The sequence below is a fragment of the Phodopus roborovskii genome, unplaced genomic scaffold, assembly GCF_943737965.1.
Source record: "Phodopus roborovskii unplaced genomic scaffold, PHOROB, whole genome shotgun sequence".
Taxonomy (NCBI): Eukaryota; Metazoa; Chordata; class Mammalia; order Rodentia; family Cricetidae; genus Phodopus; species Phodopus roborovskii.
Window position 1 is genome coordinate 16312234 of NW_026126525.1, and position 72089 is coordinate 16384322.

Below are 72089 nucleotides of genomic sequence, written 5' to 3' on the forward strand. Positions count from 1 at the left end.
TTATTAATTTTCCCACACACCATCAAAATTTATTCAGCCATAAAATACAAAGAGATATTGATGTTCAGCTTCATTACACTTGTCATCACCCAAGCTCAGCTCAAAACAACTGAAAACCACAGTGAGACAGGGCTTCCTCCTCTTACCTGGTTATAACCTAGACAGACAAACACAATAGAGAACAAGAAGAGACCTCAGGACACTGCTGTACCCTGCTGTGTATAGCAGCCTGAGCAGCTCATTGGAAACAGTCTGTCACTTCCTCAGACTATAAAGATCCTGATCATTAGGACATGTAGATACACATCAGATACACATGAGCCACGGGGAAGTGGGATGAGGACTCAGGAGCCAGAAGAGTGGGTCCTTATCTCCCCAGGTCCAGCACAAAGCCAGTTAAACTCCTGCTACCTCCAGCGCGAAGTCTCTGCCCACTCTTCCTACCCATCCAGCTCCTGGGATCCCTGCTGCACCCCACTTCTGTGCTCTCCCAAAGGACTGCCCAAGAATTCCACCAATGTGCCTGTCTATCTTCGCTGCCCATTCAAGAGAAACTCTGCCCTCTTGCTATGTAGGATTCCCATTCCGGACACAGGTCAGGGTAAACTCTCTTCTACGCAAGAGCATGATGGTGTTTCCACCCGATTTCCTCTTTTCCTCTCCCAGCTTGCACACTCCTCTTAACTTGTGGGACTCACACAAAACACATGGTTTGCTTGGTGCTGTATGTAGGACACCACAGGAACTTAAGCAGGGAGGCACCCTGATCTTTTTTCTAATCATATTTTGCCTCAACCAAGGAATAATGAAAATATGGAATTATGTTCTTGGTGATGTCTACAAGGGTTGAAATCAAAATATAGAACAGGACAAACATATGGTACATAAATATTAACAAAAAAAACAATACTAGTCAAAAATTGGGAACAAAGCTAATGTCAGTCAAATTAAAAATGAGTAAGTGTGGACTTTCTGTTACAAAATAGTTTTAACATTACATAGAACAAACTTGGCTACCTCATATACATGGTAGCACTTTAAAACCTTATATACATCAAAGCACCAACCATTTTCTACCAGCTACACAAAAAAACTCACAGTAAGGAAACAAGGGTGTTTCATGACTAAGGGGTCACACAGCCTATGTGTATCCCAACAAGCCAGGTTACACACACACACACACACACACACACACACACACACACACACACCAATCAAATGAGACAAATTAATTGTGATATTCAGAAAAACAAAAAAACAGATTTATTCATTGTGATCACTTTAGGGAGAGAGCCAGTCACCCTTACCCAACTCCATCTTGGTTTCTGACAAGTCATGTGCACAGTTAAGCAGTCCACCATGGTGTGGTCCCTTGTCCATCATTTTTTTTTTTTTTTTTTTTTTTTTTTTAGCTCCTAGGCTCTTCAGAAAGCTTTGTCTACCCTAGCTTGCAAATGGCCCTCTTGAGGACAGACTCGTGCTAGGTGCTGTCAAGGCATCAAAAATTTCTCCTCCCAGCAGAATGTTACCGGGGAAAATTCTAATTTCTCGGAGTCCATGTTGCAGAAGTTTCTTGTCTGGCCAGGTCCAGCCACTTCAGCCCCAAATGAATACACAGACATTATATTAGTTATAACACTGTTGGTCTATGGCTAGGGCTTCTTACTGGCTAGTTCTCTCTTAATTTTTAACCCATAACTACTAATCTATGTGGTATTATCTTACCAGAGGACACATGGTGAATTCTATCTTCCCAGTCTCTACATGGTATCCTCTTGTGGGGTTTCTCTCTGCATACCTTTCCCAGAATTCTCCTGGTCTCCTAGTTCCACCTATCTTCCTGCCTCTTTTGGCCAAACAGTGTTTTATTCATCAACAAATAAGAGAAACATATATACAGAATGACATCCCCTATCAGGTCCATTCTTTCAATAGTCTTGTAGTCAAGGAGGGGAGCAGAAGTGTCACATTAGAATATACTCACTCCTGCAGGCTGACTAGTGACAGGAAAACAGAGTCCTGGTTGGGCAGTGCTGGACCCAGTGGAAAGGCTAAGAGAACAGGGCTTCTATCTAGGATAAAATCGGCTCTAAATTTAATTGTGGTGTATAGAATTCTGAGGTTGTACTGTGAACCTCTGAGCCACATATCTAAAATCATTAGTAGTATGGTAAATGATCAATATTGGCAAATTCATATGAAGACACACCAAAATGTGATATTTTTAAAAATGTAACTCATAGACTCCAGTCTGACAGCTGAGGAAGCAGAATAGGACAAAGCCTGGCCCCCTGAATGTGTCAGTTGGGAGGCCTGGGCAGACTATGGGGCCTGTGGCAGTATAACCAGTATTTATCCTTAGTGCATGAATGGGGTTTGGGAGCCCATTCCACATAGGGCCATATTCTCTCAGCATAGATACATACTGGAGGGCCTAGGTCCTGCCCCAAATGATGCGACAGTCTCTGATGATCTCCCATGGAAGGCCTTACCATCCCTGGGCAGTGAATGGAAGGTGGGATGGAGGGTTGATTGGGAAGGGAGAAGGAACTAGGATTGGCATATAAAATAAAATTATTTTTAATTTAAATAAAAATTTACTTTAAAAAAGATCCATTTAATTATGTGGTATAAAAAATGTAACTCAACAGTTATAACTTTACTGCAAGTTCTTTTCAAGGAAGCTACATTAGGAGAGGAAAAGAGAGGAGGGGAGAGAGGAGAAGAGAGGGATTACTTCCCATTGTTCTCCAAGTACATTATACATTCAAGGTCACTGAAAACCAGGAGTCATTTCATAGGTTCACATCTGCCTCTTTATTTTTCATTTGGCAACCAGAGGCTGTGACTGTCTGGAATCCTATGGTATTTGCTTTCATGGATACAAGTTACACTTTAACTAATTGATTGCTACTCTGTCTATATCTGCAGGAGCTGAGCAATCACCATTTGAAGCACAGCTCTAACCTTCAACCAAGATGTCTGTGAAAATGACAGCAGCCCTGCTTCTGCTACAGCTGAGTGGATTCTTTGGATCTGGGAGTTGTGGGAAGGTGCTGGTGTGGCCAATGGAATACAGCCATTGGCTCAACTTAAAGACAATCCTAGATGAGCTTGTAAAGAAGGGTCATGAAGTGACTGCTCTGATACCCTCAGCTTCCCTTTCTTATGAGGTTGAGGACACATCTGCTATTGAATTTGAAACATACCCTACATCATATTCCACGGCTGATGTAGAGAAACTTTTCATGGAGTCAATCAGGAAACAAATTAATGAAATGCCAAAGAAATCATTTTGGAGATACTTTTTAACATTGCAGAAAGTGGTTTGGTTATATTCAGATTATTTTGAAAGTCTCTGCAAAGATGTCGTTTTCAACAAGGAACTCATGACAAAACTACAAAATTCAAGCTTTGATGTCATCCTGGCAGATCCCTTCATACCCTGTGGTGACCTGCTGGCTGAGATTCTCCAGACACCACTTGTGTTCAGTCTTCGCTTCTTTCCTGGCTCTACATATGAAAAGTACAGTGGAGGACTGCCACTACCTCCTTCCTACGTGCCACCTGCTATGTCAGAAATGGGTGACCGGATGACATTCATGGAGAGGGTGCAAAGTGTAATCTATGTGCTTTTTTTTGACTTTTGGTTCCAAACATTTAATGAGAAGAAGTGGAATCAGTTTTACAGTGAAGTATTAGGTAAGTTTCTGTTCAGTCGGGATTGTTGCCTTCTCAATTTTCTGTGTCACTGAGGGTGAACTTGAAAGAACAGGATTGGCAGCAGAATGATTTGTCTCTCCTATGTAAAATGATGAAAAGCCTTTGAAAATTATCTGCCAAATTGAAAGCATTGTGGAAACCCTTCTGTCCCAAGGTTAATTGCAAAGCCTTAACTAAGACATGAGCAGGACACTTCAGAAAGGTTCACACCACAAAACAAGGCCTTGAGAATTTCTCTAAGTAAAAAAACATATCCACAGAACCAATTCAGCTCGCATTTTAAAACAGTAGCTGTACCTCAGTTGTAGCATCATCATTATCATTAGTATATTGCTGCCATTGCTATCATTATCTTGAGAAACATGCATACTTGTATCATGGGCGGGGAGCTTGTACTCTGTGTTGCATATGTGGAGGTCAGATTAAACTTTAAAGAGTTTTTACCTCTGCCTTTATTTGGATTCTCAGTATGAATTTATATGTTCAGGCTTGTATGGGGACAGAACTTAAGTCATTATGCTTGCAAGGTAAACACTATTACTTTCTAATCCATTTCACTAACCCCTATAACAGATATCTTCATGATTTACATATATGTATGTATGTATAGAAGACTAATACATATTTTTAGATATGTATCTATATAGCATTGAGAATTTTTTCATTTCTATAAATTAGTTTTCCCATTTATACCTTGAAATATTTTCTCATTTCACCTACTAAATTTCTGCACAGCTGTGAATACACTATGTACAAAGCACAGAAAATACGTGGATTCAGAATTTGGGAGAATCTATATTTATTTATTAGGAGGGTCGAAATTGTGCTGAAAATGTATAGCATTGAAATGTAAAAATAATGATTACTAGTTATAGTGTTTTAAAATAAACCTAATGACCTAACATCTCTCTTTCCACATTTTATGACTTGTTATCCTTATTATCTGTAAGCAAACTCACAGAGACCTAATTATTACACTGTCAACCATGAATTAAGGGCAGTATGAGGACAAGGAACTCGGGCACAATGGAAATTTTTCTTAGAGGTCAGCCAGGGTGATATAGTGAGAGCCTGTATCAAAATGAAATCCTGAAACAAAATCCCCACAAATGTTTACACTGGGAGTGGCAGCACATACCTGTAATCCCAGCAGCTGAGGTGTGGAGGAAGTGTTCCATTTTGGCTACATAGTGAAATAGGGACTACCTTGAGCTCCATAAGAATATCTCAAAGCAAAACAAAGCAGTACAAAATCCTCAGTTCCCTTAGAGGAACACATATCAAGGTTCCAGCAGCTACACAGGGCAAACAAGATGGAGAGTCCAGAGAAAAGTGTTTCCCTGAGTATGACAAATAGAATTCATAGATAATGATGTTGTTGATTGTACTTCAATAGCATATTTAAATATGTAGTAGTCAACATACAGATGTGGTATGTTCTCCCAAGTTACCTGTACAGTGCCTTTATATATCTCTAAGTATAAATATGAGAAACATACAATATAAGAAACATGTATATTGCAATATTACAAACATTATACACAAAGATTAGATAGATAGGTAGATAGATAGATCAATATAGACACATAGATATAAGCAAATATGCTTTATATCACAGCCAAAAAGAAGACAAAAGAAAGAAAAGAAATCAAATAACCATCTTAAAATGTGAACAAAACTAAATGGAGAATTCTCAATAATGAGGAAACACAAATGCCTGAGAAACAATTAGGAAGCATCCAATAGCCTTCCTTAGCCATCAGGGAAGGGGAAACTAAAACTACTTTGAGATTTCATCTAAAAACAGAATGGCCCTCATCAACAAACAAACAATAACAAAAAGACAGCTCATGCTGGCAAGGATGTGGGAGAAAGGAAACACTCATTCATTGCAAGTGGGAATACAAACTTTATGTGAACTATGGGAGTTAGTGTGGAAGTTCCTCAGGAAGATACAAATTGATACCTCAAGATTCAAATATAACAGTCTTGGGCATATATCCAAAGGATTCTACATCTTACTAAGGAAACACTGGCTCATCCATGACATTGCAAACAGCCGATATCTATCAACTGATGAATGGATAATGAAAATGTGGTATATTTACATAATAGAATATTATCTAGGCTTTAAAAAGAAAAACTAAATTATGAAAATCATAGATAAATAAATGGAGGTAACCCAGGCCCAAAAAAAGATAAATATATTGTTAGCTTTAAGCCTCAATAGATATGCTACAATGTGTAAAAACCAAAGAGGTTTGGTATAGAATAAGGGACTCTATGTATTTAAAAGAAAGCCTCTATAGTAGGTTTCCATTTGATTGTGCAAATACCCCTCTGTATTCTATCTGTATTCCATCACTCCCATCTTCCCAACCTCTTCTTTATTCAGCCCTGTTTCACTCTTCCCACTGACTGTCTACAACTATATATTGTATTTCCCCTTATTTGGAAATATAAAAAGTTATGAAAAAAATCTAAGTAGAATTACCAAATAAATAGGGAGACTAGAAACCAAACAACTCTGGCTATTGCCAAGGTTACTGACTGCTCCCCATGAACCGATAGTAAGGCCCTATTGCTTAAGATCACACTTATTTAACTCATTGAAAATGGAGAAGTTGAGCTAGTGCCTACTCTTACTAATATTCATGGTACTAAAGTTACTCTGCAACCTATCAGAGGAGAAATATGACCACCAACTCACTTATAAACTCTTAAATCTACAGAGGTGACTTGCCTGCACAATACACTGCAACAACAGTGGCACAAATGTTGTGGTAGCAACCAACCACCACCCTGATTGACACAGTTCATGAGATGGAACCCACGCCTGACAGCTCTGGTGACAATGAACCTGAAATTATATAGACAATGGGCCAAGGGAAAAACCAAATACTACAATCCTGTTAAAGGGACATAGGGGTAAAATGACTCCTAATGACATTTTGCTATACCCAGAGATCAGTGTCTTTCTTACCCATTCAGGAATCTTCCACTTGTTGTGGATGGGAACTAACACAGAGATTCACAACAGGATATGTGCAGAGACTGAGAGACTTTGGAACACTCAGTAGTAAGTGTGGTAAGATTGTAAGACTCCAATGAAATTGTGCCTCCCAGACACAATAGGAAATTTGTAAATATGAACTGACAAGAGACTGTGGCAGCATTCACAGGGCAGGCACACATTCAAGCCATACAAGATCTCAGTGTGGAAAGCGGAAAATGGGAATGAGCTCCCATCCTTAAATGCGAAGATATCTCCAACTGACAAATGCTCTCAAAGCAAAAGTTAGTGTTTTCCATTAGAGTCTCACTGGATATATAAACCACATTAAAAGGTAGGTTCCATGCTCAGTAGTAGATGGCCAACACAAAATAGGCTCATTGATGGTTTTGTAGAGTATTTGTTTTGGTTTTGTCTCATATTGCTTTGTTGCTTGGGCATTCTTTATATTACCAGCCTTTTGCTTGTATGTTGTTGTTTCTTTTTTTCTTTTTTGTATTTTTATCTGTTTTGTAAGAGTGTGTATGTGTGATGCACTGTAGATGGAAGTTTCTGCCCCACCCAGTCCTGCAATCCTTTTGTCCCAAATAAACACACAGATTCTTATATTAATTATAAACTGTTTCATCAATTGCTCAGGCTTATTACTATCTAGCTCTTACAACTTAAATTCACCCATGATTCTTATCTATATTTAGCCTTGTGGCTCGGTACCTTTTCTCAGTAAGGTGTTCTCATCTTGCTCTGTGTCTGCCTGGTGACTGCTTCTCTGCCTTTCCTCCTCCAAGAATTATCCTAGACTAGTAGCCCCACCTATACTGCCTGCTTGGCTACTGGACAATCAGCATTTTAATAAACCAATACGAGTGACAAATCTTTACAGTGATCAAGAACGTTTTCCACATCATTTCCCTCCTTTTTAAAACAAGAACCCTGAATCTAATCTATGTTTAGCTTTTTTTTCCTGACCATTATCAATAAAAACTTGTAAACAACATGCTAAACAAAGACAAACACCTATATTCCATTTCTCGGGAATGTGAGCACAGTTTTCTAGGCTGGTAATCTTAGGGAGCTAAATTAGGATTATGGTCAAGTCCTGACTGAAGTATTCTATAAGGCTGGATTATCTCAACCAGCATCCTTAAAGCTATTTTAGATGCAGAACTCAGAATAAACTGCAACAGAGGTGCTCTGAAATGTTGGATAATCTGGACTATCCATTCCCTTTGGAGATTTTTCAGGAGGTCTTCCTTTTAATGCAGAAGAATCCACAGCCTCTCATTTCTGGTAGAAACAAAAGCAAAACCTCTTCTCCAAGGTAGCATGTCTTTTGACTTAAATTTCAAAGTGAATGCATTTTCAAAATGTATATGTTGGATTAATCCAGCAAAATTTAGAATCAAATGTCATTTATCAGCTGATGCTCCTTCCTCAGCAATCAAACAATTCAAAGACAACACAATAACAGACCTTATTCAGACTCTCTTGAGTACTTTCCATCTTTATGTGGCTTTTGTTACCCTATTTCTTATATTTTTATTTTTATTTTGTAATTTTAGGGTTTTTTGTTTTGTTTTGTTTTTTAAGACAGGGTTTCTCTGTGTGTATTTGGCTGTCCTGCAACTCAGTCCATAGACCAGGCTGGCCTTGAATTCACACAGATCCACCTGCCTCTGCCTCCTAAGTACTGGGATTAAAGACGTGTGCCACCAGGCCCAGATACTCATCTCTTTTTTCAGGACTTTATTTTTCCTTTTTATATTCTCTCCCAAGACTACATATATTTTTAAACACACTGTAGATTGCTTAAGACATTTTTTTTTCTGAACCTGTCTTTATTGTATATTCTTTTTCTGACTACATGAGTCTTAATCTGCTAAATGGCATGGCTAGGATTTAAACTTTTAGCTTTGGCAACTGGCTTCACCGCATCCCTTGGCTTCCTGGGAGTCTAGCTCCATTGTAGAGGTACTGGCAGGAGCCACATTTATTGCCACAACTCTGCAGAGTTTCTCTGCCCATGCCACCACCAAGAAGCATGACACCAGCTGCTCATAAACACCACTGAAGTGTTTGGTAGCAGGGACTCTTAAAAAAAAAAAAACCCTGTGTTTTTTGCCACTAACACTGAGTCCAGAAGCCTCTCTAGCAAACAGAGCCCGCCTGAGAAAATGCTGCTTCCAAGAAGCTGTGCTTGTCTCTGTTCTTTTGTATTTAGAATACCTTGCTAATCTTTCTCAGGATTTATGTGGATGTAGTTGCCAAACTTTGGACACCATTTGTAGGCAGGAGTTCCTGTCCCTTCCAGTCCTGAATTTAAATGTAAATGGAGTTCTTAATTGGTCTAAACAATAAAAACCAGGAGTTGGATGTAGAGGAAAATGCTGAGATCAGAGAGAAGGAGCAAGCTAAAGCCACTTTACCTCATTAGCTTCCCAGCAGTAAAGAGAATCAGTTCCTGTTTCTTCTGGCTTATATCCTCTCTCTGCCCAGCCATTACACTTCCTGTCTGTCTGTACAGACGACCCAACCTCTCTGGTTAGCTAGCAGCAAGCTCCATTCTCTGATTTTCAGACAAGCTTTATTTTTACAAGCAAAGTATAACCACAATGCACACACACACACACACACACACACACACACACACACACACACACACACACACACACACACATTTTCTTTGGTTTTTCTGTTGTTTTAATTTTGGTTTGTTTGCTGGCCTGTTTGTTTTCTAAAGAAAGAAAAACGTCATGGAGTTAGATGGTTTGAAAGGTTGAAAGGAGATGGGGACAGGAAATTGTGACCAGAATATATTATGTGAAAACAATTATTTTAATAAATAACAACATTTATAGTGGTCAAATGTAGGTGAACAAGAAATTCAGAAACCAGTAAACAAGTGTGGTCTTATCATATTGGATTTGATGACTACACAAAACTAATTCACATGCTTACTATAACGTGAAGAGTCCTCAAAAACTTGAGAAATATTGAAGCCAAATTTAAAATGTACCCATATTACAATTTATATGATATGTTCAAAGTAAGAAAACCATACATACAGAAGTAAATAAGTTATCAAATACTGAATCAAGTGAAAAGTATAAAAATAGTGTAGTTATATATGGAATAATAAATATCTCTGAACTTTGTTACAGTGGTTACTTTATGACTAATACGATATTTTGCTATGAACATCTGGAGAATAGATCTAAAATTCACAGGTGATATGGTACATGATTGAAATGTCATACGCTTTCACATGGGAAAAAGTCACTGAACTGTAATAGAAAAAATTCTGACTCCCCAATGCTGCCTTTATTTCAGGCCGATTGTGTGTGTGTGTGTGTGTGTGTGTGTGTGTGTGTGTGTGTGTGTGTGCCCATAAGCTCCCCCTTGTTCAGATCAGCAGTTTCTGTGTGTTTCTCCAGCCTGGTCTTGCCCCTTTGCTCATCATTCCTCCCTGTAAGCAACTAGATTCCAAGAGTTCGGCTTAGTGTTTAGCTGTGTATGTTTGCTTCTGCTTCCATTAGCTACTGGATGGAGGCTCTAGGGTGGCATATAAGGAAGCCATCAAACTCATTATCAGGAAAGGGCAATTAAGATAGCCTTTCCACTATTAGATTGTTAGATGGGGTCAGCCTTGTAGGTCTCTGGACATTTTCTTAGTGGCAGATTTCTCGAGAAACCGGTAACAGTCCCTTCTATTATGGCATCTCTTTTCTTGTTCTCCTCTATTCTTTCTCTGCCTCTATCTTCCTGCTCCCTCATGTCCTCCTCTGCCCTCCTTTTCTCCCCTTCTCTTTCACCTGACTCCCTTCCCCATTCCCAATTTTCTCAAGACATCTTGTCCCTTTCCCCTTCTCTAGGGGACCAAGGGTCATCCTTGTTTCCTAGCTCCTCTGGAGGGGTGGATGTAGGATCCTTTGCTCTATGTCTAAAAAACATATGTGAGTACATACCATGTTCCTCTTTTTGTGACTGGGTTACCTCACTCAGGATAGTTTCTTCTAGTTCCAACCATTTGCCTGTGAATTTCAAGATTCCATTGATTTTTTTGTTTTGTTTTGTTTTTTTCCTGCTGAGTAGTACTCCATTGTGTAAATGTGCCACATCTTCTTTATCCATTCTTCAGTAGATGGACATCTAGGTTGCTTCTGGGTTATGCTATTACAAATAATGCTGTTATAAACATAGTAGAACAGATGTCTTTTTTGCATACATGTGCATCTTTTGGGTATATGCCTAAGAGTAGAATTGCTGGATCTTGTGATAGACTGATTCCCATTTTCCTGAGGGACCCCCTTACTGATTTCCAAGGTGACTGTATGAGTTTGCACTCCCACCAGCAGTAGAGGAGTATTCCCCTTTTTTCACATCCTCTCCAACATAACTCCAACATAAACTGTCATTGGTGTTTTTTATTTTAGCCATTCTGACAGGAATAAGACAATATCTAAGCGTTGTTTTGATTTGCATTTTCCTGATGGCTAAGTGTGTTGAGCACTTTCTTAATTGTCTTTCAGCCATTTTAGATTGCTCTCTTGAGGATTCTCCATTTAGTTCTGTACCCAGCTTTTTAATTGGATTATTTGTTTTGGTGATAAACTTCTTGAGTTCTTTGTATATTTTGGAAACCAGCCCTATGTCAGATGAAGGGTTGATGAAGATCTTTTCCCAATTTGTGGCCTGCTGCTTTCCCTTGTTGACTGTGTCCTTTGCCTTACAGAAGCTTCTCAGTTTGAGGAGGTCCCATTTATTAATTGAAAATCTCAGTGTCTGTGCTATTGGTGCTATGTTCAGGAAGCAGTCTCCTATACCAATTTGTTCAAGGCTACCTCTCACTCTCTCTTCTAAGAGGTTCAGTATGGCTGGATTTATGTTAAGGTCTTTGATCCAATTGAACTTAAGTTTTGTGCTTGGCAATAAATTATGGATCAGTCTTCTACATCCAGCATCCAGTTATGCCAGCACCATTTTCACCTAGCTCTTATAACGTAAATTAAGCAATTTATATTAATCTATGTTCTTCCACTTATCTTAGATCTTGCATCTCCTCTTTCATCTCTAAATCTGGCTGGCAGCTCAGATTTTTCTCTTCCTAGATTTTTTTCTCTGCTGCAAAATCCCAACACCCCCTCTCTCTCTCACTCTCTCTCTCTCTCACCCTATCTCTCTCTCACCCTATCTCTCTCTCTCTCTCTCTCTCTCTCTCTCTCTCTCTCTCTCTCACACACACACACACACACACACACACACACACACAAACAAACACACACACAATCCCAGCCCCACAATTCTGGTTTCATTATGACAAGTGCTTTCAGAAGACTGCCTGGCATATTCATGTTCACCTGATGTTTTGTCAATTGCTGTACCTTCACTGTCCTGATTCCTCTTCAGGAAGACCCACGACACTCCTGGAGATGATGGGGAAGGCAGATGTATGGCTCATTCGAACTTACTGGGATTTGGAATTTCCTCACCCTGTCTTACCAAATTTTGATTTTGTTGGAGGACTGCACTGCAGACCTGCCAAGTCTCTGCCTAAGGTAGATAAATTCCTGTTTCCTTGCTTCTCTTACCCTTGCATATTTGGCAGTAGTGATAAATTTCATTCCCTCGGAATGTTTGTGTCAATCTCGAGAGTGTCACAATAAATTAGATAAAGAAACTGACCAGTAGAAACAACTGTACCTATTCTATCACAAGAGTCTGAATTTCCTTTATGGAGCTCTGAGGTACATGTGAGCACAAGTCAGTTAGAGCACTATTCAGCACGTAGAAATTCTCAGTGATTCATGCAGAACATACAGACAAGTGACAGGCACCCCACAGGAAATTGCTGAGTATACAGAGAAACAAAGTGTGGACAGGCTCGCCCCAGAACACCAGCAATTCTACTTCGAAGACACACTGTGAGCAAGCAACCAAACTATGGAAACATTACAGTGAGGAATGGCCAGGAGGCCTGGCAGTGAAAGTGAAGAAGAGAGATGGAGCACAGATAGGAAGCAGGCCTGCTCAGTGAAGAAAACTCAGTGTCTCTGTGATCACTAAAAGCTGCCCTTAGTTAATGATTGCAAGTGAATTGTGTAAGCTCATAGGATGATAGCCTTCTGAAGGTTCAGAGGAATGCTTTGTGATTTTAACTATCATAACGTTTCATGATGCAAGAAAAGTTTTTCTGCTCTAGAAAAAAAAAGTCTCTGGAGATTCCCCTCTTAGTTCTGCAAGGACAGCCACATACAATCTGATCTTAACCAAAAGATACTGTGCCTTTTTTCAAAGCTAAGCAAGGTACATATAGTAATTGAAAAATCTAAAAGCAAAGAGATTGCTAAGTTCTGTGCAAGATATTCCCTTATACAAGAGAATCTTTCTTTACATTAAGGGAATGGCAATGTCAGCAGGAGAGATAGGAGGGAGTTAGAGCAAGGACTTAAAGGATGTGCTGAGCCTGAAGATAAATCTTTAAAACCTACAGTATCAGTATAGAGACGTATTATGTGACCTTTAATGACAGTGCACAAAGTAAACTCAGCACTGAACAAGACAGAAATGAAATAAGAAGAAAATCCTATGCAAACTATCGAGACTGATCAAAATTATAGAAACAGAAAACAGGTGCATGGTAACCAAAGGGAAGGGAGAAAGAGAACTTTGAATTTACTATCAATAAATCTTGATTTTTCAACATGAAAATGTTCTAAAACTTTTTGTATGAATGTGAATATGTGTAACACACAGTGGTAACCTTCCCGGTGGTTACAACTGTACATCTTATGTGTGGATGAGAATAGTTTTTTGTTTGTTTGTTTTGTTTTGAGAATAGTTTTAAAGGCCCACTCCTTTAACATTTCTAATGTTGCTAGGCTTCTTCCTGGGGATGGTGGTGTCACTTTTGATGCAGGAGATTCGGTGTTGCTGCTCTTTGTGATAGGTTGATATTTCATTAACAGGAAATAGAAGACTTCGTCCAGTCTTCAGGAGACCATGGCGTTGTAGTGTTTTCCCTGGGGTCCATGGTGGGTAACCTAACAGAAGAAAGGGCCAATGTGATTGCAGCAGGCCTCGCCCAGATTCCACAGAAGGTGAGATACAGAAGATGGTCACATGCTGTTCGGGTGTGACTGCAGAGACCACCTGTGTGACACTGAAGCTGTCCTGATGGCTCTAGCTCATCTCTGAAGTCAGCAGTGACACAAATACACAGGGAAGGTGCCAAATCGTGGGTGGTGATTTTGATTAATAACTTTGTTATTAACATTGTGTTTAGAAAGAAAAGCATTTAACGAGTGTTGTGCACTTGTTGTTGGGAAGGTGTTATATGCACAGAATGTACCTTGTTACTTCCTCCATTTTATTACAGGGTATTTGAGGACTTTGCACACATTACAGTATAACCACACAGCATTTAAATTATTATAAGCTGTAAGTGCACTGGCCCTGTAACAATAAGGAAGCACTCCAAATTTGGCAGTTGTGGGACTGGAAAAGTGACTCATCCTTGAAGAGCATGTGTTGCTCACCCAGAGGACCTAAACTTACTTCTGAGACCCCATGTTTATCAACTCACAACTGTCTAAAACTGCATCTCCATGGGATCCATTGTCCTCAAACAGCCTGGCATAATTCCCACACACACGTTCCATACATATGTACAAACATACAGCAACTCTTGTAAGGGAAAACGTTTAATTGGAGCTGGATTACCATTTCAGAGATTAGTCCATTATCATCATAGGGAGTGCCATGCAGGTAGATATGGTTCTGCAGAAGGAACAGAGTTCCACATACTTATCCACAGCTAGCAGAAGGAGACTGTGTGCCACACTGGGTATAGCTTGAGCACATGAGACCTCAAAGCCTGCCCCACAGTGACATACTTCCCCTGGCAGGACCACCCTTCCAAGTAGTGCCATTCCCTATAGGCCCAGCACTGAAACACATGAGTCCATGGAGGCCATACCTATTCAAACCACCACACGTGGACACTAACATATGAAGAACACTTCCTTACACATAAATGAAAATAAATCCTTATTTTAAAAGTGGAATTTGTGATATTCTGGTTTATATTTTATCATTTATTTTAAAACAATCTTTTCTCATTTTTTACATGCCAATCCCAGTTCCCACTCCCTCCCCTCCTCCTGCTCCCCCCACCTCCTTCCCATACCATCCCTCATCCACTACTCAGAGAGGATAAGTCTTCCCATGGGGAATCAGTGAAGTTTGACACATTAATTTGAGGCAGGACCAAGGGCAACCCCCTATATCTAATCCGCAAGAGAATGAGCTCCAAAAAGCCAGTACAAGCACTAGGGATAAATCCTGGTGCCAGTGCCAGAGGCCCCATTTGTTCATCCTTTATCTGATTTTATTATTACTATTTAGATACCATTTGTTTTCTGAGAAAAGAAGAGTATGGATTTGGGTGGAAATGGAGGAACTGAAAAAATATATAAACCTAAAATATTGCATGAAAAAAAATCTCCTCTCCATAAAGCAAAAATAGGAAAAGTAGAAAATGTAAATTTTTAAATATATGGTTTGCATAATAGTATAGTATTCCCTTGTAATCTTGGCCAAATGTGACCACTTACATATTAAAATGGGCATATACATGGCCATGTTTTACTTGCTATTTAAAGCAATAGGTAGGATGGACTTACCAACCCCAATCCCACCTGGGGGACTGAGCCTTTTAATGCTGAAATAGGAGGTAACACAGAGACTTCCTCTTTAAGTGACCATGTCCTTAGACAGCGTTGTGCGAAGCGATGATAAGTGAACTAAATCAAACATCATTGACAAAGATTTATAATGAATTTGGGAGGTAAAAACTGCTATAAATAGATAATATAAAGAATTAAGATATATATTACTAATATTTAGTGAATGTTGAACTGGAATTATAATTATACATTTTTTATCCTTTAATGGGAATTGGCATTTGGCCTGAATGTATGATTCTGTGAAAAGGGTCAGACCCCCTGGAACAGGAATTACAGGCAGACAGTCATGAGCTGCCATGTGGGTGCTAGGAATTGAACCTGGGTCCTCTGAAAGAGTAGTCAGGGCTCTTAACCACTGAGCAATCTCTCCAGGCCTGACACACTTCTTAACTCCTGCTGACATCACTGGACCTGATGTTGCCTAAGTTCTGTGAGTAATTGTGAAGCTGGCATGCTGAATCTTAGATGAGCATGAGAACAAGCGCAGGAGAGTGGAGAGCACTTGCATCTTGCTATAGCATTCTTCATGGTTTCCACCATCCATCCACACTGCCTGGCTCTTAGAGACTGCGTATTTATCTCCATTGTTTCTTAATCTATCCAGAATTCTAGCAGGAGTAACTTGACATTTGACCAAAGGAATAAGAGGCCAGCTTCATCTTAACAGGTTCTTTGGAGATTTGAAGGCAAGAAGCCAGATACCTTGGGCTCCAACACTCGGCTGTACAAATGGATCCCCCAGAATGACCTTCTGGGTAAGCATCAGGAGAACCTGAGACATGAGGAGGATGAATGTCAACACTAATGCATTTATGGCAACTGTGATCTAGTCCTGGATAAAATGAATGAAGAACTGATAAGAATATGCTGTTCAGGACAGTAGAGATGGGAGAATCTGTATCTCTGCTGTAATTATTTTCCAGATACATTTAAGCCACTTGTTCATGTTCTTGTTCACCCTTATATCTACATTTCCCCAAGGGTAGACAATTTCAGATGCCATTGAAAATGAGAATCTCACATTGATGACTCTTCATTTACTATCCTCTGCAAAACACATCATAAGGCAGTCCTATATTTGATGAAGTATTGCTTGTCCTAAGTCTCATTCCATCCATATGAGCAACCATCTCCCTACTACGTGGAGGCAACCTATCACAAGCAGTGGCTTCACTTTCTTTGGGAGAACACACTCTGCTGAATCACTGCCTGGGCTTGCACACACTGTTTGCTCCACTATGGAGGAGCTCTTCCCTTTGTCCATTTCAGAAAATCACTCTACTTCCACACCCCACCTCCCCTATGTGGCCTTCAATAGTCCTCACAGACTTACAGGTATTCTTCCTCTGAGACAATAGAAGGATTCAGTGCACTGCCATGCTTATGATAATATTGTCAGACAATATCTGCCCTTTCTGAGCCTTTTCCCCTGACTCTCATTTTCTTTCTCAGACTTATGATTAACAGTGGCCCTTAATTTCTCCCCTTGCTAGGTCATCCTAAAACCAGAGCGTTTATAACTCATGGTGGCACCAATGGCATCTACGAGGCCATCTACCATGGGGTCCCAGTGGTTGGCATCCCTTTGTTTGGAGACCAATTTGATAACATTGTTCACATGAAGACTAAAGGAGCGGGGCGTTAGACTGGACTTTCTCACAATGTCCAGTGCAGATTTGCTCAGTGCAGTGAAGACAGTCACCACTGACCCTTCGTGAGTACAGTAATTTTATTCAAGTTGTTAGTAATCCAGATAGGTTCAGTCCAAGATAGATGTAGAATTCATTTGCTCTTTAGTCTAAGTTTGAAAACATCAACAATAATATGAAATGTATTTAACCACTGTGGAATGAGCTTTTGCTGTCAAGCAAGACTGCAATCTATCCCTGTGGACTTACTGTATAAGAAGTTAGTTTAGGATAATTTGATGGTGGAAAACATTTTCTCATCCTAAATAATAGGACAGAATGAGCAAACCAGATAGTGAAACTAAAAACTGTAAAATATTTCAAGTTAATGATTTAAATTTTTGAAACTCTTATTTCTTTAAATAATTCTCAACTTAATGCCCAAAGTAGAATATTTAGGCACGTATATGCTTACACACACACACACACACACACACACACACGCATGCACACACACACACACACACACACATATATATGTATAATACTTAATGACCAAACATGAACCCTTATCACTTCCATCTCCATTTGTGATTTCATGCTCAAAATCCCCTCTTCATTACTTAATCTGACCTGTCACTTGTAATTCACAGTCATTCATCACTGTAGAGCACTTTCCTGTTACAAGTGGCAGGCTGTTCATGTCAGCTCACCTCTCTTTATCCCCACTCACTTTCCATTATGAAGCACCAGTTCTCACTTTTTTTTTGGGGGGGGGGACGGTCCTAAATTGTTTATTGGGTATGAAATTTTAGAAACATTGTGTATATTAGTGGTAACGGTGGAGCTGCAGAGGGTTGCGCCTTCGCCAGGCTGCAGGACAGGACGAGAGCCGCTGATAGTGTGGTGGAACTTGTGGCCCTTTCCAAGACCACGGCTCTTGCGGCCCGCAGATGTCAGCCCAAGCATCTGTCTGTGCTTGTGGACTGGTTTGGTGATCCACTGGGTGTCGGGGTTCCTTCTGATAGCTTTATAGAATAGATCATTGAGGATAACCTCAAAAACCTTATATGTGGAATCTTCACCAACCCAGTAAGAATTGAGGACTCTCAAAGCTCCACAATGCCAGCCAGCTCTCTCCTCAGCAACAGACTGAAGGCTTCGGGCAAACTTTAGCTGGTTAACACCATGATGGACAGGCTTGCCTTGCCGTAAGTTGCACCCTTAGGAACTGGGCATTTGCGGCCACCATGGGCGGACACAAATCCTATATACAATATAACCTTGCTTGGCCTTGTACCCCAACCTTCGCACTTTATCAGGCCAGGTGGGGCAGGGAGCCCTGTGCAGTGCAGAGAGCTGGCGGTATTGCCAGCACCGTACCCTCAGCAGAAAGGGCATCACGTTGTACTGCTTCTTCCTCCATAGCTCCTGGATGTACTTGTATGCACCCATCTTGGCTCACCTGCCTACCTGATGGCTGCCTTTCTCCCACAATCCCTTTTTTCGCAGTGTTTTTCTTTAGGGCAGTAATTCTAAACCTGTGGGTCTAAGGAACCAACACATTTACTTCTCAGTAGCAAAATTCAATTATGAAGTAGCAGGAAAAAAAAAACTTTATCATTGGGCATTCCTAAGACCTGCAAAACTATGTGATTTGTGATGGTCATGACCCACAGATTGAGAAGCAGTACTTTAGGGTCTAGTTTATATGGCTTAGTATGATAGCCTCTAATTTAATCCTGGTTATTGTAAAAACGAGATTTACTTATTTATAATGGCTGCTAGTAATATTCAACTGTTTTTCATACATCAATTCCTTTATCTGTCATCACACATTGGGCATCTCAGTCAATTCCACTTCTTAACTACACAAACCATGGAAATTAAGCCATTGTTTCCATATGTTGTTTAAATTTTCAATGAATACATTCCTGATAGGAAGAAAGCTGAAACCCAGTCTCAATATTTGTGAAATCCATGTTCTTTTTGTAGTTGCAGTTCTGAATTACACTCCAGCATCCACTTTTGTTAGGAATACCTCCACACCCTGCCACCAACAATCAGTCTGTCACTCTTACATAAATAATCAGAATCTACAGTGTAAAAGCAGACAATAGACACCCACAAGATTTCCTATGACTTCCATGCATGATGCATGGTACATGGTCACACTCAGACACAATTACAGTAGGTTAAAAAAAAAACAAAAACGTTAACAAATACCACTTCCTCTACATCCTTGTCAATATTGTCCTTTTGTCTCTGTGGGTAGAACTAGGGGTTGATTTCAGGTCCTTGAGCATTCTACACAAGCTATCAATGAGCCACATCCCAGCTCTTAAGTCACCTGGTGCAAAGTATGTCCCTTTCTCACCAGTTGCCATTTTTTCATTACTAATACTGTTTTTATTGCATTTTGAAAGTAGTGTGACACAATTTCTTCCCAAGAGCATCAATGTGATCATCAAAAAGCTGTACACTACAGTGCTAGAAATGGCTTAGTAACATTAGCTCCGCTGCAAAGATTTCCTTCCCCAAATGTTTCCCATTTCAGTTTTGAAAAGAAGTTTTCAGAAGTTCTCAGCTTACAAACCTTCAAACATGTCCCAATCAAAATCACACTGTACTTAATGCATCTGTTGAGTCTCTTGATGATTTCCCAGAACTTTCTTAGGCCTCAATCACTTCAGTAAATTAATTGGTTTTTGATGTCCATGTCTTTAGCTATAAGGAAAATGCCATGCGGCTGTCAAGAATTCACCATGATCAGCCAGTGAAACCCCTGGACAGAGCTGTCTTCTGGGTTGAGTATGTCATGCGCAACAAAGGGGCCAAGCACCTCCGTGTTGCAGCACATGACCTCACCTGGTTCCAGTACCACTCTCTGGACGTGCTTGGATTCCTGCTTGCCTGTGTGGTGACTGTGATCTTCCTCATCACGAAGTGCTGTCTCTTTTGTTGCCAGAAGTTTGCTAAAGCTGGAAAGAAGAAGAAAAAGGAGTAACTGAAGTGGGGAGGACAGACACACGGACCTCCTCCAATGTGCTACAGCAAGGAGGTTCCCCGAGTTTTCCTTTATCTCAACTGAAAGGACATTATCACTCTTATTTCAGCCTTTTGAAGTAGACTTGAGCTGTCAAAGCTTCCTTTTCCTCTCATTTATAAAGCAGACGTGCAAGACAACACCACAAATTATTTGTCTCAAAATCACTCATATGATGTTCTAAATCTTAAATAACCCCTAGAGATTCACAATTTGTTTTCTTGACCTTCTTTAATTTATTCATTCAGAGTTTCTTACCCTGATTCAGTGAAATGTTAAATTCCTACCCCATGATCCCATTCCTACTTCCCACTGAATTTCACCCAATATTATTTTTAACAACCCAGGAAGAAAGCTAATTAAGGTTGAATCTGGGAGTTACACAACTCCAACTTTATTTTATATTCTTATCAGTTATAGATCTGATACAGCTGTGTGCCAATACACTACCATCAGATTTTATTTCTAATGCAGTTAGTAAAAATCCAGGAATCCTAAACAGCAAATGGTACTCAGTTCCATTGTGAAAGGTTGTATCACTCATTAGCACTTTGAGTGACAGTTTACACCCACCCTATATTAGATTCAGCCTGGACAGACACCATGTCGTCTTCATATATCCCACTTCAGAGAACAATGTCATATTCAGTGAATAGTTTTTGAATGAATCTAAGAATCTAGTTCTATAATCCTGGTGTTAAGAGCAGTTTCTGCCAACCTGGTCCCATAGCCTGGTCAGCCCCAAAAATAACAGAGACTCTATTAATTATAAAGCTGTTGGCCAATGGTTAGAGCTTATTGGCTAGTTATGTCTTAGCTACTAATTCATTTCTATCAATCTAAGTGTTGCCACGTGGTCTTACTACACACACACACACACACACAGAGAGAGAGAGAGAGAGAGAGAGAGAGTCAGGGCCTCTTATTCCTCTCACAGCCCACATCTTGACTCCCCTCTACTATCTATCCCAGAATCCTCCTTGTCTCCTAGTCCCTCCTATCTTTCTTTCCTATTGGCCAACAAACCATTATTCATTAACCAATAAGAGAAACATATATACAAAATGATATTTCCCATCATCCTGACATATAAGTTTCTAATTGGTAGCTTAGAATTCTAAATATAAAAACAAGACTATCCTAATCTGATATCATAGCTGATTCAGATATAACTTGCTAATGGTATGCTATCAATGGGAAGAATCCTTCAAGGAATAGTGTGATTTCTGTCTGCAGATGACATAATTTTATTAAGAAAAGCAAAGGTATTCTATCTCATGACCTTGATCACAAGACAAAGGTTACCTTTATGATGTAAAAAAAAAAAACAGTTCCTACCTCTCTTTCCATTCACTGCCCGCCCCACTCCCCATCTAGGGGAAAGAGAAGGGGAGGAGAGGAAAGCATGTGTGACTAGGGAGATTGAGCCAGGTTAGGAATAGAAGACAGTAGAGAGAGAGAGAGAGAGAGAGAGAGAGAGAGAGAGAGAGAGAGAGAGAGAGAGAGAGGACATAAAAGAGGGAGCCAGTATAGGTTTGAAGAGAAAACTGAACCTAAAGAAAGGTCTAGAGACCTACAAGACTGACTCCAACTAACAATTTGAGAACGGTGGAAAGGCTACCATAAATGCCCTTCCTGGATAGTGAAATCAACAACTAACTTATCCACCATCATGGAGCCCTCATCTAATACCTGTTGGAAACAGAAGCAAACACCATAACTAAACACTGAGTTGAACTAGAATCCAGATGCAGAGAGAGAGGACAGGACCTGGTTGCAGAAACACATAGAGACAGCTGACCCAAACAAGGAGGAGCTAATGGGTCCCCAGACTGATAGCTGGGAATCCAGCATGGGACTGACTCAGACACCCTGTATATGGGTCTCAACTAGAAGGACTGAGCAGTCTAAGGGACCTCAGACAGTGGAGCCAGGATGTATTCCTGGTGCACAAAAGGACCTTGTGGGTACATCCCCTATGGAGGGATACTCCCTTAACCTAGAGGCAGGAGAAAAGTCCTAGTCCCTACTTCAAATTACTTGACAGATTTACATGACCCCACCTGGATGGCATTGCCCTACATGTGAAATTGGGGTAGGGGGATGAGAGAGGAGGGTGGTCAGGGTGCATGTGAGGGGGGCGAGAGGGAAAGAGAGGGGGAGGGAGGGAGGGAGAGGGAACTGGGATAGACATGTAAAATAAAAAATAAAAAAATAAAAAACTCCAATAAAAAGTTTTATGCACACACACAAAAAAAGTTCCTATAATTAGTTCTTCAACATTTAATAGCAAAGAATGAATATGATAGTTATCACTTCATAAAGAAGACAACAGAGTTAGCTACAAGAAGCCAAGTCTCCAGATGACAGCAAGACAAAAGAAAAACTGTATCTAGCAAACGATGTTGATCCATCTATTATAGATTTAAAAAAAATCTTTGTGCACTGAAGATTCACAAGGACATCTACACCTTTGCCACCCTAATCCCTGAAATAAATTGTTAACACATTCTGAAATGGACTCCTGTAGTGTGGACATTGAATTCTGGAACAGACAAGAAAAAAACTTCTCTTCAAATGTAAGGTGAATAGTGATAGAGTGCCAGGTGAAAGTAACAGGATCTTATCAATAAGAAGGTAATCCTGTATGAGAAGCACATACATTGAAACTAGAATTAATCTTCCAATGCAGAGCTGAGTCCTTCACCCATAAACACTTCAAAGCATCAGAGTTCACAAGCAGCACAGTACATAATTAGTGAAAATGAAGTGAACCTGTGACAATCTTCCTGTCACACCTGTAAAGTATAGTGACCCCTGAAAGGTTGGGAAATTAATTGTGATCACTCAGGGATTACTCGGGGAAGCATCAGTAGTGGGCAGAAAAAGACGAGTAACTACAAGGAGTACAGAGAAGCCCACAAAGAGAAGAAAAATCTGCTCCATCAAGAGCCCTTTCTCCTTCCACACCAGGCCAATACAACCAAAATTATACTAGAAATAAATGAAATATGGGAGCTGAAGCTGCCCAAAGAGTTCTGTTGATCTGGAAACAGATTATGCCAAAGTGCCTAAGTTACAGGTCTAGATAAAAAGGCAATGCTAACCAAAGGAAAACTTAGCTAGAAAGGGTTAAAAGAACACTGATTGTTCAAAGGGAGGAAAGTATAGGATAACGAAAGCAGAGCCTAGCTCCTGCCATACTTGGATTCAACACAGTCCTAAGCAGAAACCAAAGTTCACCTTAGATGAGATCAAGTGTATTCAGGGTGGTGTGTCCTTTTCAAGGTTCACTTTAAACACCCTACTTCTGAATTGGTTAGCACACTATTCCAGTCTCTTCATATTGAGAGTTTAAAGGCATTTTTGCCTTATTAATTCCCATACTACAGTTTTTATTTTAAGGAAATATCTCTATCGGGAATGCTATTCCCTCTCCAAGCCTACTTGCTTTGAATTGCATTTTAGGTTTTATTTTTAAATCTTATTCATTTATCTATGCTGTACAACTGGTTTTTCAATATGCATGTGTGTGTACCTCATGCATGTTTGGTGCATTCAGAATCTAGAAGATAGCATAGGAGACCCTGTGACTGGGGTTACAGATGCCTTTGAGCCTTGTGAATGCTAGGAATCTAGCTGGGTCCTCTTGAAAAGCAAGAAGTGCCTTTAACAGCCGAGCCAATATTTCAACACCAGGATTTGAAGTGAAACTTGTTACTTTATACGTTTCCTTCTATTCTTTTCTTTTATCTGTTCCCCTTTGTGATTGTTTACCTGGATACTTGAGACAGAATCTCACTATGCAGCTCTGGATGTCCTCAAAGGTCTTGATAGACCCTGAATTCACAGAGATTTAATAACTGAAACTGTCTCCTAGGTGCTGTTATTCCAAGTGTGTGCAGTCTTGCCTATCTAACTTAATCTTTTTCTCTTTTTACTTTTAATAATTTTTTTTTTAGCCAGGCAGTGCTGGCACATGCCTTTAGTCCCCTCACTTTGGAGGCAGACACACATGATCTCTCTAAGTTGAAGACCAGCTTCATCTACAGAGTAGTTCCATGATAGCCAGGTCTACAGAATGAAACCCTGTCTCCAAAAACAAAAACGCAAAAAAAAAATTATGTACAAATATATATATATATATATATATATACATACATACATACATACATATATATATAGACAGTAGTCAGGCATGGTAGAACATGCCTTTTACCTTAGCACCTCAGGGGCAATGACAAGTGGATCTCTGAGTTTCAAGCCAGCTTGGACTGAAAAGAGAGTTCAAGGACAGCAAGGGCTACATGATCCAGCCATTTCTCAGGGTGTGTGTGTGTGTGTGTGTTTAGGATTACTATCCATTTCCATTGTCAGTGTTTGGAAATAAGCATTTCATATTTGTTTCTTGATCTTGGCTTGAGTTTTGTCTTTATTTAAAACACAACTGTTGCATAAATGTATTATGCTCTTTGGCACAGGCGATGTCTAAAGTTTTAGGTACACATAAATCATAATAAATCATATATTGACAAAAATGATTCCAAATGTTTGATGGTGGATTTTATTATTTTTATGCTTTATTTCAACTTGTACTAGAGTACTAAAATATAATTATATAGATAATATAAAAAATAAAATTTCATTGATAATTGACAAGGATAAAAAACTATTCATGGAAAAATTGCAGGGTTTGTTGTTTGTTTGTTTGTTTTTTATTTTCTTTTTCTAATCAAAGGCTGCTAAGAAAACTATTGCCATGAAGTGCTAAAAATGGACCTCTACCCCGTATCATTTACAAATGAACTTTTAAAGTGTTATAAGAATTATAAATATAAAATGCTGATAAAGGTGTGGGAATATATTTATTATTGAATTTGAAATGTTTTTCAGTTTGCAAATGGCCCTCTTGTGGACAGACTCCTCCTGGGTGCCCCCTAATTTCTTGGGGTCCATTCTTTCAATAGTCTGTTAGTTAAGGAGGGGAGCAGAAATGTCACATTAGTCCTGCAGGCTGACTAGTGACAGGAAAGCAGAGTCCTGGTTGGAAAGAGCTGGACCCAATGGAAAGGCTAAGAGAATATGGCTTCTATCTAAGATAAAATCGGCTCTGAACTTAATTGCAATGTTTAGAATTCTAAGGTTGTACTGTGAACCTCTGAGTCATATATCTAAAATCATTAAATGCATGATAAATTATCTCTACTGCCAACACTCATATGAAGAAACACTGAAATGTAATATTTTAAAAATGTGACGCAACAGTGTTGTCTTTATTTCAAGTTCATTAACAAGGAAATTATATTAGAATAAGAAAGAGAGAGAAAGAGATCTTACTTTCAGCTGTTCTCCAAGTACATTACACATTCAGGGTCACTGGAAATCAGGGATCGTTTCACAGGTTCACATCTTCCTTCTGGTTTTTGCACTTGGAACCCAGAGGCTGTGGCTATCCCCTGTATGTTTGCTTTTGTGGGTAGAAGTTACACTTTAACTAATTACTACTCTTTTTATATCTTCAGGAGCAGAGCAATCACCATTTGAAAGGCAACCCTGAATTTGGCCAAGGTATCTGTGAATTTAACCAAGATGTCTGTGAAGATGTCAGCAACCCTGCTTCTGCTACAGCTGAGTGGATTCTTTGGATCTGGGAGTTGTGGGAATGTGCTGGTGTGGCCAATGGAATACAGCCATTGGCTCAACTTAAAGACAATCCTAGATGAGCTTGTAAAGAAGGGTCATGAAGTGACTGCTCTGATACCCTCAGCTTCCCTTTCTTATGAGGTTGAGGACACATCCGCTATTAAATTTGAAACATACCCTACATCATATTCCATGGCTGATTTGGAGGAACTTTACATGGAATCACTGAAAAAATACATTTATGAGCTGCCAAAGCAATCATATTGGAGATACTTTTTAATGTATCAGGAGTTGGTTTGGGTAGATTCAGATTACTTTGAAAGTCTCTGCAAGGACGTCGTTTTCAACAAGGAACTCATGGCAAACCTACAAAATTCAAGCTTTGATGTCATCCTGGCAGATCCCTTCATACCCTGTGGTGACCTGCTGGCTGAGATTCTCCAGACACCACTTGTGTTCAGTCTTCGCTTCTTTCCTGGCTCTACATATGAAAAGTACAGTGGAGGACTGCCACTACCTCCTTCCTACGTGCCACCTGCTTTGTCAGAATTGAGTGATCGGATGACATTCATGGAGAGGGTGCAAAGTGTAATCTATGGGCTTTGTTTTGACTTTTGGTTCCAAACATTTAATGAGAAGAAGTGGAATCAGCTTTACAGTGAAGTGTTAGGTAAGTTCCTGTTCAGTCGGGATTGTTGCCTTCTCAATTTGCTGTGACATGGAAGGTGAATTTGAAAGAACAGGATTAGTGGCACAAGGATTTATCTCTCCTAAGTAAAATTGTGAAAAGTCTGTGAAATTGTCTGCCACATAAGAGCATTGCAGAAGAGCTTATGTCCCAAGGTCAACTGCAAAGCCGTGACTATGACTTGCACAGGACACTTCAGAAAGGCACACCACCACAAAACAAAGCTTTGATAATTTTTCTAAGAAATAATATATCCATAAATCTTTATACCTCATGTTTTAAAACAGTAGTTTTACCTGTGTGGTAGTTATCATCATCATCTTCATAATCACCATCATCATCTTTATATTGCTGTTACTACTAATATTATCATGAGTATATACATGTATACTTGTGTTGTGCGTGAGCAGCTGTGTTCTGTGTCACATATATGGAAGTCAAATTTGTGGAATTTTTACTTCTACATTTTTTTGTATTGTCAAGCCCCATTTAGGTGTTCAGGATTCATGGGGACTGAACCCAAGCCATTAATCTTTCATGGCAAACACTTTTACTATCTAATCTATTTCACTAGCCTCTAAAATAGTAGCTGTTGTTCTTTTGATGCAACCAATGCCTATAAAACACAAACACGAGACTCAGCGTCCATGTGGAGTTTATTGAGAGAGGGGAGAGAAAGAGGGGGTAGCTGGTGGCCAACCGAAAGCAGGAGAGAGAGAGGGAAGAGAGAGAGAGCAAAGAGAGAGCAGAGAGAGACCAGAGGGAAAACAGAGAGAGCAGAGAGAGCGAAGCAGTTGGCGCGCTTGCTTTAAAAGAGGCTTGGGCATACGTAACTGAGTCCTCTGGCCGCCAGGTAAAGCTGACCTAGCGATGACAAGGCCATGAGCGTCCCGCCCATCATCAGGGCAGGGGTCAGCTGGCTGCTAGTTCCTAACAGTAGCTTTAAACAAATTCAATATTTTCATGATTTGCACATACAGACTGAGGATAAATAAGTATTTGTAGCATAGCTATCAAAACAACATTGAGATTTCCCTTTATATACATTATTTTTCTCATTTATAATTTGAAATAATTTCTCATGCCACCTACTAAATTTCTACACAACTATAAATGCACTCTCTGTGTACCAAGCACAGAAAATATATGAATTCAGGATTTTAGAGAATCTATATTTATTTATTAGGAGGGTTGAAAATGTATTTAAAATGTGTAACATTGAAGGGTAGATATTGATTACTAGTTAGTGTTTTAAAATATGCCTAATGACCAAACATCTCTCTTTCCATATTTTATAACTTCTTATTCTTATTATCAGCAAACAATACACAGACCTAATTATTATACTGTCAATCATGAATCAAGAGCAGTTTGAGGACAAGGAGCCAGACATAATTGAAAATTCACTTTAAGCTTAGCCAGGGCTATCTAGTGAGACCCTGTCTCAAAATGAAGTGCTGAAGCAGTGCACAGTCCCCCAAAAGTTCACAGTGGGCACGGCAGCACACACCTGTAATCCCAGCAGTTGAGATGTAGAGGAAGAGGATGTGGAGTTCAGTGTCAACTTTGGCTACATAGTGACATGGGGACCACCCTGGGCTTTATCACTAGGTTGCAGAAACACATAGAGACAGCTGATCTGAACAAGGAGGAGTTAACAGGCCCCCAGACTGAAAGCTTGGAATCCAGCATGGGACTGACTCAGGCCCCCCCTCAGTTAGAAGGACTGAGCAGTCTAAGGGACCTCAGACAGTGGAACCAGGATGTATTCCTGGTGCACAAAAGAACCTTGCAGACACATTCCCCATTTCCCATGGAGGGATACTGCCTTAACCTAGAGACAGGAGAGGAGTCCTAGTCCCTACTTCAAATAACTTGACAGATTTACATGACTCCACCTGGATGGCATTGCCCTATATTGGGGTGGGAGATGTGAGGGGGGCGTGGTCAGGTTGCATGTGAGGAGAGAGAGAGGGTAAGAGGGAGGGAGGGAGGGAGAGAGAACTGGGATCAACATGTAAAATAAAAATAAATAAATAAACAAACAAACAAACAAACAAAGAAAAGAAAATCTCAAAACAGCGGCTTTTCTGTGCCATAGAGCCTCCTCTGCTAGCTTCCTCCTCAAACCATTTTTCGCTCCAAGGAGCAGACCAGTTTTATCATGGAGACTTGCAGTACTAGCATCGTGATTAGTGATGACCTAGATTTACTTTGTATACTTAATCATTATGCTGAGGATTTGGAAAAGGTGTTTATTCCTCATGGACTGATTATGGACAGGACTGAAAGACTTGCTTGAGATGACATAAAAGAGATGGGAGGCTATCACATTGTGGCCCTCTGTGTGCTGAAGGGGGGAGCTATAAATTCTTTGCTGACCTGCTGGATTATATTAAAGCACTGAATAGGAATAGTGATTGATCTATTCCCATGACTGTAGATTTTATCAGGCTGAAGAGCTACTACAATGATCAGTCAACAGGGGACATAAAAGTTCTTGGTAGGAATGATCTCTCAACTTAAACTGGGAAGAATGTCTTGATTGTTGAAGATATAATTGACCCTGGCAAAACAGTGCAAACTTTGCCTTACTTGGTCAAGTGGTACAACCCCAAAATAGTTAAGGTTGCAAGCTTGCTGGTGAAAAGGACCTCATGAAGTGTTGGATATAGGCCAGACTTTGTTGGATATGCCCTTGACTATAATGAATATTTCAGGGATTTGAATCATGTTTGTGTCATTAGTAAAACTGGAAAAGCCAAATACAAAGCCTAAGATGAGAGTTCAAGCTGAATGTGCAAACATTATATTGTTGCCCGTAAGATTAGCAAGCATTCTAGTACTGCAGCCATCTGCATCTTAGCATAGCTTTTTGCATGAACCTTTTAAAAATTTTTTTTAACTTTTTAAAATTTATTTTATATAACAAAGTCCATTTAAATTAAAACAAACATTTATAGACAATATTTGGGAATTTGGGCACTGTTCTTTCCAAACTACTTCCTGCTGGTAAGGGGCGCTGTCATGGGGGATTCAAAGAAGATTCAGAAATCCTGGCTGTAGTCTGTCAGGCTGCTTTGTCCAGCTGTTTTGAATGTAGGATCACCTCATACTCTGTTTCAGGCGGTCTGGCTTGAACAAACCACATTAGTCTGGAAGGAATCCACATCTTTTCATTTTCTGTGGAAACAAAAATAGAAATCCTTTCCCTAGTAACTTGTCCTTCAACTTAAATTTTGGAGTCAAAGCATTTTTTTTAATTTAATTCATTATTTTACATGTCGATCCCAGGTCCATCTCCCTCCCTCCCTCCCTCCCAACCTCCCTCCCTCCTTCCCTCCCTTTTACCCTCTCTGCCCTCTCACATGCACTCTAACCACCCTCCCCTCCCATCCCCCCACCCCAATGTCATATGTAGGGGAATGCCATCCAGTTGGGGTCATGTAGATCTGACAGGTCATGTGAAGTAGGGACTAGGGCTTCTCTCCTGTCTCTAGATTAAGGCAGTCATCCCTCCATGGGGGATGTGTTCGCAAAGTCATTTTGTGTTCCAGGGATACATCCTGGCTCCACTGTCTGAGGTCTCTTTGACTGCTCAGTCATTCTGGCTGAGAACCATATTCAGGGGGCCTGAGTCAGTCCCATGCTGGCTTCCCAGCTATCAGTCTAGTGGCCTGTTAGCTCCTCCTTATTCAGGTAAGCTGTCTCTATGTGTTTCTACTGCCTGGTCTTGTCCTCTCCCTCTGAATCTGAGTTCTACTTCGACTCAGTGTTTATGTATGGGTGTTTGCTCCTGTTTCCAACAGGAATTAGTTGATGGCTCCATGGATAAGTTAGTTGTTGATCTCACTCTCTGGGAAGGTCATTTATAGTAGCCTTTCCACTGAAGCTCAAATTGTTAGTTGTCAGCAATCTTGTAGTTCTCTAGACCTGTGTGTTCAATTTTATCTTCAAACCAATATTGGCTCCCTCTTTTATGTTCTCTCTCTCTCTCTCTCTCTCTCTCTCTCTCTCTCTGTGTGTGTGTGTGTGTGTGTGTGTGTGTGTGTGTGTGTGTGTGTGTGTGTGTGTGTCTTTCCTGTCTTCTATTCCTAACCAGGCTCAATCTTCCTGGTCGCACATGTTTTCCTTTCCTCCCCCTCGTTTTCTCCTATTTCTCTCTCCATTCGCTGCCCCCCACTTGCCCTTGTCCCTTCCCAGTTCTGTGAGGGACTTTATATGAATCTCTTAGAATACACCTTGTATCCTAGTTCCTCTAGTGGTGTGAATTATAGGCTGGTGATCTTTTGATCTAGGTCTAAAATCCATATATGAGTGAGTACATACTGTGTTCCTCTTTTTGTGACTGGGCTACCTCATTCAGGATGGTTTCTTCAAGTGCCATCCACTTGCCTGAGAATTTCAAGATACCATTGTTTTTTTCTGCAGAGTAGTATTCCATTGTGTAGATGTGCCACATCTTCATTAACCATTCTTCAATTGAGGGGCATCTAGGTTGCTTCCAGGTTCTTGCTATTACAAATAGTGCTGCTATGAACATAGTTGAATAGATGTCTTTGTTGCATGGATGTGAAACCTTTGGGTATATGCCTAAGAGGGGGATTGCCGGGTCCTGTGGTAAACTAATTCCCGTTTTCCAGAGGAAGTGCCATACTGATCTCCAAAATGGCTGTGTGAGTTTGCACTCCCACCAGCAGTGGAGGAGTGTTCCCCTTTCTCCATATCCCCTCCAACATGAGTCATCATTGGTGTTTCTAATTTTAGCCATTCTGGCAGGAGTAAGATGGTATCTCAAAGTTGTTTTGATTTGCATTTCCCTGATAGCTAAGGATGTGGAGCATTTTCTTAAGTGTCTTTCAGCCTTTTTGATTTCCTCCATTGAGAATTCTTTCTTCAGTTCTGTACCCCATTTTTAAATAGGGTTATTTGGTGTTTTGTTGACTAGTTTCTTGAGTTCTTTGTATATTTTGGAGATCAGCACTTTGTCAGATATAGGATTGGTGAAAATCTTTTCCCAGTCTGTGTGCTGCAGTTGGGTCTTGTCCACTGTGTCCTTTGCCTTACAGAAGCTTCTAAGTTTGAAGAGGTCCCATTTATTAATTGTTTCTCTCAGTGTCTGTACCCCTGGAGTTATGTTCAGGAAGTGGTCAAGGGTACATCCTACTTTCTCTTCTAAGAGGTTCAATGTGGCTGGATTGATGTTGAGGTCTTTGATCCATTTGGACTTGAGTTTTGTGCATGGCGACAGACATAGGTCTATCTGCAGTCTTTTACACACCCTCATCCAATTGTGCCAGCACCATTTGTTGAAAATGTTGTCCTCGCCCCATTGTATAATTTTAGCTGTTTTGTCGAAAATCAGGTGTTCATAGGTGTGTGGGTTAATATCAGGATTTTCAATTCAATTCCATTGGTCTACCTGTCTATTTTTATGCCAATACCAGGCTGTTTTCAGAACTGTAGCTCTGTAGTAGAGCTTAAAGTCAGGAATGGTGATGTTCTTTTATTGTATAGGGTTGTTTTGGCTATTCTGGGTCTTTTGTTTTTCCATATAAAGTTGATTATTATCCTTTCAAGGTCGGTGAAGAATTGTGGTGGGATTTTAATGGGGATTGCATTGAATCTGTAGATTGCTTTTGGCAAAATTGCCATTTTTACTATGTTTATCCTACCTATCCAAGAGCATGAGAGATCTTTCCATTTTCTGGTATCTTCTTTAATTTCTTTCTTTAGAGCCACAAAGTTCATATTATATAGGTCTTTTACTTGTTTGGTAAGCGTTACACCAAGATACTTTATGTTGCTTGTGGCTATTGTGAAGGGTGATGCTTCTCTGATTTCTTTCTCTGTCTCTTTGTCGTCTGAAAACAGTAGGGCTACTGATTTTTTTTTTAGTTTATCTTGTATCTTGCTAGTTTGCTGAAGGTGTTTATCAGTTGTAGGAGTTCCCTCGTAGAGCTTATTGGATCGCTTATGTAAACTATCATATCATCTGCAAATAGAGACAGTTTGACTTCTTCCGTTCCAATTCGGATCCCCTTGGTCTCCTTTTGTTGTCTTATAGCATTAGCTAGAACTTCTAGTACGATATTGAAGAGATATGGAGAGAGAGGGCAGCCTTGTCTTGTTCCTGATTTTAGAGTAATTGGCTTAAGTTTCTCTCCATTCAGTTTCATGTTGGCAGTTGGTTTGCTGTATATTGCTCTTATTATGTTTAGGTATGTTCCTGTTATCCCTGACCTCTCCAATACCTTTACCATGAAAGGGTGTTGAATTTTGTCGAAGGCTTTTTCCACATCTAGGGAGATAATCATATGGTTTTTCTTTTTCTGTTTGTTTATATGGTGGATCAAGTTGATAGATTTTCGTATGTTAAACCATCCTTGCATTCTAGGTATGAAGCCTACTTGGTAATGGTGGATGATTTCTCTGATGTATTCTTGAATTCGGTTTGCCAGTATTTTATTGAGTATTTTTGCATCAATGTTCATCAGGGATATTGGTCTATAGTTTTCTTTCTTAGTTGTGTCTTTGTGAGGCTTGGGTACCAAGGTGATTGTGGCCTCATAAAAAGAGTTTGGCAATGAACGTTCTGTTTCTATCTTGTGGAACAGTTTGAAGAGTAGTGGTATTAGTTCCTCCTTGGATGTCTGGTAGAATTCTGCATTTAATCCATCTGGCCCTAGAATTTTTTTGGTTGGAAGGCTTTCGATGACTGCTTCTATTTCATTGGGGGTTATAGGTCTATTTAAGTTGTTTGTCTGTTCTTGATTTAATTTTGGTAAGTGATAGTTATCCAGAAATTTGTCCATTTCCTTTGAATTTTCAATTTTTGTGGAATACAGATTTTCTAAGTATGACCTGAAAATTGTCTGGATTTCCTCTGTGTCTGTTGTTATGTTCCCCTTTTCGTTTCTGATTTTGTTAATTTGCATGTTCTCTTTTTGCTTTTTCATTAATTTGGATAAAGATTTGTCTATCTTGTTGATTTTCTCAAAAAACCAACTCTTCCTTGCATTGATTTTTTATATTGTTTTCCTGGTTTCTATTTTGTTGATTTCAGCCCTCAAGTTGATTATTTCCTGGCGTCTACTCCTGCGGGGTGAATTCGCTTCTCTCTGTTCTAAGGCTTTCAGTTGTGGTGTTAATTCTCTTATGTGACTATCCTGTTTTCTTCATATGGGCACTTAGTGCAATGAACTTCCCTCGTAGCACTGCTTTCAAGGTGTCCTATAAGTTTGGGTATGTTGTATCCTCATTCTTGTTGACTATTAGAAAGTCCTTAATTTCTTTCTTTATTTCTTCTTTGACCCAGGAGTGGTGCAATTGCACATTGTTCAGTTTCCATGAGTTTGCAGGTTTTCTGCTATTTGTGTTGTTGTTGAATTCCAATTTTAAAGCATGGTGGTCCGGTAAGATACAGGGGACTATTCCTATTCTCTTGTATCTATTGAGGTTTGTTATGTCACCTAGTATGTGGTCGATTTTAGAGAAGGTTCCATGTGGAGCAGAGAAGAAGGTATATTCTTTAGTCTTTGGATAGAATGCTCTATAGATGTCTGCTCATCCCAGTTGAGACATAACTTCTGTTAATTCTTTTGTTTCTTTGTTGGGTTTCTGATTTGTGGTCCTGTCTAGTGTTGAGAGTGGTGTATTGAAGTCTCCCACTATAAGTGTGTGAGGTTTTATATGAGCTTTGAGTTTTACTAGTGGTTCTTTTACGAATGTGGGTGACTTTGTATTAGGGGCATAGATGTTCAGAACTGATACTTTGTGTTGATGGATTTCTCCTGAGATGAATATGAAATGAAGGTCTTCATCTCTTTTGACTAATTTTGGTTTGAAGTCTAACTTGTTACATATTAGGATAGCTATGCCTGCTTGCTTCTTATTTCCATTTGATTGGAAAATCTTTTCCCAACCCTTTACCCTGAGATAATGTCTATCTTTGAAGCTTAGATGTGTTTCATGTATGCAGCAGAAGGATGGATTCTGTCTTCGTATCCATTCTGTTAGCCTGTGTCTTTTTATAGGTGAGTTAAGACCATTAATGTTGAGGGTGAGTAAGGACCATTGATTGTTGATGCTTGTTTGATTTAGGTTTGTTGTTGGCAGTGGTATTGTGAATATATTAGTACTGCTTTACCCTTGGTTTCTGGTGTAGTTGGATTATCTGTTGCCTACATTTTTGTGGGCGTAGTTACCTTCCTTGGGTTGGAGTTTTCCTTCCAATACTTTCTGTGGTGCTGGATTTGTAGATACGTATTGGGAAAATCTGGTTTTGTCATTAAATATCTTGTTTTCTCCATCTATAGTGATTGAGAGTTTTTCTGGATATAGTAGCCTAGGCTGGCATCCGTGTTCTCTTAATACTTTTAGAACATCTATCCAGGAACTTCTGGCCTTGAGGGTTTCCATGGAGAAGTCAGGTGTAATTTTGATCGGTCTGCCTTCATATGTTACCTGTCCTATTTCCTTCTCTGCTCTTAATATTCTTTCTTTATTCTGTATGCTAGATGTTTTGATTATTATATGTCGAGGGGTCTTTTTTCTTTGTTCCAGCCTATTTGGTGTTCGGTATGCTTCTTGTACTTTCATGGGCATGTCCTTCTTCAGATTTGGAAAGTTTTCCTCGATGATTTTGTTGAATATGTTTTCGGCACCTTTGAGGTGGACTTCCTCACCTTCTTCTATGCCTATTATTCTTAGGTTTGGCCTTTTCATGGTGTCCCACATTTCCTGGATGTTTTTGTTAAGGATTTGTTGGATTTATGATTTTCTTTGGTCGATGAATCTATTTCTTCTAGTTTATCTTCTGCGCCTGAGATTCTCTCTTCCATCTCTTGAATTCTGTTGGTTATGCTTGTGTCTGTAGTTGCCGATTTTTTGCCCAGTTTTTATATTTCCAGCCTTCCTTCGGTTTGTGTTGCCTTTATTTTCTCTATTTCAGTTTTCAAGTCTTGTACTGTTTCCTTCACCTGCTTAATTGTTTTTTCTTGGCTTTCTGTACTTTCCTTAAGGAATTTGTTCATTTCTTCTACTTTTTTGTTTATTTTTTCCTCCATTTCTTTAAGGGATTTTCTCACACCTTCTTCGAGGGCCTCTATCATTTTTATGATGGTAATTTTTAAGTCGTTCCCTTCTGCTTCCTCTGCTTTGTTGTAGTGTTCCATTCTAGTTGGTGTAGATTCCCTAGATTCTGGTGGTGTCATGCTTGTCTTTCTGTTGTTGTTTTCTTGCATTGCCTTCTTCCCATAGCTTCTTCCAGTAGGTGTTGGTGGGGTCTCCCCCTCTCTCTATGGTACTTCCCCGGTGGGCTTATGTGGGTCTGAGATTCAATATCTGTAGCTTTGTGTGGTCCAAGCTCTCTAGGAGGTTTCTCTGCAGACCCAGGGATGAGGTCAAGGATGAGGATCCAGTAGAAGATGCCAGCAGGTACTCACAGTGTTCCCACAGAGATAGGCGGGTCTCTGGGAGGGGCCCAAGACTCCAGCAGAGGACTGGAGGTGGGGTCAGGGACCAAGCAGGTGGAAATTACTGGTGGTTCCGCATGGATCGTCAGGTCTCCTTTGTTCAGAGTTGCTCCAAGAAGTCTCCGAAGTACGGTGGACTGTTGGCTCCACCCTCTGTCCCAGTGCTCAACCAGAGTGGCAGGACCGTGGGTAGGGTAGGGCACAGGGTAGGGGGGGTAGCACCTTTTAAAATTTTTATGTTTTTTTTTTTATTTTTAGAAATATCAGCTGCTGCATTCTTGAACTTTTTATTTGCACTATGAGCCTATAGGTTAACTATAGATTGTTACTTACCTTGTGAGCAAAATAAATCTCTTAAATTACCACTATTAAAAATGCTGAGATTTTATCTGTATGAAGCATTTAAAAAGGAGATATATTAGTTTTTTAACTGGTATTTTAATTTTTATATATTTAGGAAAGAAAGATGAGATTGAATATTGTCGATTACACCACCATGTATTTAGAGCAGTGTGAAGCACTAAGTTTTGTATCAGTGACCATCTAAGAAATTCTGTTCAGTGGAATAAACATGTTTCAGTAGGAGAAAAAAAAAACAGCACAAAATTCTCAGTTCCATTAGAGGAATATCAAGATTCCAGCAGCTAAACAGGGCAAACTAGATGGAGAGTTCCCTGACTATGACAAACAAGATTCTAATGACATTGATTGTATTTAAGGCATACATAGGTATTTAGTAATCATACATTTCCAAGATGTGTTACACTTGTGGTATTTTTCTCCCATGTCATTTTCACAGTGAATTTATATACTCTCGGCATAAGTATGAGAAACATATATTATTACCTTGTATCTAACATTATACACATAGATTAGAAAGGTAGGCAGACAGACAGATACATAAATACACAGATACATGATTTATATCGCAGTAACAAACTTGTAAACAACTCCGGCTTCATTATGACAAGTGCTTTCAGAAGACTGCCTGGCATATTCATGTTCACCTGATTTTTGTGTCACCTGTTGTACCTTCACTGTCCTGATTCCTCTTCAGGAAGACCCACGACACTCCTGGAGATGATGGGGAAGGCAGATGTATGGCTCATTCGAACTTACTGGGATTTGGAATTTCCTCACCCTATCTTACCAAATTTTGATTTTGTTGGAGGACTGCACTGCAGACCTGCCAAACCTCTTCCTAAGGTAAACAGTGCGCACATTGTTTGCTTCTGTTTTCCTTGCATTTCAGCAGGAATATTATATTTTATTCCTTCAAAATGTATGTCAAACTCAGAGAGCCACAAGAATGTAGAAAAGGAAAGCAGCCAGTAGAAACGCCTGTATCTATTCCATCACAAGAGTATGAATTTCATTTCGATTAATTAATTCAGCAAGATTCCATTTAAAAAAAACTTTTTCAAATATTTGAGTGTAAAAAGAACACACAAATACTAACTACATGCAGAGATTGGTCCAATTGCCCAATCCTATTCAAAGTGATTTAAGAGAAAATAGATGGAGTATGAGCAAAGAAAAACACATTTTCACAAATCAAAATGGCTCTATTTACTTTCTGTAGTAATGTTTCTTTTATGAATATGGGCACCTTTGTATTTGGGACATAGATGTTCAGAATTAAGACTTCATCTTGATGTTCTTTTTTCCCAAGATGAATATGAAGTGCCCTTCTTCCTTTCTTTTGATTAACTTCAGTTTGAAATCTAATTTATTAGATATAAAGTTAGCTACACCAGCTTGTTTCCTAGGTCCATTTCATTGAAAAAAAAATCTTTTCCTAATTATTTGCTCTGAGATAACATCTGTCTTTGAAGTTGAGGGGTGTCTATTTACTTTCTAGATCAATCACACAAGTGAAAATGCACTCATACATAACTATGCATAAACCCATACGTCTGCAGTAAAAGACACAGTAACATAAATTGTCAGCAAACAGTAAATGTCTTTCCAATGAATCTAACATCTGTTACAAAAAACACAAATTAAAAGAGTATGGACATTCTTAACAAAATTAGAAATAGATGTATGGTCCATGAATTCCACTCCTGAGAATGTATGTAAAAGAACTGAATGAAGGTCCTCTGTGGGATAATATTACAAGGATGATCATGGCAGCACTATTCCTGAAGGGAAGAGTGCATGGTGATTTGAATTAAGAATGGCCCCACAGGCTCATGTACTTGAATGTTGGGTTGCCAGTTTGTATCCTGTTTAGGAAGAATTAGGAGGAATGTCTTTGTTGGAGATAATGTGTCACAAGAGGTAGACTGTATGATTTCAAAAGCCCAAAACATTCCTGGTTTCATTCTCTCTGTCTGCAACTAATGCTTCAGGTTGAGTATTGCCTGCCTGCCTGCCTGCCTGCCTGCCTGCCTGCCTGCCTGCCTGCCTGCCTGCCTGCCTGCCTGCCTCCTGCCTGCCTCCTGCCATGGTGGTCCCCACCATTATGATCATAGACTCACCCTGTGAAACTTTATAAGCAAGCCCCCAATTAAATGCTTTCTTTTATAACTTGACTTAATCATGGTGACTCCTCACAATATTAAAACAGTAACTAAGAGTGGGGAAAGCAATCTAGATATCACTAGAATTGTTGATAAAAATTATATGCTCTGCAAATACAAAATAAAAATAAAACAATAACACTTAAAAACAGGGTATAGAGATGTAAGGTATGACCTTAATGACAATATGCTAAGTAAACTAGCCAAAGAACAAGAAAGAAATGAAAAAGAATGCCTTATGTAATCTACCTAAGTGGACAAGATAATACAGATGGTTGGGGGCCAAGGTACTGGAAAGAAAACTTTGAATTTACTATCACCAAATCTTGAATTTCAACATGAAAATGTTCCAAAAATTTTGTATGAATGTGAACACATGTAACACAGAACTATAAACTTCCAAGTGGCTACAACTGTACATCTTATGTGTGGAAGGGAATAGTTTTAAAGACCCACTCCTTTAACATTTCTAATGCTGCTCAGTTTCTTCCTGGGGATGGTGATGACAGTTTTGATGCAGGAGATTCGGTGCTGCTCTTTGTGATAGGTTTATATTTCATTAACAGGAAATAGAAGACTTCATCCAGTCTTCAGGAGACCATGGCATTGTGGTGTTTTCCCTGGGGTCCATGGTGGGTAACCTAACAGAAGAAAGGGCCAATGTGATTGCAGCAGGCCTCGCCCAGATTCCACAGAAGGTGAGATACAGAAGATGGTCACATGCTGTTCGGGTGTGACTGCAGAGACCACCTGTGTGACACTGAAGCTGTCCTGATGGCTCTAGCTCATCTCTGAAGTCAGCAGTGACACAAATACACAGGGAAGGTGCCAAATCGTGGGTGGTGATTTTGATTAATAACTTTGTTATTAACATTGTGTTTAGAAAGAAAAGCATTTAACGAGTGTTGTGCACTTGTTGTTAGGAAGGTGTTATATGCACAGGAATGTACCTTGTTACTTCCTCCATTTTATTACGGGGTATTTGAGGACTTTGCACACATTACAGTATAACTACACAGCATTTAAATTATTATAAGCTGTAAGTGCACTGGCCCTGTAACAATAAGGAAGCACTCCAAATTTGGCAGTTGTGGGACTGGAAAAGTGACTCATCCTTGAAGAGCATGTGTTGCTCACCCAGAGGACCTAAACTTACTTCTGAGACCCCATGTTTATCAACTCACAACTGTCTAAAACTGCATCTCCATGGGATCCATTGTCCTCAAACAGCCTGGCATAATTCCCACACACACGTTCCATACATATGTACAAACATACAGCAACTCTTGTAAGGGAAAACGTTTAATTGGAGCTGGATTACCATTTCAGAGATTAGTCCATTATCATCATAGGGAGTGCCATGCAGGTAGATATGGTTCTGCAGAAGGAACAGAGTTCCACATACTTATCCACAGCTAGCAGAAGGAGACTGTGTGCCACACTGGGTATAGCTTGAGCACATGAGACCTCAAAGCCTGCCCCACAGTGACATACTTCCCCTGGCAGGACCACCCTTCCAAGTAGTGCCATTCCCTATAGGCCCAGCACTGAAACACATGAGTCCATGGAGGCCATACCAATTTAAACCACCACACGTAGACATTAACATATGAAGAACACTTCCTTACACATAAATGAAAATAAATCCTTATTTTAAAAGTGGAATTTGTGATATTCTGGTTTATATTTTTATCATTTATTTTAAAACAATCTTTTCTCATTTTTTACATACCAATCCCAGTTCCCACTCCCTCCCCTCCTCCTGCTCCCCCCTGTAACGAGTACTGTTTTTTTGTCTGCCGCCGCCTGGTCTTGTCCTGCAGCCAAGCCAGCCCCAAATAACACACAGAGACTCTGTATTTGATATTATACTGTTGGCCAGGTGCTAGTTTCTAATCGGCTAGCTCTGTCTTAATTATTAACCCATTTCTGCTGATCTATGTATTTCTCTTACCAGGGAGCCGGCAGCATACTGTTTTCTTTAAATATTTTTTTAAATATATGGTTTGCATAATAGTATAGTATTCCTTTGTAATCTTGGCCAAATGTGACCACTTACATATTAAAATGGGCATATACATGGCCATGTTTTACTTGCTATTTAAAGCAATAGGTAGGATGGACTTACCAACCCCAATCCCACCTGGGGGACTGAGCCTTTTAATGCTGAAATAGGAGGTAACACAGAGACTTCCTCTTTAAGTGACCATGTCCTTAGACAGCGTTGTGCGAAGCGATGATAAGTGAACTAAATCAAACATCATTGACAAAGATTTATAATGAATTTGGGAGGTAAAAACTGCTATAAATAGATAATGTAAAGAATTAAGATATATATTACTAATATTTAGTGAATGTTGAACTGGAATTATAATTATACATTTTTTATCCTTTAATGGGAATTGGCATTTGGCCTGAATGTATGATTCTGTGAAAAGGGTCAGACCCCCTGGAACAGGAATTACAGGCAGACAGTCATGAGCTGCCATGTGGGTGCTAGGAATTGAACCTGGGTCCTCTGAAAGAGTAGTCAGGGCTCTTAACCACTGAGCAATCTCTCCAGGCCTGACACACTTCTTAACTCCTGCTGACATCACTGGACCTGATGTTGCCTAAGTTCTGTGAGTAATTGTGAAGCTGGCATGCTGAAACTTAGATGAGCATGAGAACAAGCGCAGGAGAGTGGAGAGCACTTGCATCTTGCTATAGCATTCTTCATGGTTTCCACCATCCATCCATACTGCCTGGCTCTTAGAGACTGCGTATTTATCTCCATTGTTTCTTAATCTATCCAGAATTCTAGCAGGAGTAACTTGACATTTGACCAAAGGAATAAGAGGCCAGCTTCATCTTAACAGGTTCTTTGGAGATTTGAAGGCAAGAAGCCAGATACCTTGGGCTCCAACACTCGGCTGTACAAATGGATCCCCCAGAATGACCTTCTGGGTAAGCATCAGGAGAACCTGAGACATGAGGAGGATGACTGTCAACACTAATGCATTTATGGCAACTGTGATCTAGTCCTGGATAAAATGAATGAAGAACTGATAAGAATATGCTGTTCAGGACAGTAGAGATGGGAGAATCTGTATCTCTGCTGTAATTATTTTCCAGATACATTTAAGCCACTTGTTCATGTTCTTGTTCACCCTTATATCTACATTTCCCCAAGGGTAGACAATTTCAGATGCCATTGAAAATGAGAATCTCACATTGATGACTCTTCATTTACTATCCTCTGCAAAACACATCATAAGGCAGTCCTATATTTGATGAAGTATTGCTTGTCCTAAGTCTCATTCCATCCATATGAGCAACCATCTCCCTACTACGTGGAGGCAACCTATCACAAGCAGTGGCTTCACTTTCTTTGGGAGAACACACTCTGCTGAATCACTGCCTGGGCTTGCACACACTGTTTGCTCCACTATGGAGGAGCTCTTCCCTTTTGTCCATTTCAGAAAATCACTCTACTTCCACACCCCACCTCCCCTATGTGGCCTTCAATAGTCCTCACAGACTTACAGGTATTCTTCCTCTGAGACAATAGAAGGATTCAGTGCACTGCCATGCTTATGATAATATTGTCAGACAATATCTGCCCTTTCTGAGCCTTTTCCCCTGACTCTCATTTTCTTTCTCAGACTTATGATTAACAGTGGCCCTTAATTTCTCCCCTTGCTAGGTCATCCTAAAACCAGAGCGTTTATAACTCATGGTGGCACCAATGGCATCTACGAGGCCATCTACCATGGGGTCCCAGTGGTTGGCATCCCTTTGTTTGGAGACCAATTTGATAACATTGTTCACATGAAGACTAAAGGAGCGGGCGTTAGACTGGACTTTCTCACAATGTCCAGTGCAGATTTGCTCAGTGCAGTGAAGACAGTCACCACTGACCCTTCGTGAGTACAGTAATTTTATTCAAGTTGTTAGTAATCCAGATAGGTTCAGTCCAAGATAGATGTAGTTTGAAAACATCAACAATAATATGAAATGTATTTAACCACTGTGGAATGAGCTTTTGCTGTCAATCAAGACTACAAGCTATCCCTGTGGACTTACTGGAAAGAAGTTAGTTTAGGATAATTTGATGGTGGAAAACATTTTCTCTTCCTAAATGATAGGATACAATTTGCACAAATAGGCTCAAGATAACAAACAGGATAATGAACATAAAACTATAAAATATTAGAATTTAATCACTTAAATTTCTGAAACTCTTATTCTTTCTTTAAATAATTCTCACTTAATGCCCAAAGTAGAAGAATTAGGCAAATATATGCATATGAATATAGATGTAAATGTATAATACCTAATGACCAAATATGAACACCTTTATTTCCATATCCTTGTGTATTTCTGATTTCATGCTCAAAATCCCCTCTTCTTTACTTAATCTGACCTGTCACTTGTAATTCACAGTCATTGATCACTATAGAGCATTTTCCTGTTACCAGTGGCAGGCTGTTTATGTTAGCTGACCTCTCTCTAACCTCACTCACACTCTGCATCACAGACCTCCAGTTCCCACAAATCTACACTCTAGCTCTATTAAGTCAGCTCTGGTAGTTTTTTCACAATGGTGAGACTGTAACGAGTATGGTTTTTCCTCCTGCCGCTGCCTAGTCTTTTCCCGCTCCAGCACCAGCCCCAAATAATGCACAGAGACTCTGTATTTGATACAATGCTATTGGCCAGGTGCTAGTTTCTTATCGGCTAGCTCTGTCTTAATTATTAACCCATTTCTATGTATTTCCACGTGGTCTTACCGAGAGCAGAGGAACAGCGGTTCTGTTCTCTCCAGGCTCTCCATGTTGACTCCTCCTTACTACTTCCTATTTCCTCCTTGTCTCCTAGTCCCTCCTATCTTCCTTTCCTATTGGCCAATGGTGCTTTATTATTAACCAGTATGAGAAACATATACAGAATGACATCTCCCATCAGTGAGAACTTGCAGTGTTTTTCTTTAGGGCAGTAATTCTCAACCAGTGGGTTTAAGGAACTAAGACACTTACTTCTCAGTAGCAAAATTCAGTTATGAAGTAGCAGAAAAAAATAATTTTATCATTGGGCATTACTAAGACCAGCAAAACTGTGTGATTTGTGGTTATGTCCCACAAATTGAGAAACAGTACTGTAGGGTCTAGTTTATATGGCTTAGTATGATAGCCTCTAATTTAATCCTGGACCTTGAAAAAACAAGATTTCCTTATTTATAGTGGCTGCTAATAGTCAACTGTTTTTCATACCACAAATCCTTTGGGCACCTCAGTCAATTCCACTTCTTAACTAAAAAAGCCATGGACATTAAGCTATTGTTTTGATACGGTGTTTACTATTTCATTAAATAGATTTCTAATGGTAGGAAAACTGAAACCTAGGGTAATTCCTGGGGAAATCCATGTTCTTTCTGTGCTGAATTACACTCCAGCATCTACTTATGGTAGTAATGCCTCCACACCCTGCTATCACTGATCGGTCACTCATTTCTGACATCAGTTCCCAGAAATTACTGTGTAAAAGCAAACAATTGACTCCCACAAGTTTTCCTCCAACCTACATAAATGCTGTACAGTACATGGCCCTCTTTATCACCACACACAGCCACAATTACAGTAGTTTAAAAAACAAAAAAAGTTGACAAATTTCTCTTCCTTTACATCCTTGTTAATTCTGTCCTTCTGTCTCTGTGGGTAGAACTAGGGGTTGAATTCAGGCCCTCAAGCATTCTACACAAACTATCAGTGAACTACATCCCAGCCCTTAAGTCTCTGGTACAAAGTATGTCCCTGTTGCACCACTTGCCATTTTTTTAATTACTGTTTCTTTAGTTATAAAACTGTTGGCCTGTTACAAGCAGTTGTTATTGGCTAGATCTGTCTTGAATATTAACCCATTATCACTAATATATGTATTTCTACATGATCTTCTTTTACCGAGAATGCCAGTCTTGCTTCCTCTCTTTCCGAGATCACATCATGACTCTACTATGTTTCCCAGAATCCTCCACCTCTCCTAGTCCCAATTATCTTACTTTCCTATAGGCCAACAGTGCTTTATGCATTAACCAATAAGAGAAACATATTTATAGAATGGCATCCCCCATCATCTCCTCTTTTCTGTCTTAATAAAAAGAAGGGTTTTAACTTTAACATAGTAAAATATATAACAAAATAATTCAAATACGAACTATAGTTAACAATATTCAGTCCATTAACATTTAGCAAGATTTAAAGAAAATATACCATCATCTATCCTATCTTTGTGAGTCTAAAGTCCTATATGTAACTTATCTTTAATCCTAACTACGGAAAACTATAACCATAATTATCTGTCTTCAACTCTATCAAAGACCACATAAGGATAATATATAAACTCTAGAATTGACAGAGACAACGTCTCCCTGGTCTGACATTCCCAAGTTTTTCTGTAATGTTTCATCTTCAGCTTATAGACCATAATGTGCCTGGCAGGTTCCTCATAAAAGCAGGAAACTTTAAACTGCCCACCTGTATGGGCAGTTTTTCAATGGTTTTTCTCCATGTCCTGCAGAATGTCTGGCAGACTCTTCCATGAAGCAGGAACCCTGTAGCAATGTCCATCTTGTTTCAGCAGTCACTCTTCTGTGAGACCTGCATGTCTAGTTTATATAGCATAAAGTCAAACAGTCTAAGCAAGAGCAGTATCTTGCCCAAATAGCTAGTCTTGCCATATTGGAAGCAAAACCATAATGAGTTTCTTCGATTTCCATCTTCCTTTCTGATGCAGGTGGTGATGCCAGGAGCAGTTATGTCTCACTGCCAAGAAAAACCCAAAAGCATTTTAAATGCCATATTCTGCAGGTCTTTGAAAGGTTTGAAGAATGCCTGTCCAATTGAAATATAACTCTGTATATCTAGAAAACCTAACCAACCTAACAATAAGCTTTGACTATCATAGGTAACTATCTACAATCTGAACTTAATTATAGATTACATTTTTAAGTGAGCTATATAATAAACACAATACCTAAATAAGAAGAGAAATATACATATCACAAAATTGACCTTAAATTTGTATCAGTAAATGAAAATCTGTTCCAAAACAAAGTATTCATTTCTATACCATAATACCGTTTTTACCTTTAAAAAAGATTGATTGTGATCATTAACCATTTATAGCCAACCCCATTTAAATGAAGACCAACATTTATAGACGATATTTTGGCATTATTCTTTCCAAAATGCGTCCTGCTGGTTGAGGACACTGTAATACCATGGGAATCCCAAGAAAACACAGAAATCCTAGCTGCACTAGTCTGCAAGACTGCTTTGTCCCAGATGTTTTGAATGCTGAATCACCTGTGACAATGGGTCTTACTTGGTCAAACCATGTTAGTCTGGAAAAAATCCACAGCTTTTCATTTTTGAGAACGCTAGACTTGCATCCTCTCGTCCCAAAATTACATAGTGACCCTCCTAATACTGTTCTGAGTTTTGAAAGTAGTGTGACACAATTTTCTCCCCAAGAGCATCAGTGTGATCATTGTCAAACTGTATCAACTATCCCACTGCAGTGCTAGAAACAGTTTAGTAACATTAGCTCTGCTGCAAAGATTTCCTTCCCCAAATGTTTCCCATTTCAGTTTTGGAAAGAATTTCTCAGAAGCTGCCAATTTACAGGCAAACCTTCAAACATGTCCCAGTGAAAACACCACACTGTACCTAGTGCTTCTTTATGGCATTTGTTGAGTCTTGTGATGATTTCCCAGAACTTTCTTAGGCCTCAATCACTTCAGTAAATTAATTGGTTTTTGATGTCCATGTCTTTAGCTATAAGGAAAATGCCATGCGGCTGTCAAGAATTCACCATGATCAGCCAGTGAAGCCCCTGGACAGAGCCATCTTCTGGGTTGAGTATGTCATGCGCAACAAAGGGGCCAAGCACCTCCGTGTTGCAGCACATGACCTCACCTGGTTCCAGTACCACTCTCTGGATGTGCTTGGATTCCTGCTTGCCTGTGTGGTGACTGTGATCTTCCTAGTCACGAAGTGCTGTCTCTTTTGTTGCCAGAAGTTTGCTAAAGCTGGAAAGAAGAAAAGGGAGTAACTGAAGTGGGGAGGACAGACACACCTCCTCCAGTGTGCTACAGCAAGGAGGCTCCCCGAGTTTTATCTCAACTGAAAGGACATTATCACTTTTATTTCAGCCTTTTGAGCTGTCAAAGTTTCCTTTTCCTCTCATTTATAAAGTAGACGTGTAAGACAACACTATACATTATAAAAGTCCTAAAATCACTTACCTCACATTATATTCCAAATCTCAAATATCCCCCTCAGACTCACGATTTGTTTTCTTGATTTTCTTTGGTTTATTTGTTCAGTGAAATGTTAAATTCCTCCCCCATCACCCCATCTGTACTTCCTACTGGATATCACCCAATATGTCCCATTTCCAACTTCCCATCCTCTCTTATTTTTAACAACCCAGTAAGTACAATTAGTACATTCATGGATGGACATTGATGAATCAGGTGCAATTTACCATTGCCCCCCTCAGCCCCCATAATAGTGATCCATCCTCTCCTGGAATCTAAGACTTCCAGTTGCTCTTTATTTATTGGTAGAGTATCAGGAACTCCTCCCCATTTTTTATAGACTCTTACACAAGTCTTGTGCAGCTGACAGAACCTTTGAGTTATGAATGCAATGGACATGCATGTTCAGAAAGAAGTGTTCCATAGTCCTTGTCCTCCTTGTTGGGCTCTTGCTTCTTTCCCCATTCTCTTCTAGTATTCCCTGAGCCTTTCATGAGCCTAATCACCCTCACCCTTTGAGCAGTTGGAAATCTCTGCATTGATTTCCCACTACAACAAATGCTTCCCTGACAAAAGCTGAGGACAATCCAGATCTAAGCCTCTTAACATAAACATTCACAAGGCAATTTGCCAACATGACCATTTAGCAATATAGTGTGTTCAAAACTAGGAGAGTCTTGACCTTTAACCAGGATTATAGTGTCACATTGCTCCAGGAAGTGTGGGGCTCAAATCCAATTGGAAAATATTTAGTTATCCAAATAGTTTGCTTCACTTACTTACTAACTTGACAAATTGTAGAGTCATCTGTGAGGAAGGTTTGACCTACTTTTAAGTCTGTGGGAATGTATTTTGACTCTTGATTGATGTAGGAGGGCTCAACCTGTGGTCCCTAAGTATGGTTCTGTCCACAGCATTCTCCCTGACTGATACAGAAGGGACTACCCTGGGGTCCTGTCCACAGCATGTTGAGCCCTTCTGTATCAAGATGGCCTTGCATTCAATAAGAAAGGAGGTCCTGAGTTGAATAAGAAATGTAGTTAAGTATATTAAGGATGAATCTGGGAGTTACACAACTCCAACTTTATCTTTATTATTTAAATTAGAAAAAAATCTTATTTTACATCCTCCTATGCCTCCAATGCCTCCCACTGACTCCTCCCATCCCATTACTCATCTACTCCCCAGGGAAAGTGAGGCCTTCCATGGGGGATCATTAAAGTATGTCACATCATTTATACCCCATGTGTTTAGGCTGAGAGAGTATCTTAACATGAGCAAATGGGCTCCCAAAGTCCATTCATGCACTAGGAATAAATATTGCTTCCACTGCAAGATGTCATATCAGTTTCTGACCTGATTCAGCCATGTATGATCATACCACCATGTGATTTCATTTCTATTAAGTTTAGTAAATTTCAGGAATCCTAAACATCAGGAATTAAGCAGCAAATGGTACTCAGGTAATAGCATTGTGAAAGTTTATATCACTCATTAGCACTTTCAGTGACAGCTTACACCCACCCTATGTTAGGTTCATCCTGGACAGACACCATATTTTCACATATACCCACTTCAGAGAACAATGTCATAGTCAGTGAATGATTTTTGAATGAATCTAAGAATCTACTTCTATAATCCTGGCATATACTATAAGTATCTCATGGGTAGGATTAAATTCTAAGTATAAAACAAGACTAATCTGATGTCATAGCTGATTCAGATATAACTTGCTAGTTGTATTCTAGCAATGGGAAGAATCCGTCAAGGCATAGTATAATTTCTATGTGCAGGTGACATGCTTTTTATTAAGGAAAAAAGGTATTCTATCTTTTGACCCTGACCACAAGACAAAGGCTACCTTTATGATGTAAAAGAGTTCCTATAATTAGTTCTTCAAGTTTTAATAGCACAGTGAAAATAATATCACAAGCTACAAGAAGCCAAGTCTCCAGATGAGAGCAAGGCAAAAGAAGAACTGTGTCTACTAAAGAATGGATCTCCACAAGGAGGAGAGAGGAAGTAATAAGGAGGAGTCAAGATAGAAGATGGAGAGAGCAGAACGCCGGCCTATCTCTCCAGTAAGATAAGACCACATGGAAGTACTTAGATTAATAGAAATGGATTAGTAATTAAGACAGAGTTAGCCAATAAGAAACTAGTAACTAGCCAACAGAATTATATCAAAAAAAGAATGGGTCTCCATATATTATAGATAAAATGCTTTGTGCACCGCAAGATTCACAAAAGCATCTACCCCATTGCCACCCTAATCCCTGCAACAAAATATTCACACATTCTGAAATAGACTCCTGTAGTTTGAGCATTGAATTCCAGATCAGGCAAGAGAACTTTTCTCTTCAAATGTAAGTTGAATAGTGCTAGAGTACCAGGAGAAAATAGTAACAAGATTTTATGAACAAGAAGGTAATTCTGTATGAGGAGCACATGCACTGAAATTAGAAACAATCTCACTTCAAACAAAGAGCTGAGCCCTTCAAGGATAAATAGTTCCAAAATTCAGAATTCAGAAGCAGCAGAAACCCTATTAGTGAAAATGAAGTGAACCCTGTGATATACACCCCCCTACACACACACACACACACACACACACACACACACACACACACACACCTGTAGCTCTGACTGAACCCTTTGGGTGTATTCACAGATGTGGACATGATCAGTTAAAAGGAATAGGATTGGGGGGCTTGGGAGCCCCTTAAGGTCTCGGAGAGAGTATTAGGGTGGCAGGGTCTGCATCCTTGGAGCTGGAGTGAAGTAACAATTACTTGTTTCCTGTGTAAGTTCCTTTGCCCCAAATAAACTCCACTTCCTTTTACACTGACTTTAGTGAGTCCTGATCTTCACGAGACAACAATCTTCTCGTCACACCTGTAAAGTATACTGGCCCCCAAAAGTTTTGGAAAGTAATTATGATTGGATTACCCAGGGAAGTATGAGTTGTGGACAAGGACAGAAAAATAACTGCCCTAGTAAAGTGTGTAAAACAAAAAGAGGGGTGAGAATGCTGATTCATCAAAAGCCCCTGCTCCTTCCAAACCTGGGACACGACGACCAACCTTAAGCTAGAAATAAACGAAATAAGAAAGAGAGTTGAAGCTGACCAACAGAGTTCTGTGGATTTGAAACCATGATTTAAAGTGCCCAAGTTACAGGACCTAGTATAAAGGCAACACTGACCAAACAAAAACTTGGCTTACAAGGGTTAAAAGAACATTGATTTTTCAAAGTGGAAAACCTATCTGATAACATCCTGAGGGTCCAGCCTTCTGCAGGTCAGAGAGACTATGAACAAGATGCAGAGTCAGCAAGAGCACAGACTTCTTTTCTTAGGGATGAAAAGCTTTTCTTTAATAAAATTATTCTTTCTGTTTTTTGTTCTATTTTGTTGGTGCTCTGTTCTACTCCGATGTTTCCATTCTTCCTCTTTCCTGGTAACTTCCAACTACTTCATCATGTCTTCCTTCTCACTACTCCTTGGTGTCTTCCTTCTACCTCTCTACATCTATCTACATCTTTTCTGAAAATTTCCTTCTGTCCTCTTTAATTTTTTCTCTTACAGCTTATACATTCCAATATAATGTCTCAAGCAACATGAAAATTACAGTGTGGTTATATTTTTATTTTTTTTTTTTTTTTGCATATAGAGTATTTTTTATTTAATTTTATATAACAAAGTCCAATTAAATGAAAACAAACATTTATACACAATATTTGGGAATTTGGGCGTCGTTCTTTCCAAACTACTTCCTGCTGGTAAGGGGCGCTGTCTTGGGGGATTCGAAGAAGATTCAGATATCCTAGCTGTAGTCTGTAGGGCTGTTTTGTCCAGCTGTTTGGAATGTAGGATCAGCTTGTACTCTGTTTCAGGCGGTCTGGTGTGATCAAACCACATTAGTCTGGAAGGAATCCACATCTTTTCATTTTCTGTGGAAACAAAAATAGAAATACTTTTCCCCAGTAACTTGTTCTTCAACTTAAATTTTGGAGTCAAAGCGTTTTTTTTTTTTTTTTTTTTTTTTTTATTATTATTATTTTACATGTCGATCCCAGTTCCCTCTCCCTCCCTCCCTCCCCTCCAGCCCTCCCTCCCTCCTTCCCTCCCTTTTGCCCTCTCTACCCTCTCCCATGCACTCTAAACACCCTCCCCTCCCAACCCCCCACCACAATACAATATGTAGGGGAATGCCATCCAGTTGGGGTCATGTAGATCTGACAGGTCCTGTGAAGTAGGGACTAGGGCTTCTCTCCTATCTCTAGAATAAGGCAGTTATCCCTCCATGGGGGATATGTTTGCAAAGTCCTTTTGTGCACCAGGGATACATCCTGGCTCCACTGTCTGAGGTCTCTTAGACTGCTCAGACCTTCTGGCTGAGACCCATATTCAGGGGAGTCCGAGTCAGACCTCTGTTGGCTTCCCAGCTATCAGTCTAGTGGCCCTTAGCTCCTCCTTGTTCAGGTAAGCTGTCTCTATGTACTTCTACCGCATGGTCTTGTCCTCTCCATCTGCTTCTGGGTTCTAGTTTGACTCAGTGTTTATGTATGGGTGTTTGCTCCTGTTTTCAACAGGCATTAGTTGAGGACTCCATGGAGAAGTTAGTTGTTGATCTCACTCTCCGGGAAGGGCATTTATGATAGCCTTTCCACGGAAGCTGAGATTGTTATTTGGGAGCAGTCTTGTAGTTCCCTCGACCTTTCTTTGTGTTCAACTTTATCTTCAAACCAATATTGGCTCCCTCTTTTATGTTCTCTCTCTCTGTCTCTGTCTCTCTCTCTCTTTCCTATTTTCCATTCCTAACCAGGCTCAATCCTCCTAGTCACACATGCCTTCCTCTCCTCCCTCTCATTTTCTCCTACTTCTCTCTCCATTAGCTGTCCTCCCCCACTATACCTGAGGTCTGGGGGACTTGTCCCTTCCCAGTTCTGTGAGGGACTTTATATGAATCTCTTAGAATACAACTTGTATCCTAGTTCCTCTGGTGATGTGAATTATAGGCTGGTGATCATTTGATCTAGGTCTAAAATCCATATATGAGTGAGTACATACTGTGTTCCTCTTTTTGTGACTGGGTTACCTCATTCAGGATGGTTTCTTCAAGTGCCATCCACTTGCCTGCGAATTTCAAGATACCATTATTTTTTTCTGCAGAGTAGTATTCCATTGTGTAGATGTGCCACATCTTCATTAACCATTCTTCAATTGAAGGGCATCTAGGTTGCTTCCAGGTTCTTGCTATTACAAATAGTGCTGCTATGAACATAGTTGAACAGATGTCTTTGTTGCATTGATGTGAATCCTTTGGGTATATGCCTAAGAGGGGGATTGCCGGGTCCTGTGGTAAACTAATTCCCATTTTCCTGAGGAACCGCCATACTGATCTCCAAAGTGGCTGTATGAGTTTGCCCTCCCACCAGCAGTGGAGGAGTGTTCCACTTTCTCCACATCCTCTCCAACATAAGTCATCACTGGTGTTTCTAATTTTAGCCATTCTGGCAGGGGTAAGATGGTATCTCAAAGTTGTTTTGATTTGCATTTCCCTGATAGCTAAGGATGTGGAGCATTTTCTTAAGTGTCTTTCAGCCTTTTTGATTTCCTCCATTGAGAATTCTTTCTTCAGTTCTGTACCCCATTTTTTAATAGGGTTATTTGGTGTTTTGTTGACTAGTTTCTTGAGTTCTTTGTATATTTTGGAGATCAGCCCTTTGTCGGATATAGGATTAGTGAAAATCTTTTCCCAGTCAGTGGGCTGCCGTTTGGTCTTGTCAACTGTGTCCTTTGCCTTACAGAAGCTTCTAAGTTTGAAGAGGTCCCATTTATTAATTGTTTCTTTCAGTGTCTGTGCCCCTGGAGTTATGTTCAAGAAGCGGTCTCCTATACCAATTTGTTCAAGGGTACCTCCTACTTTCTCTTCTAAGAGGTTCAATGTGGCTGGATTGATGTTGAGGTCTTTGATCCATTTGGACTTGAGTTTTGTGCATGGCGACAGACATGGGTCTATCTGCAGTCTTCTACACACCCTCATCCAATTGTGCCAGCACCATTTGTTGAAGATGCTGTCTTTGCCCCATTGTATCATTTTAGCTGTTTTGTCGAAAATCAGGTGTTCATAGGTGCATGGATTAATATCAGGATTTTCAATTCGATTCCATTGGTCTACCTGTCTATTTTTATGCCAATACCAGGCTGTTTTCAGAACTATAGCTCTGTAGTAGAGCTTAAAGTCAGGAATGGTGATGCCTCCTGATGTTCTTTTATTGTATAGGGTTGTTTTGGCTATCCTGGGTCTTTTGTTTTTCCATATAAAGTTAATTATTATCCTTTCAAGGTCGGTGAAGAATTGTGGTAGGATTTTAATGGGGATTGCATTGAATCTGTAGATTGCTTTTGGTAAGATTGCCATTTTTACTATGTTTATCCTACCTATCCAAGAGCATGGGAGGTCTTTCCATTTTCTGGTATCTTCTTTAATTTCTTTCTTTAGAGTCACAAAGTTCTTATTATATAGATCTTTTACTTGTTTGGTAATCGTTACACCAAGATACTTTATGTTGCTTGTGGCTATTGTAAAGGGTGATGTTTCTCTGATTTCTTTCTCTGCCTCTTTGTCGTCTGAAAAAAATAGGGCTACTGATTTTTTTGAGTTTATCTTGTATCCTGCTAGTTTGCTGAAGGTGTTTATCAGCTGTAGGAGTTCCCTGGTAGAGTTTATTGGGTCGCTTATGTAAACTATCATATCATCTGCAAATAGAGACAGTTTGACTTCTTCCTTTCCAATTTGGATGCCCTTGATCTCCTTTTGTTGTCTTATAGCATTAGCTAGAACTTCTAGTACGATATTGAAGAGATATGGAGAGAGAGGACAGCCTTGTCTTGTTCCTGATTTTAGAGGAATTGGCTTAAGTTTCTCTCCATTCAGTTTGATGTTGGCAGTTGGTTTGCTGTATATTGCTCTTATTATGTTTAGGTATGTTCCTGTTATCCCTGACCTCTCTAATACCTTTATCATGAAAGGGTGTTGAATTTTATCGAAGGCTTTTTCTGCATCTAGGGAGATAATCATATGGTTTTTCTTTTTCAGTTTGTTTATATGGTGGATCACGTTGATAGATTTTCGTATGTTAAACCATCCCTGCAATCCAGGTATGAAGCCTACTTGATCATGGTGGATGATTTCTCTGATGTATTTTTGAATTCGGTTTGCCATTATTTTATTGAGTATTTTTGCATCGATGTTCATCAGGGATATTGGTCTGTAGTTTTCTTTCTTAGTTGTGTCTTTGTGAGGTTTGGGTACCAAAGTTATTGTGGCCTCATAAAAAGAGATTGGCAATAAACCTTCTGTTTCTATCTTGTGGAACAGTTTGAGGAGTAGTGGTATTAGTTCTTCCTTGAATGTCTGGTAGAATTCTGCACTGAATCCATCTGGCCCTGGACTTTTTTTCCTTGGAAGGCTTTCGATGACTGCTTCTATTTCATTTCGGGTTATAGGTCTATTTAAGTTGTTTGTCTGTTCTTGATTTAATTTTGGTAAGTGATAGTTATCCAGAAACTTGTCCATTTCCTTTGAATTTTCAATTTTTGTGGAATACAGATTTTCGAAGTATGACCTGAAAATTGTCTGGATTTCCTCTGTGTCTGTTGTTATGTTCCCCATTTCATTTCTGATTTTGTTAATTTGCATGTTCTGTCTCTGCTTTTTCGTTAATTTGGATAAAGGTTTATCAATCTTGTTGATTTTCTCAAAAAACCAACTCTTTGTTGCATTGATTTTTTGTATTGTTTTCCTGGTTTCTATTTTGTTGATTTCAGCCCTCAAGTTGATTATTTCCTGGCGTCTGCTCCTGCGGGGTGAATTCGCTTCTCTCTGTTCTAAGGTTTTCAGTTGCGCTGTTAATTCATTTATGTGACTATCCTCTGTTTTCTTCATATGGGCACTTAGTGCAATGAACTTCCTCGTAGCACTGCTTTCAAGGTGTCCCATAAGTTCGGGTATGTTGTATCCTCATTCTCGTTGAATATTAGAAAGTCTTTAATTTCTTTCTTTATTTCTTCTTTGACCCAGGAGTGGTGCAATTGCACATTGTTCAGTTTCCATGAGTTTGCAGGTTTTCTGCTATTTGTATTGTTGTTGAATTCCAATTTTAAAGCATGGTGGTCCGATAAGATACAGGGGACTATTTCTATTCTCTTGTATCTGTTGAGGTTTGTTATGTCTCCTAGTATGTGGTCGATTTTAGAGAAGGTTCCATGTGGAGCAGAGAAGAAGGTATATTCTTTTGTCTTTGGATGGAATGTTCTATAGATGTCTGTTAGCCCCAGTTGAGACATAACTTCTGTTAATTCTTTTGTTTCTTTGTTGAGTTTCTGATTTGTGGTCCTGTCTAGTGTTGAGAGTGGTGTATTGAAGTCTCCCACTATAAGTGTGTGAGGTTTTATATGAGCTTTGAGTTTTAGTAGTGTTTCTTTTACGAATGTGGGTGGCTTTGTATTAGGGGCATAGATGTTCAGAATTGAGACTTTGTGTTGATGGATTTCTCCTGAGATGAATATGAAATGACCATCTTCATCTCTTTTGACTAGTTTTGGTTTGAAGTCTAGCTTGTTAGATATTAGGATAGCTACGCCTGCTTGCTTCTTATTTCCATTTGATTGGAAAATCTTTTCCCAACCCTTTACCCTGAGGTAATGTCTATCTTTGGAGCTAAGATGTGTTTCTTGTATGCAGCAGAAGGATGGATTCTGTCTTCGTATCCATTCTGTTAATCTGTGTCTTTTTATAGGTGAGTTAAGACCATTAATGTTGAGGGTGAGTAAGGACCATTGATTGTTGATGGTTGTTTGATTTAGGTTTGTTGTTGGCAGTGGTATTGTGAATATATTTGTTCTGCTTCACCCTAGGTTTCTGGTGTAGTTGGATTATCTGTTGCCTACATTTTTGTGGGCGTAGTTACCTTCCTTGGGTTGGAATTTTCCTTCCAATACTTTCTGTAGGGCTGGATTTGTAGATACATATTGGGAAAATCTGGTTTTGTCATTGAATATCTTGTTCTCTCCATCTATATTGACTGAGAGTTTTGCTGGATATAGTAGCCTAGGCTGGCATCCGTGTTCTCTTAATACTTTTAGAACATCTATCCAGGACCTTCTGGCCTTGAGGGTTTCCATGGAGAAGTCAGGTGTAATTTTGATAGGTCTGCCTTTATATGTTACCTGTCCTTTTTCCTTCGCTGCTCTTAATATTTTTTCTTTATTCTGTATGCTAGGTGTTTTGATTATTATATGTCGAGGGGTCTTTTTTCTTTGGTCCAGCCTATTTGGGGTTCGGTATGCTTCTTGTACTTTCATGGGCATGTCCTTCTTCAGATTTGGAAAGTTTTCCTCGATGATTTTGTTGAATATGTTTTCAGCACCTTTGAGCTGGGCTTCCTCACCTTCCTCTATGCCTATTATTCTTAGGTTTGGCCTTTTCATGGTGTCCCACATTTCCTGGATATTGTGTGTTAAGGATTTGTTGGATTTATGGTTTTCTTTGGTCGATGAATCTATTTCTTCTAGTTTATCTTCTGCGCCTGAGATTCTCTCTTCCATCTCTTGAATTCTATTGGTTATGCTTGTGTCCGTGGTTTCCGATTTTTTGCCCAGCTTTTCAATTTCCAGCTTTCCTTCCATTTGTGTTGCCTTTATTTTCTCAATTTCGGTTTTCAAATCTTGAACCGTTTCCTTCACCTGGTTAATTGTTTTTTCTTGGCTTTCTGTACTTTCCTTAAGGAATTTGTTCATTTCTTCCACTTTTTTGTTTGTTTTTTCCTCTATTTCTTTAAGGGATTTTCTCATATCTTCTTTGAGGGCCTCTATCATTTTTATGATGGTGATTTTTAAGTCATACCCTTCTGCTTCCTCTGCTTTGTTGTTGTGTTCCATTCTAGTTGGTGTAGATTCCCTAGATTCTGGTGGTGTCATGTTTGTCTTTCTGTTGTTAGGTGTTCTCTTGTATTGCCTTCTTCCCATAGTTTCTTCCTGTAGGTGTTGGTGGTGTCTCTTCCCTCTCTCTATGGTCCTTCCCAGATGGGCTCTGGCCAATAGCCGGCAGAAGAGGACGAGGGCTGGGCTGGAACTTCGTGGTTATATTTTTAAATGATGTTTCCCATTTTCCTTATATGATTAAGCATTTTACGTATCACAAGTGGGAAACAAATTATCCCCAGGAACCCACACACAGTTAAACATTTATCCTTTAGGCTTCTGGTAGATCAGGAATTTAGCTATAACTGTTTACATAGGCAGTAGTTTTTATAATTGCCAGAAAAACAGGTTAGTATTTTCACTTTTCATATTTCAGCGTCCAGTCCAATTACCCTAACAAACAATCCAATTATTTTTCTGGCCACAAGAAGTCATTATTTAAAGCATTGTTTTAGCCAAGATGCACACCAAAACAGTGAATATATTTCCCAATATCAAAAAGAACTTGAACTAACTCCTGGGACTCATCATTTTCCTCAGTCTTTAACCTAAAGCATAGTCTATATGTCTCCTCAAGAGAAATTAATAGATAATAGCTGTTTGGCACTTCCTTGTTCTTATTTGTTATCCTCTGCAGCCTCTCCTTTATCATGGGAGGGGCAACACTATATCCTACCTACCTAGATTAATATTTCCATTAAACTAATGTCTATCATAATCGCTTACTATATTTGTTAGAAAGCCTTCATCATCAAATTTCTATTTAAATGAACACTACTATTGCATAAAAGCAGTACTTCAGTTAAACATTTGTTAGGAACTAGCAGTCAGCTGATCCCCGCTCCCCCCCCCCCCGACGATGGGCGGGACGCTCATGGCCTTGTCATCACTATGTCAGCCTTACCTGGTGGCTCAAGCTTTACTTGGCTGCCAGAGGACTCAGTTAAGCATGCACAAGCCCCCCTTTTAAAGCAAGCACACCTCTCTGTGCCCCCTCTTGCCCTCTCTTGCCCCCTCTTGCCCTCTCGCCCCCTCTTGCTCTCTCTCTGCCCCCCCTGCTCTTTCTCTCTCTCTCTCTCTCTCTCTCTCTCTCTCTCTCTCTCTCTCTCTCTCTCTCTCTCTCTCTCCTGCTTTCGGTTGGCCACCAGCTACCCCTCTTTCTCTCCCTTCTCTCAATAAACTCCATGTGGGTGTTGAGTCTTTGTGTTTCTTAGGCATTAGCTGCACAGCAAAAGAACAACATTGGTGCCCTGACTCAGATCAGGCCCTCCTCGAGTACTCAGCGGCCACCTATTGTTGGATGGCCAGCCTGAGGTGAATGGAGTAGGTTAGAATTATACCTGTAGAGGACAAAGAGGTAGAGAAAAACTTTATACCTGTAGAGGACAAAGAGGTAGAGAAAAACTCCCTTTGATAATAGAGGCTTAACCTTTATAAACAGCTTACAGGAAAGACTGGGTGGCATAAATATTTTGTTAGCTTGAAATAGATATTTATAACCTTAAATGTTTACCATCATTAAAAGGCCAGCTCCATTCACCAGTTTTGCTGGAAAATACCATCCCACACTGGCTACAATTCGGTAAGGTACACTTTTTCATTATTACTTGTTTCCTTAGGGTCTGATGCATTTCCCACTGGTGAGTTAAGATTCTGGCTTGAAGCCTTCCTGCCTTCAGACTGCTGAGTCCTTATCGGGCACTTTGCCCTTGGCCACATTCTTGGGCTGATGAGTTCCAAAAATGATTTGGCCTGTTTTTACTTCACCCATGGGAAATAAACCAGCCTATATATCCCTTACAAAATAAGTCAAATTGGCCAAAATTACTGCCAGCGAACAGGTAGATGGGAGGAGTTTTTTCTACTTCTCTGCTAAACAATCTCCCCCTAAACTTGTTTCTGTTCTCTTCCTGCCATGCTAAAACTTTCCTGCTGTCTCAGGGCAGTGGGCTGGGCCTGAGGCAGCATCTGCTCAAGTTTTTCATTCTTCCCCATGAATGAGGTTTTCGGATTTTGTGCTCTAGCACCACTCATGCTGACTGGTGCATTCGTTTCTCAGACCCACAAGGGGTCTCTTCGGGTTTTATACCCTAGCACTGCCCTTAGACTGGCACATACATTGCTCAGGCCTACGGTGGTCTTTTTGGATGTTGTACCCCTTGGACTCAGTAATGAAGGGTATGTTTTAAATAAACCTACTAAGGAAAGTGTAAGGCAGATAGAGCCTGTAGAGTAGTTGCTGGTGAATGTTCATAGGCTCCTGAAAATTCACTTAACTTCTGTATTGACACTTGACCCTGTTGCCTTGGCACATGACAGCAGGAAGGCTGAGAGTTCACATTAGGACCCCACTGTCTAAAGTAGCTCTCACTGCATCTACCATGGTGGTTGGAGCAGGGGAGCCACATGCTGAGAAGGGATAGAGATGGGCTCTGTAAAGAAAGGGGTGGGAAGAGACTGCAAAATTTACTCTTCTCTTACCTGCTTGTTTCTGAGCAGCTGGGTGTGGCAGCCTCTGAAAACACTATTATGTGGGAGCTGGTTTCCTTGCTTTAGTTGAATGTCCCTTTTGGCCTTTGTCACCCTAGTAGCTGGACCTCTTCTAAGTGCCAGTGATTCTCTCCCGCCCCCGTCTGGCTTTATAAAATAAGCTTCACACACTGCTGTGAGCACCAAGGAGTAAGGCAGTCTTCCAGATTCTCAGTGTCCTCAGCCCTTCTCCATTCCAGCTGGTTTCTCAAGCTCACTGGTGAGATTCTTATTGTTGTACCTTTTCCTTGACTTGAGAACTTTGTATAAGTAATTTGATTATTATCCAAATTCACAGAAACGAGTAGTTTTTGCATAGAATAATACAGTAGCTGTGGAAATTGATTACCTCCTGATAATCCATTGGCATTCTTGTTCCTGGGGTACAGATAAGCCAGAGTTGAGAACATTTTTCACCAAATGCCTGTGTGATCTGTAGTTCACAGCCCACTGCAACCAAACCTGCTACCCCCAGAAATCATCCTCTCCATTGTGGTAGTTTCTGACAGCCACTGGGGAGCCCTTGACTGACTAAGGCATGTGGCATGGGGTCAGCCTCATGACAGTGTGTTTGCATGGGTTCCCTTCATCTGTGTGCTTGTTGGCGATAGTCCAGTGCATCAGCAGGCTGTCATATTCATGCCATTCACCATTCTGCCACTCTTCTTTTTTCCTGGAGTCTCATTGTAATCCCATGGCTTCTCCCGGGAGGCTGCAGAGCACCCTCCAAATAGCTCTCTGCCTTAGTGTGAAAGGCTGATGTCTGACCTCTTGGAGGAGGATGTCTTTTCACCAGCCATCCAATGGCCTCCAGATCCAGCCATTCTTGACATCAGATGCTGAATGTAGCCCAGGGCCCAGCTGGCCTGTGAGAAGCGGACTACCCGATCCTGTCTGCTGTCGTTCTTGCAGATGTACTTAGTTTTATTCCATGACATGGGCATCTGTTCTCTCAAGATGTATATATTTTCTTACTGTACATAAAGACATTCCTTAAGTCATACAGAAAGTTTGTGACAAGGGGACTTGGGCATCTTGTTGTGAATGCCATTGTGGAATTCTCTGTGTGTTCACAACCCAGCTCTTAACTTTTCTTGTTCGACATAATCTGTGGGCATGCATGAAGTTCTCAAACAAGACTCCATGCCAGCCGAGCACTGACTGAACTCCAAACAGGGTTTTCATAGCCTGTTTTTGTGAGCCTGATGTGCCCTCCTTAGAGCCTATGTAATTCCAAGTTCCTCTACTCTGAGGGTGTCTCTCATATTCCTTGCTGTTTGGGCAGACCCTGCAGAAGTCTGCACCTCCCACCTCAATTGTAGTTGACTTTCAGTCCCAAACTTGAGGGTGCTGGGCAGCTCTCACTCTAGAAGGAGCTTGCAGAGAGGCTTCCTGTCATCTTGGGAGCAGTGCTCACTTCAAAGGTACTTCTAATTATTCAGTTTGTGACTATTTTTAAACAGTTTGCAATAGGAAACTCCTGATAACACTTGCTACATATCATGTTTTAATTGCTTGTACAGTTAACCTTTAATTTTATTTAGTAAAGTATATCAAACTAGGACTTTTTGAATTGTAAATATGTGGTTTTGTTAAAATAAAGTCATGTAAAATTGTTAAAAAAAAAAACAAAAACAAAAACAAAAAACTCAAAGTCCTTATTCCCTAACCTGCCACACCCAACCCCCACCTTTTTAATAACAATTAGAGGTGGTAATGTTAGGAACTAGCAGCCAGCTGACCCCTGCCTCCCCCCATGATGGGCTGGACCTGGCAGCTCAAGCTTTACCTGGCTGCCAGAGGACTCAGTTATGCATACACAAGCCCCCCTTTAAAGCAAGCACACCAAGCACACCTCTCTCTCTTGCCCTCTCTTGCCCCCTCTTGCTCTCTCTCTGCCCCCCCTTGCTCTTTCTCTCTCTCTCTCCTGCTTTTGGTTAGCCACCAGCTACCCTCTCTTTCTCTCCCTTCTCTCATAAACTCCACATGGGTGTTGAGTCTCGTGTTTGTGTTTCTTAGGCATAAGCTGCAGCAAAAGAACAACAACATTACATCTTAAGGGAAAATCATCTCCCATGAGATAATCACACTATACTAAAGGCAATGGGGATTTCCCACACACACACACACACACACACACACACACTCACACTCATTCACACCATGCTAATACCAGAGAATAAAGGCAACTACAAACATGTAAAGGCATAGCAGTATTGAGAGACATCCTGGAGCCAAAGCCCTCTTAGCCTTGCCTGTCTCAGCTTTGCTTCCTTATGGACCAAACTCCCCAATTCAAGTGCCACCTGCTGCCCCTGACATGGGCAATAATAGAAGCAGACTCTGATTCCTGCCAGTACTTGGATTCAACACAGTCCTGAGCAAAAACCAAAGTTCACCTTAGATGAGATCAAGTGGGTTCGGGGTGGTGTGTCCCTTCCAAGGTTCACTTTAAACACCCTCCTTCTGCCTTGGTTAGCACACAATTCCAGTTTAAAGGCATATTGCCTCATTAATTCCCATACTGCAGTTTTTATTTAATAGAAATAATTTATAGGGGATTTAAATCCATCTCCAATCCTACTTGCTTAGAATAGCACATTAGGGCCCTATTTTTAAATCTTATTTACTAAATGCTGTATGAGTGTTTTCTCAACAAGTATGTGTGTGAACCACAGGCATGCAGTACTTGGTGCATTCAGAATCTAGAAGATGGCATAGGAAACCCTGTGACTGGAGTAAACAAATGTCTGTGAGCCTTGTGAGTGCTGGGAATCTAGCTGGGTTTTCTGGAAAAGCAGCCAATACTTCAGGTTTCAGAGGTTTGAAGTGAAACTTATGTTTCTTTGTTTATAACTTTCTTTTTCATTCATTTTTTTTCTAGTCTTTATTTGTTCTTCTTTGTAATTGTTTACCTGTATACTTGAGGTAGAATCTTACTATGCAGTTCTGGGAGTCCTCAAACCCTCTAGGTAGGCCAGACTATCTTTGAAATCACAGAAATGTGCCTGCATCTGCCTCCTGAATGAGGCATTAAAGATGTGTAGCATCTTGCCTGGCTAACTTGAACTTCTATTTTTTTAATCAGTTTTTGTAATCAGGCACTAGTGATACACTTCTTTAATCCTGCACATTGGAGGCAGATACAATGGGATCTCTGTGAGTTCAAGACCATCATGGTCTACAGAGTGACCAAGGCTACACAGAGAAATCCTGTCTCAAAAAAAAAAAAAAGGAAATAAAAAGTTGAAAACAAAAATAGAAGATAAATATTAGCCAATTACTCAGGAGTAATAAGTAGAACATGCCTTTAACCTCAGCACTCCAGGGACAGAGGTAGAGAGGCAGATGGATCTCTGAATTCCAATCCAGCCAGATACCACAGCCTGGCCTGCAGAGAGAGTTCTAGAACAGCCAAGGTTACATGAGAAACCCTGGCTCAAACAAACAAGCAAATAGATAAGTACACACACACACACACACACACACACACACAGAGAGAGAGAGAGAGAGAGAGAGAGAGAGAGAGAGAGAGAGAGAGAGAGACGTCTTTGGATTCAGTTAGGTTGCTGAAACATAGAGAAAGACTTAGAAAATTCCCTATATAAGAAGTACAGAATGAACTCACACTGTTCGTTCTTTATTCTTCTACCTCAGAACCGAAAGTCTACTGCTTCTATACACATACAATCAGAAATTCTTTGGCAAAAGAAAGGCTACAAAGCCATTTCCCCAGGGTCACAGAAGCATTCCTTGAAGACGAATAAGACTCAAATAGAGTAGTAACTGGTCAGTATATTTTATGGCTCAGGGAAGCTTCTGAAATTGTAAAAGGGTTCAGCTTACCTCTTAAAGTGAAAGGGGGGTCATAAAAAAAAAAAGCTAAAAGTCTGAAAAAAGTAAGCTGTTGCGAGCACCATTTCTTCCCCCAGGCTGTCAGAGAGGCTGCAATGATGCGGTGAATAACCAGAGCAACCTGTGTAATTATTTGTACAAAATGTGGAGTTTGACACCTCCCAGCCACTCTGACACCTGGCAGCACTCACTTCTCACTGAGGTCTTGTGGGAGCGTTTACTTTTTCCCGGGGATGTTAAATCGTTTAATAAGCTCTATCTGTTAGTTACATGGATCTTAGGGCTAAAACATACACGGGTAGTCTTCTAAGCTAAGATCTGGTATCAATAAACTGAGGTGAGAGTGTATCTGAAGTGCAGGAGAGTGCCCTCTCCTGGGCAGGGGAGTGCCCGGTGTCCCATAGTGGCAGGGGATAGTTCAGGGCACTGCAGGAAGACCTTGAGACAGCAAATGCACCCCACTCTGCCCTTGAGCATTGTCTGTTAAAGTACCTTATTCTGTCTGTATAAGGACACCCCATCTGGCCAAGTCAAGGAGTTAACTATACAAGACAGACTTCTAAGTATTCTTACTGCAGTGTGGGACAAAAGGTTTGAGGGTTTTATTTTATTTGCCAGAATTACACACTATGGCGAAAAGTCATCTTACCATCAGGGCACAGGAATAATTGTGCCTTACATATGAGGAATACACTGCTTAAGACTGTGGGACAAGTCCCAAAGATGAGTTAGAAAGGGAACATGTTATCACAAAAGAAAATTTGCAGTTACAGTCAGCCAATTATTCAAAAGATAGTATTTTTCATGGGCCTTTCCTACATGAATTTATCCTCCATCAGATGCCTAAATCTCTGGTGGGTTGGCCTTCTAAACGTCATCTGATCTACTGCATAACTTTTGGCTCCCACAGCACGTGTGTGTGTGTGTGTGTGTGTGTGTGTGTGTGTGTGTGTGTGTATGTGTGGCATATATATCTGTACCTCTTGCATATCTGGCGCTCATGAGTTCAGAACTGGAGTCACCCTGTGGGTACTGGGAATTGAATCCATATCCTCATGAAAAGCAGTCAGTGCTCTTAACCATTGATTCATCTCTTGAGCCCTTGGAATCTTTAAAGCCTTGGTATTTGAGAATTTTGTGTATGTTTGGTTTATATTAAACCCCTTCCCAAACTCCTCCCAGATCCATCTCTGGTCATTAGCTACACATCTTTGTGTCTCTTTCCCCCACCCTTTAAATGCAATGTGTACTACCCATATATTCTTGGATAGTAGCCATCCACTGGAGTATGGTAGACTTACCACATAAATATTCTATAAAACAAAATAAAACTTTACTCTCCTTCTTCCAACAGTATCAATTGCTAACAACTTCCCAGCTAGGGGAGGAACTCCACATTCACCTCTTCTCTCCATGTTGAGACTTAGTCTGGCTTGGGCTTGCATAGGGTTTTTACATGCTGTCACAATCCCTGGGAGTCCATACCTACAGATGCCCTGATGTATACGAAACACACATCTTCCTCATAGTCGTCCACCACCTGTGGCTCTTGCTAGATCTATTCATTAGTGATATGAGCCTAGGAAGTACGATGACGGTATGTGATATAAATGTCCCGTTTATGACTTGCATTGCTTATGCTCTATAACTTTGGCCAATTGTGGTTCTCTCTATGTTGGTCACTATGAACTGCAAAAGCTTCTCTTATGAGAGATGGCATGCTTTATTTTATAGGTGCAGCTATAAGTCCATAGGAGTCCATTTCAAACAATAGTCATCTGGCAGAATATAGAAGTTGGTTCGGCCATGGGTTGTATGTCATGCCTGGCAAGAGATTCTTGAACCAAAATTGGTGTCAAATGTGACTTTTATTTTATTTTATTTTTATTTTTATTATTTTACATATTGATCCCAGTTCCCTCTCCCTCCCTCCCTCTCTCTGTCTTTTCTCTCTCCCCCCCTTACATGCACCCCACCAACCCTCCCTTCCCTACCCCCCACACTCCACATGTAGGGTGATGCCCTCCAGGAGGAGTCATCTAAATCTGTCAAGTCATTTGAAGTAAGGACTAGGACTTCTTTCCTGTCTCTAAATTAAGGGATTATCCCTCCATGGGGGATGTACCTGCAAGGTCCATTTGTGTACCAGGAATACATCCTGGTTCCATTGTCTGAGGTCCCTTAGACTGATCAAGCCTTCTAGCTGAGACCCATGTTCAGGGGATCTGAGTCAGCCCATGTTGGATATCCAGCTATCAGTCTGGGGGCAATTAGCTCTTCCTTGTTCAGGTCAGCTATCTCTATGTGTTTCTGCCACCTGGTCTTGTCCTCTCCATCTGCATCTGGATTCTAGTTTGACTCAGTGTTATGGGTATTTGCTTCTGTTTCCAACAGGTACTAGATGAGGGCTCCATGATGGTGGATAAGTTAGTTGTTGATCTCATTACCAGGGAAGGGCATTTATGGTAGCCTTTCCACAGTTGCTCAAATTGTTAGTTGGAGTCAGACTTGTAGGTTTAGACATTTCTTTAGGTTCAGTTTTCTCTTAAACCTATACTGGCTCCCTCTTTTATGTTCTCTCCTCTCTCTCTCTCTCTCTCAACTGCTATTCCTCCTCTGTCTCAGTCTTCTAGTCCCAACTGTGTTCCTCTCCTCCCCTTCTCTTTCTCCTAGTTCCCTCTCCCCTCACTGCCCACCCCTAGTGCTCTTGAGGACTTGCCCCTTCCCTCTTCTATGAGGGACCTTATATGAATCCATTAGATTTCCAACTTGTATCTTCATTCCTCTGGCGGTGTGAATTATAGGTGATCCTTTGCTCTAGGTCTAAAATCCATATATGAGTGAGTATATACCATGTTCCTCTGTTCCTCTTTCTGTGACTGGATTACCACATTCAGGATGATTTCTTCAAGTTCCCTCCTATTGCCTGCGGGTTTCAAGATTCCATTTTTTCCCCCTGCAGAGTAGGATTCCATTGTGTAGATGTGCCACATCTTCTTTAACCATTCTTCAGTTGAGGGGCATCTAGGTTGATTTGAGGTTCTTGCTATTACAAATAATGCTGATATGAACATAGTTGAGCACATGCCTTTGTTGCAATGGATGTGGATCATTTGGGTAAATACATAAGAGGGGAATTGCCAGGTCCTGTGGTAGAATGATTCCCATTTTTCTGAGAAACTGCCATATTGATCTCCAAAATGGCTGTAAAAGTTTGCACTCCCACCAGCAGTGGAGGAGTGTTCCCTTTTCTCCACATCCTCTCTATCATAAGCTGTCATTGGTGTTTCTGATTTTAGCCATTCTGACAGGAGTAAGATGGTATCTCAAAGTTGTTTTGATTTGCATTTTCCTGATAGCTAAGGATATTGAGCGCTTTTGTAAGTGTCTTTCAGCCTTTTTGATTTCCTCTATTGAGAGTTCTCTCTTCAGTTCTGTACCCCAATTTTTAATGGGGTTATTTGGTGTTTTGTTTACTAGTTTCTTGAGTTCTTTGTATATTTTGGAGATCAGCCCTTTGTCAGATATAGAATTGGTGAAAACCTTTTCCCGTCTGTGGGCTGCCATTTGGTCTTGTCAACTGTGTCCTTTGCCTTACAGAAGCTTCTAAGTTTGAGGAGGTCCCATTTATTAATTGTGTCTGTGCTCCTGGAGTTATGTTCAGGAAGCAGTCTCTTATACCAATTTGTTCAAGTGTACCTCCTACTTTCTCTTCTAAGAGGTCCATTGTAGCTGGATTTATGTTCAGGTCTTTGATCCATTTAGAATTGAGTTTTGTGCATGGTGATAGACATGGGTCTATCTGCAGTATTCTTTGCACCATTTGTTGAATATGCTTTCCTCCCCCAATTGTATACTTTTAGCTGTTTTGTCGAAAATCAGGTGTTCATAGTTGTGTGGGTTTAGATCAAGATTTTCAATTTGATTCCATGGTCTACTTGTCTATTTTTGTAGAAATACCAGGCTGTTCTCAGGACTATAGCTCTGTAGTAGAGCTTAAAGTTGGGTATGGTGATGCCTCCTGAAGTTCTTTTATTGTATAGGGTTGTTTTGGCTATCCTGGGTATTTTCTTTTCCCATATAAAGTTGATTATTATCCTTTCAAAGTCAGGGAAGAATTATGCTGGGATTTTGATGCAGATTGCATTGAACCTGTAGATTGCTTTTGGCAAAATTGCCATTTTTACTATGTTTATCGTACCTATCCAAGAGCATGAGAAATCTTTCCATTTTTGGATATCTTCTTTAATTTCTTTCTTTAAAGTGACAAAGCTCTTTAATAGGTCTTTCACTTGTTTGGTAAGCATTATCCCAAAATACTTTATGTTGTTTATGGCAATTGTAAAGGGTAATGTTTCTCTGATTTCTTTCTCAGCCCCTTTGTCATCTGAATAAAGTAGGGCTACGAATTTTTTTGAGTTTATCTTGTATCCTGCTAGTTTGCTGAAGGTGTTTATCAGCTGTTAGGAGTTCCCTGGTAGAGTTTATTGAGTCACTTATATAAACTATCATATCATCTGCAAATAGAGACAATTTGACTTCTCCCTTTCCAATTCGGATCCCCTTGGTCTTCTTTTGTTGTCTCATAGCTTTAGCTAGAACTTCTAGTACAATATTGAAGAGATATGGAGAGAGAGGGCAGCCTTGTCTTGGTCCTGATTTTAGAGGAATCGCCTTAAGCTTCTCTCCATTCAGTTTGATATTGGCTGTTGGTTTACTGTATATTGCTCTTATTATGTTTAGGTGTGTTCATGTCATCCCTGATCTCTCCAAGACGTTTATCATGAAAAGGTGTTGAATTTTGTCGAAGGCTTTTTCAGCATCTAGGGAGATGATCATATGGTTTTTCTTTTTCAGTTTGTTTATATGGTGGATCACGTTGATAGATTTTCAGAAGTTAAACCATCCCTGTAACCCAGGGATGAAGCCAACTTGGTCATGGTGGATGATTTCTGTGATGTATTCCTGGATTCTGTTTGCCAGTGTTTTATTGAGTATTTTTGCATCAATGTTCATCAGGGATATTGGTCTGTTGTACCAAGGTGATTGTGGCCTCGTAGAAAGATTTTGGTAATGAACCTTCTGTTTCTATTGTGTGGAACAATTTGAGGAGTATTGGTATTAGCTCTTCCATGAATTTCTGGTAGAATTCTGCACTGAATCCATCTGGCCCTGGGCTTTTTTTGGTTGGAAGGATTTTGATGACTGCTTCTATTTCATTGGGGGTTATAGGTCTATTTAAGTTGTTTGTCTGTTCTTGATTTAGTTTTGGTAAGTGATAGTTATCCAGAAATTTGTCCATTTCCTTTTAATTTTCAAATTTGTGGAGTACAGGTTTTCAAAGTATTACCTGAAAATTGTCTGGATTTTCTCTGTGTCCATTGTTATGTCCCCTTTTCATTTCTGGTTTTGTTAATTTGCATGTTCTCTCACTCTGCTTTTTGGTTAGTTTGAATAACGGTTTGTCTATCTTGTTGATTTTCTCAAAAAAAAAAAAAAAAACCCAACTCTTTGTTGCATTGATTTTTTCGTATTGTTTTCCTGCCCTCAAATTGATTATTTCCTGGCGTCTACTCCTCAGGGGTGAGTTTGCTTCTTTTTGTTTTAAGGCTTTTAGTTGTGCTGTTAATTCTCTAATGTGACTACTCTCTGTTTTCTTCATATGTGCACTTAGTGCAATGAACTTCCTTTGTAACACTGCTTTCAAGGTGTCCCATAAGTTCTTGTTTGTTGTGTCCTCATTCTCGTTGTATTTTAGGAAGTCGTTAATTTCTTTCTTTATTTCTTCTTTGACCCAGGTGTGGAACAATTGCACATTGCTCAGTTTCCAAGATTTGTAGGGTTTCTGTGATTTGTGCTGTTGTTTAATGCCAATTTTAAAGCATGGTGGTCTGATAAGATACAAGGAACTATTCCAACTCTTTTGTATCTGTTGAGGTTTGTTATGCCGCTTAGTATGTGGTCGATTTTAGAGAAGGTTCCATGTGGAGCAGAGAAGAAGGTATATTCTTTTGTGTTTGGATGGAATGTTCTATAGGTGTCTGTTAAACCCAAATGAGATATAACTTCTGTTAGTTCTTTATTTCTTTGTTAAGTTTCTGACTTGTGGTCCTGTCTAGTGGTGAGAGTGGCATATTGAAGTCTCCCACTATAAGTGTGGGAGGTTTTATGTGAGCTTTGAGTTTTAGTAGATTTTCTTTTACGAATGTGGGTGCCTTTGTATTATGGGCATAGATGTTCAGAACTGAGACTTTGTGTTGATGGATTTCTCCTGTGATGAATACGAAATGACCATCTTCATCTCTTGATTAATTTTGGTTTGAAGTCTAACTTGTTAGATATTGGGATAGCTACACCAGCTTGCTTCTTGGCTTCATTTGATTGGAAGATCTTTTCCCAGCCCTTTACCCTGAGGTAATGTCTATCTTTGAAGCTTAGATGTGTTTTTTGTATGCAGCAGAAGGATGTATTCTGTCTTCGTATCCATTCTGTTAGCCTGTGTCTTTTTATAGATGAGTTAAGACCATTAATGTTGAGGGAGAGTAAGGACTACTGATTGTTAATGCTTGTTTGTTTTAGATTTGCTGTTGGTGGTGGTACTATGAATATATTTGTCCTGCTTTACCCTTGGGTTCTGGTAAAGTGGGATTATCTGTTGCCTATGTCTTTGTGAGCATAGTTAAATTCCTTGGTTTGAAGTTTTCCTTCCAGAACTTTCTGTAGGGATGCATTTGTAGATATGTATTTTTAAATCTGGCTTTGTCATTAAATATCTTGTTTTCTCAGTCTATTGTTATTGAAAGTTTTGCTGGGTATAATAGCCTGGGCTGCCATCCGTGGACTCTTAGTACTTGTAGAACATCTATCCAGGACCTTCTGGCCTTGAGAGTTTCCATGGAGAAGTAAGGTGTAATTTTCATAGGTCTGCCTTTATATGTTACCTGTCTTTTTCCTTCACTGCTCTTAATATTCTTTCTTTATTCTGTATGTTAGGTGTTTTGATTATTATGTGTCGAAGGTTCTTTTTCTTTTTTTTTTTTTTTTTTTTTTTTTTTTTTTTTTTTTTTGGTACAGTCTATATGGTGTTTGGTATGCTTCTTGTACTTTCATGGGCATGTCCTTCTTCAGATTGGGAAAGTTTTCTTCAATGATTTTGTTGAATGTGTTTTCTGTGCCTTTGAGCTGGGCTTTTTCTGCCTTCCTCTATGCCTATTATTCTTAGGTTTGGCCTTTTCATGGTGTCCCACATTTCCTGGATGTTTTGTGCTAAGGATTTATTGGATTTACAAATTTTTTGGTCGATGAATCTATTTCCTTTTTTATCTTCAATGCCTGAGATTCTCTCTTCATCTCTTGTATTCTGTTGATTATGCTTGTGTCTGTAGTTGCCGATGTTTTGCCCAGTTTTTCTATTTCCAGCATTGCTTCTGTTTGTGTTTTCTTTATTTTCTTTATTTCAGTTTTCAAGTCTTGAACCATTTCCTTCACCTGTTTAATTGTTTTTTTCTTGGCTTTCTGTGTTTTCTTTAAAAAATATGTTCATTTCTTCCAATTTTATTTGTTTTATCTTCCATTTCTTTAAGCAATTTTCACAAGTCGTCTTTGAGGGCCTCTATCATTTTTATGACAATAACTTTTAAGTCGTTCTCTTCTGCTTCATCTAGTTTAGGGTGTTCAGGTCTAGTTGGTGTAGAGTCCCTAGACTCTGGTGGTATTATGCTTGTCTTTCTATTGTTAGGTGTTTTCTTGTATTGCAGTCTTCTCATTGCTTCTTTCAGTAGGTGTAGGTGGGGTCTCTCTCTCTCTCTCTCTCTCTCTCTCTCTCTCTCTCTCTGGTACTCCCCAGGTGGGTTTAGGTAGGTCTTTAGCTCTGGGTGGTCCAAGCTCTCTAGGAGGTCTCTCCTCAGGCAGTTGCCTGGTGATGGGGGTCCAGCAGAAGACTGGTGATGGGGGTCAAAGATCACGAAGGCTGGGACTCAGGATGTTCAGGGCACAGATAGGCAGATCTAGCTTGGGCCTGGCACTCTCCAGCTGAGGCCTCTTTGGCAGAGGTCCTGCAATGTGGGTCAAGGATCCAGCCTGTAGGAACTCAGAGTGGCCCCGCATGGATATGCGGATCTCTGGAAGGGTCCAGAACTCCAGTAGAGGACCTGCGGTGGGAGTCAGAGATCTGGCAGGTAGGGATTATGGGTAATCTTGGGTGAACAGGCAGGACTAGTGTGCTCAGAGCAGCTCCAGGAAGTTCCCAGAACATGGCAGGATTGTTGGCTCCATCCTCTGACCCAGTGCTCAACCAAAGTGGTGGGACAGTGGGCAGTGTAGGGCACAGGGGAGGGGAGGGCAGGCTCTTGGTGGGGGTGGGTGTGTGTGTATTAGAGCTCCAAGAGTGCTCTTGGTGGAGAAAAGACACAGGGGCAGGGAGATCTGGGGCCAGTCCAGGGAGTTCCCAGGGAAGGGTGTGGGGGGGATTTCACCAGAATTGGACCTAGACTCACCTCTAGCCAAGGCCTGGGGATAAGGGTCAAAGAAGATGGGGGGTCAAAATCTAGGTCAAAATCAGGATGTGTCTGCACCGATAGCAGATCTAGCCTGGGCCTGGCACTCTCCAGCTGAGGCCTCTTTATCAGAGGCCTGGTGATGGGGGTCAAGGTTCCAGCCCTGACCTTTTCTTACAAATACAAAGGAGGGACAGTTCCTAAGAATCAAGCACTACCCAATTGCCACTTGGACCATAAAAATCATGCAGTTCTTTGATAAATGTTAGGGGTTTTTGTTTGTTTGTTTGTTTATTTGTTTTGTTTGTTTTTGTTTTCACTGGAATTGTATTCTATGACCCCAGTGGAGAAATTAAATGCAAAAATATACATTCAAACAGCTAAATGAGCTGGCCTGTTGTATTTTGTTATATAGTAAATTCATTTAAATCTGAAGT

General features: G+C 40.1%; 2 protein-coding genes and 2 pseudogenes across 2 annotated transcripts; 3 read left to right on the top strand and 1 right to left on the bottom strand.

Moving 5' to 3' along the window:
• Positions 1-2953: 2953 nt before the first annotated feature.
• Positions 2954-20303, top strand: LOC127232298 (UDP-glucuronosyltransferase 2B31-like). Its single transcript, XM_051198339.1, is given in 7 exon segments — positions 2954-3702; positions 12143-12291; positions 13702-13833; positions 16148-16235; positions 16974-17116; positions 17118-17194; positions 19836-20303. Coding segments are annotated over 7 exon segments (1593 nt in total). The 5' UTR covers positions 2954-2978; the 3' UTR covers positions 20116-20303.
• Positions 17887-18587, bottom strand: LOC127232299 (60S ribosomal protein L15-like; annotated as a pseudogene).
• Positions 20304-25743: 5440 nt separating the features above from the next.
• Positions 25744-46595, top strand: LOC127232303 (UDP-glucuronosyltransferase 2B31). Its single transcript, XM_051198341.1, has 6 exons — positions 25744-26467; positions 37019-37167; positions 39053-39184; positions 41345-41432; positions 42172-42391; positions 46301-46595. Exons 1-6 carry the CDS (start codon positions 25744-25746, stop codon positions 46575-46577), a joined length of 1590 nt encoding a protein of 529 aa, XP_051054298.1. The 3' UTR covers positions 46578-46595.
• LOC127232301 (hypoxanthine-guanine phosphoribosyltransferase-like) lies at positions 28650-29263 on the top strand (annotated as a pseudogene).
• Positions 46596-72089: the final 25494 nt, after the last annotated feature.

Bases quoted from the DNA above. Each gene is read 5' to 3' on its own strand.
- LOC127232303 (XM_051198341.1), top strand. From the start codon at position 25,744: ATGTCTGTGAAGATGTCAGCAACCCTGCTTCTGCTACAGCTGAGTGGA. The intron at 41,433-42,171 runs GTAAGCATCAGG...TCCCCTTGCTAG, and splicing joins CCCCCAGAATGACCTTCTGG to GTCATCCTAAAACCAGAGCG. The intron at 42,392-46,300 runs GTGAGTACAGTA...CCATGTCTTTAG, and splicing joins ACAGTCACCACTGACCCTTC to CTATAAGGAAAATGCCATGC.